The following is a 71860-nucleotide window of genomic DNA, read 5'->3' as shown; positions in this document are numbered from 1 at the left end:
CTCACATTTCTGTGGCAGAAAGTTCTGGAATCTGAGAGGAGCCACGAATTTCCTTCCACCCAGCATTCCCCCACATCTCCCGATAAAAATGATACCTCACTTGTGTGGGTAGGCCTAGCGCCCGCGACAGGAAACGCCCCAAAGCGCAACGTGGACACAGCCAAATTGGTGAAGGAAAACAGAGGTGTTTTTTGCAAAGTGCCTACCTGTAGATTTTGGCCTGTAGCTCAGCCGCCACCTAGGGAAACCTACCAAACCTGTGCATTTCTGAAAACTAGAGACCTAGGGGAATCCAAGATGGGGTGACTTGTGTGGCTCGGACCAGGTTCTGTTACCCAGAATCCTTTGCAAACCTCAAAATGTGGCTAAAAAAACACATGTTCCTCACATTTCTGTGGCAGAAAGTTCTGGAATCTGAGAGGAGCCACGAATTTCCTTCCACCCAGTGTTCCCCCACGTCTCCCGATAAAAATGATACCTCACTTGTGTGGGTAGGCCTAGGGCCCGCAACAGGAAACGCCCCAAAGCGCAACGTGGACACAGCCAAATTGGTGAAGGAAAACAGAGGTGTTTTTTGCAAAGTGCCTACCTGTAGATTTTGGCCTGTAGCTCAGCCGCCACCTAGGGAAACCTACCAAACCTGTGCATTTCTGAAAACTAGAGACCTAGGGGAATCCAAGATGGGGTGACTTGTGTGGCTCGGACCAGGTTCTGTTACCCAGAATCCTTTGCAAACCTCAAAATGTGGCTAAAAAAACACATGTTCCTCACATTTCTGTGGCAGAAAGTTCTGGAATCTGAGAGGAGCCACGAATTTCCTTCCACCCAGCGTTCCCCCACGTCTCCCGATAAAAATGATACCTCACTTGTGTGGGTAGGCCTAGCGCCCGCGACAGGAAACGCCCCAAAGCGCAACGTGGACACAGCCAAATTGGTGAAGGAAAACAGAGGTGTTTTTTGCAAAGTGCCTACCTGTAGATTTTGGCCTGTAGCTCAGCCGCCACCTAGGGAAACCTACCAAACCTGTGCATTTCTGAAAACTAGAGACCTAGGGGAATCCAAGATGGGGTGACTTGTGTGGCTCGGACCAGGTTCTGTTACCCAGAATCCTTTGCAAACCTCAAAATGTGGCTAAAAAAACATATGTTCCTCACATTTCTGTGGCAGAAAGTTCTGGAATCTGAGAGGAGCCACGAATTTCCTTCCACCCGTCGTTCCCCCACGTCTCCCGATAAAAATGATACCTCACTTGTGTGGGTAGGCCTAGGGCCCGCGACAGGAAACGCCCCAAAGCGCAACGTGGACACAGCCAAATTGGTGAAGAAAAACAGAGGTGTTTTTTGCAAAGTGCCTACCTGTAGATTTTGGCCTGTAGCTCAGCCGCCACCTAGGGAAACCTACCAAACCTGTGCATTTCTGAAAACTAGAGACCTAGGGGAATCCAAGATGGGGTGACTTGTGTGGCTCGGACCAGGTTCTGTTACCCAGAATCCTTTGCAAACCTCAAAATGTGGCTAAAAAAACACATGTTCCTCACATTTCTGTGGCAGAAAGTTCTGGAATCTGAGAGGAGCCACGAATTTCCTTCCACCCAGCGTTCCCCCACGTCTCCCGATAAAAATGATACCTCACTTGTGTGGGTAGGCCTAGGGCCCGCGACAGGAAACGCCCCAAAGCGCAACGTGGACACAGCCAAATTGGTGAAGGAAAACAGAGGTGTTTTTTGCAAAGTGCCTACCTGTAGATTTTGGCCTGTAGCTCAGCCGCCACCTAGGGAAACCTACCAAACCTGTGCATTTCTGAAAACTAGAGACCTAGGGGAATCCAAGATGGGGTGACTTGTGTGGCTCGGACCAGGTTCTGTTACCCAGAATCCTTTGCAAACCTCAAAATGTGGCTAAAAAAACACATGTTCCTCACATTTCTGTGGCAGAAAGTTCTGGAATCTGAGAGGAGCCACGAATTTCCTTCCACCCAGCGTTCCCCCACGTCTCCCGATAAAAATGATACCTCACTTGTGTGGGTAGGCCTAGCGCCCGCGACAGGAAACGCCCCAAAGCGCAACGTGGACACAGCCAAATTGGTGAAGGAAAACAGAGGTGTTTTTTGCAAAGTGCCTACCTGTAGATTTTGGCCTGTAGCTCAGCCGCCACCTAGGGAAACCTACCAAACCTGTGCATTTCTGAAAACTAGAGACCTAGGGGAATCCAAGATGGGGTGACTTGTGTGGCTCGGACCAGGTTCTGTTACCCAGAATCCTTTGCAAACCTCAAAATGTGGCTAAAAAAACATATGTTCCTCACATTTCTGTGGCAGAAAGTTCTGGAATCTGAGAGGAGCCACGAATTTCCTTCCACCCGTCGTTCCCCCACGTCTCCCGATAAAAATGATACCTCACTTGTGTGGGTAGGCCTAGGGCCCGCGACAGGAAACGCCCCAAAGCGCAACGTGGACACAGCCAAATTGGTGAAGGAAAACAGAGGTGTTTTTTGCAAAGTGCCTACCTGTAGATTTTGGCCTGTAGCTCAGCCGCCACCTAGGGAAACCTACCAAACCTGTGCATTTCTGAAAACTAGAGACCTAGGGGAATCCAAGATGGGGTGACTTGCGTGGCTCGGACCAGGTTCTGTTACCCAGAATCCTTTGCAAACCTCAAAATGTGGCTAAAAAAACACATGTTCCTCACATTTCTGAGGCAGAAAGTTTTGGAATCTGAGAGGAGCCACGAATTTCCTTCCACCCAGCGTTCCCCCTCGTCTCACGATAAAAATGATACCTCACTTGTGTGGGTAGGCCTAGCGCACGCGACAGGAAACGCCCCAAAGCGCAACGTGGACACAGCCAAATTGGTGAAGGAAAACAGAGGTGTTTTTTGCAAAGTGCCTACCTGTAGATTTTGGCCTGTAGCTCAGCCGCCACCTAGGGAAACCTACCAAACCTGTGCATTTCTGAAAACTAGAGACCTAGGGGAATCCAAGATGGGGTGACTTGTGTGGCTCGGACCAGGTTCTGTTACCCAGAATCCTTTGCAAACCTCAAAATGTGGCTAAAAAAACACATGTTCCTCACATTTCTGTGGCAGAAAGTTCTGGAATCTGAGAGGAGCCACGAGTTTCCTTCCACCCAGCGTTCCCCCACGTCTCCCGATAAAAATGATACCTCACTTGTGTGGGTAGGCCTAGGGCCCGCGACAGGAAACGCCCCAAAGCGCAACGTGGACACAGCCAAATTGGTGACGGAAAACAGAGGTGTTTTTTGCAAAGTGCCTACCTGTAGATTTTGGCCTGTAGCTCAGCCGCCACCTAGGGAAACCTACCAAACCTGTGCATTTCTGAAAACTAGAGACCTAGGGGAATCCAAGATGGGGTGACTTGTGTGGCTCGGACCACGTTCTGTTACCCAGAATCCTTTGCAAACCTCAAAATTTGGCTAAAAAAACACATGTTCCTCACATTTCTGTGGCAGAAAGTTCTGGAATCTGAGAGGAGCCACGAATTTCCTTCCACCCAGCGTTCCCCCACGTCTCCCGATAAAAATGATACCTCACTTGTGTGGGTAGGCCTACCGCCCGCGACAGGAAACGCCCCAAAGCGCAACGTGGACACAGCCAAATTGGTGAAGGAAAACAGAGGTGTTTTTTGCAAAGTGCCTACCTGTAGATTTTGGCCTGTAGCTCAGCCGCCACCTAGGGAAACCTACCAAACCTGTGCATTTCTGAAAACTAGAGACCTAGGGGAATCCAAGATGGGGTGACTTGTGTGGCTCGGACCAGGTTCTGTTACCCAGAATCCTTTGCAAACCTCAAAATTTGGCTAAAAAAACACATGTTCCTCACATTTCTGTGGCAGAAAGTTCTGGAATCTGAGAGGAGCCACGAATTTCCTTCCACCCAGCGTTCCCCCACGTCTCCCGATAAAAATGATACCTCACTTGTGTGGGTAGGCCTAGCGCCCGCGACAGGAAACGCCCCAAAGCGCAACGTGGACACAGCCAAATTGGTGAAGGAAAACAGAGGTGTTTTTTGCAAAGTGCCTACCTGTAGATTTTGGCCTGTAGCTCAGCCGCCACCTAGGGAAACCTACCAAACCTGTGCATTTCTGAAAACTAGAGACCTAGGGGAATCCAAGATGGGGTGACTTGCTTGGCACGGACCAGGTTCTGTTACCCAGAATCCTTTGCAAACCTCAAAATGTGGCTAAAAAAACACATGTTCCTCACATTTCTGAGGCAGAAAGTTCTGGAATCTGAGAGGAGCCACGAATTTCCTTCCACCCAGCGTTCCCCCACGTCTCACGATAAAAATGATACCTCACTTGTGTGGGTAGGCCTAGCGCACACGACAGGAAACGCCCCAAAGCGCAACGTGGACACAGCCAAATTGGTGAAGGAAAACAGAGGTGTTTTTTGCAAAGTGCCTACCTGTAGATTTTGGCCTGTAGCTCAGCCGCCACCTAGGGAAACCTACCAAACCTGTGCATTTCTGAAAACTAGAGACCTAGGGGAATCCAAGATGGGGTGACTTGTGTGGCTCGGACCAGGTTCTGTTACCCAGAATCCTTTGCAAACCTCAAAATGTGGCTAAAAAAACACATGTTCCTCACATTTCTGTGGCAGAAAGTTCTGGAATCTGAGAGGAGCCACGAGTTTCCTTCCACCCAGCGTTCCCCCACGTCTCCCGATAAAAATGATACATCACTTGTGTGGGTAGGCCTAGGGCCCGCGACAGGAAACGCCCCAAAGCGCAACGTGGACACAGCCAAATTGGTGAAGGAAAACAGAGGTGTTTTTTGCAAAGTGCCTACCTGTAGATTTTGGCCTGTAGCTCAGCCGCCACCTAGGGAAACCTACCAAACCTGTGCATTTCTGAAAACTAGAGACCTAGGGGAATCCAAGATGGGGTGACTTGTGTGGCTCAGACCAGGTTCTGTTACCCAGAATCCTTTGCAAACCTCAAAATGTGGCTAAAAAAACACATGTTCCTCACATTTCTGAGGCAGAAAGTTCTGGAATCTGAGAGGAGCCACGAATTTCCTTCCACCCAGCGTTCCCCCACGTCTCACGATAAAAATGATACCTCACTTGTGTGGGTAGGCCTAGCGCCCGCGACAGGAAACGCCCCAAAGCGCAACGTGGACACAGCCAAATTGGTGAAGGAAAACAGAGGTGTTTTTTGCAAAGTGCCTACCTGTAGATTTTGGCCTGTAGCTCAGCCGCCACCTAGGGAAACCTACCAAACCTGTGCATTTCTGAAAACTAGAGACCTAGGGGAATCCAAGATGGGGTGACTTGTGTGGTTCGGACCAGGTTCTGTTACCCAGAATCCTTTGCAAACCTCAAAATGTGGCTAAACAAACACATGTTCCTCACATTTCTGTGGCAGAAAGTTCTGGAATCTGAGAGGAGCCACGAATTTCCTTCCACCCAGCGTTCCCCCACGTCTCCCGATAAAAATTATACCTCACTTGTGTGGGTAGGCCTAGCGCCCGCGACAGGAAACGCCCCAAAGCGCAACGTGGACACAGCCAAATTAGTGAAGGAAAACAGAGTTGTTTTTTGCAAAGTGCCTACCTGTAGATTTTGGCCTGTAGCTCAGCCGCCACCTAGGGAAACCTACCAAACCTGTGCATTTCTGAAAACTAGAGACCTAGGGGAATCCAAGATGGGGTGACTTGTGTGGCTCGGACCAGGTTCTGTTACCCAGAATCCTTTGCAAACCTCAAAATGTGGCTAAAAAAACACATGTTCCTCACATTTCTGTGGCAGAAAGTTCTGGAATCTGAGAGGAGCCACGAATTTCCTTCCACCCAGCGTTCCCCCACGTCTCCCGATAAAAATGATACCTCACTTGTGTGGGTAGGCCTAGGGCCCGCGACAGGAAACGCCCCAAAGCGCAACGTGGACACAGCCAAATTGGTGAAGGAAAACAGAGGTGTTTTTTGCAAAGTGCCTACCTGTAGATTTTGGCCTGTAGCTCAGCCGCCACCTAGGGAAACCTACCAAACCTGTGCATTTCTGAAAACTAGAGACCTAGGGGAATCCAAGATGGGGTGACTTGTGTGGCTCGGACCAGGTTCTGTTACCCAGAATCCTTTACAAACCTCAAAATTTGGCTAAAAAAACACATGTTCCTCACATTTCTGTGGCAGAAAGTTCTGGAATCTGAGAGGAGCCACGAATTTCCTTCCACCCAGCGTTCCCCCACGTCTCCCGATAAAAATGATACCTCACTTGTGTGGGTAGGCCTAGCGCCCGCGACAGGAAACGCCCCAAAGCGCAACGTGGACACAGCCAAATTGGTGAAGGAAAACAGAGGTGTTTTTTGCAAAGTGCCTACCTGTAGATTTTGGCCTGTAGCTCAGCCGCCACCTAGGGAAACCTACCAAACCTGTGCATTTCTGAAAACTAGAGACCTAGGGGAATCCAAGATGGGGTGACTTGTGTGGCTCGGACCAGGTTCTGTTACCCAGAATCCTTTGCAAACCTCAAAATGTGGCTAAAAAAACACATGTTCCTCACATTTCTGTGGCAGAAAGTTCTGGAATCTGAGAGGAGCCACGAATTTCCTTCCACCCAGCGTTCCCCCACGTCTCCCGATAAAAATGATACCTCACTTGTGTGGGTAGGCCTAGGGCCCGCGACAGGAAACGCCCCAAAGCGCAACGTGGACACAGCCAAATTGGTGAAGAAAAACAGAGGTGTTTTTTGCAAAGTGCCTACCTGTAGATTTTGGCCTGTAGCTCAGCCGCCACCTAGGGAAACCTACCAAACCTGTGCATTTCTGAAAACTAGAGACCTAGGGGAATCCAAGATGGGGTGACTTGTGTGGCTCGGACCAGGTTCTGTTACCCAGAATCCTTTGCAAACCTCAAAATGTGGCTAAAAAAACACATGTTCCTCACATTTCTGTGGCAGAAAGTTCTGGAATCTGAGAGGAGCCACGAATTTCCTTCCACCCAGCGTTCCCCCACGTCTCCCGATAAAAATGATACCTCACTTGTGTGGGTAGGCCTAGGGCCCGCGACAGGAAACGCCCCAAAGCGCAACGTGGACACAGCCAAATTGGTGAAGGAAAACAGAGGTGTTTTTTGCAAAGTGCCTACCTGTAGATTTTGGCCTGTAGCTCAGCCGCCACCTAGGGAAACCTACCAAACCTGTGCATTTCTGAAAACTAGAGACCTAGGGGAATCCAAGATGGGGTGACTTGTGTGGCTCGGACCAGGTTCTGTTACCCAGAATCCTTTGCAAACCTCAAAATGTGGCTAAAAAAACACATGTTCCTCACATTTCTGTGGCAGAAAGTTCTGGAATCTGAGAGGAGCCACGAATTTCCTTCCACCCAGCATTCCCCCACGTCTCCCGATAAAAATGATACCTCACTTGTGTGGGTAGGCCTAGCGTCCGCGACAGGAAACGCCCCAAAGCGCAACGTGGACACAGCCAAATTGGTGAAGGAAAACAGAGGTGTTTTTTGCAAAGTGCCTACCTGTAGATTTTGGCCTGTAGCTCAGCCGCCACCTAGGGAAACCTACCAAACCTGTGCATTTCTGAAAACTAGAGACCTAGGGGAATCCAAGATGGGGTGACTTGTGTGGCTCGGACCAGGTTCTGTTACCCAGAATCCTTTGCAAACCTCAAAATGTGGCTAAAAAAACACATGTTCCTCACATTTCTGTGGCAGAAAGTTCTGGAATCTGAGAGGAGCCACGAATTTCCTTCCACCCAGCGTTCCCCCACGTCTCCCGATAAAAATGATACCTCACTTGTGTGGGTAGGCCTAGGGCCCGCGACAGGAAACGACCCAAAGCGCAACGTGGACACAGCCAAATTGGTGAAGGAAAACAGAGGTGTTTTTTGCAAAGTGCCTACCTGTAGATTTTGGCCTGTAGCTCAGCCGCCACCTAGGGAAACCTACCAAACCTGTGCATTTCTGAAAACTAGAGACCTAGGGGAATCCAAGATGGGGTGACTTGTGTGGCTCGGACCAGGTTCTGTTACCCAGAATCCTTTACAAACCTCAAAATTTGGCTAAAAAAACACATGTTCCTCACATTTCTGTGGCAGAAAGTTCTGGAATCTGAGAGGAGCCACGAATTTCCTTCCACCCAGCGTTCCCCCACGTCTCCCGATAAAAATGATACCTCACTTGTGTGGGTAGGCCTAGCGCCCGCGACAGGAAACGCCCCAAAGCGCAACGTGGACACAGCCAAATTGGTGAAGGAAAACAGAGGTGTTTTTTGCAAAGTGCCTACCTGTAGATTTTGGCCTGTAGCTCAGCCGCCACCTAGGGAAACCTACCAAACCTGTGCATTTCTGAAAACTAGAGACCTAGGGGAATCCAAGATGGGGTGACTTGTGTGGCTCGGACCAGGTTCTGTTACCCAGAATCCTTTGCAAACCTCAAAATGTGGCTAAAAAAACACATGTTCCTCACATTTCTGTGGCAGAAAGTTCTGGAATCTGAGAGGAGCCACGAATTTCCTTCCACCCAGCGTTCCCCCACGTGTCCCGATAAAAATGATACCTCACTTGTGTGGGTAGGCCTAGGGCCCGCGACAGGAAACGCCCCAAAGCGCAACGTGGACACAGCCAAATTGGTGAAGGAAAACAGAGGTGTTTTTTGCAAAGTGCCTACCTGTAGATTTTGGCCTGTAGCTCAGCCGCCACCTAGGGAAACCTACCAAACCTGTGCATTTCTGAAAACTAGATACCTAGGGGAATCCAAGATGGGGTGACTTGTGTGGTTCGGACCAGGTTCTGTTACCCAGAATCCTTTGCAAACCTCCAAATGTGGCTAAAAAAACACATGTTCCTCACATTTCTGTGGCAGAAAGTTCTGGAATCTGAGAGGAGCCACGAATTTCCTTCCACCCAGCGTTCCCCCACGTCTCCCGATAAAAATGATACCTCACTTGTGTGGGTAGGCCTAGGGCCCGCGACAGGAAACGCCCCAAAGCGCAACGTGGACACAGCCAAATTGGTGAAGAAAAACAGAGGTGTTTTTTGCAAAGTGCCTACCTGTAGATTTTGGCCTGTAGCTCAGCCGCCACCTAGGGAAACCTACCAAACCTGTGCATTTCTGAAAACTAGAGACCTAGGGGAATCCAAGATGGGGTGACTTGTGTGGCTCGGACCAGGTTCTGTTACCCAGAATCCTTTGCAAACCTCAAAATGTGGCTAAAAAAACACATGTTCCTCACATTTCTGTGGCAGAAAGTTCTGGAATCTGAGAGGAGCCACGAATTTCCTTCCACCCAGCGTTCCCCCACGTCTCCCGATAAAAATGATACCTCACTTGTGTGGGTAGGCCTAGGGCCCGCAACAGGAAACGCCCCAAAGCGCAACGTGGACACAGCCAAATTGGTGAAGGAAAACAGAGGTGTTTTTTGCAAAGTGCCTACCTGTAGATTTTGGCCTGTAGCTCAGCCGCCACCTAGGGAAACCTACCAAACCTGTGCATTTCTGAAAACTAGAGACCTAGGGGAATCCAAGATGGGGTGACTTGTGTGGCTCGGACCAGGTTCTGTTACCCAGAATCCTTTGCAAACCTCAAAATGTGGCTAAAAAAACACATGTTCCTCACATTTCTGTGGCAGAAAGTTCTGGAATCTGAGAGGAGCCACGAATTTCCTTCCACCCAGCATTCCCCCACGTCTCCCGATAAAAATGATACCTCACTTGTGTGGGTAGGCCTAGCGTCCGCGACAGGAAACGCCCCAAAGCGCAACGTGGACACAGCCAAATTGGTGAAGGAAAACAGAGGTGTTTTTTGCAAAGTGCCTACCTGTAGATTTTGGCCTGTAGCTCAGCCGCCACCTAGGGAAACCTACCAAACCTGTGCATTTCTGAAAACTAGAGACCTAGGGGAATCCAAGATGGGGTGACTTGTGTGGTTTGGACCAGGTTCTGTTACCCAGAATCCTTTGCAAACCTCAAAATGTGGCTAAAAAAACACATGTTCCTCACATTTCTGTGGCAGAAAGTTCTGGAATCTGAGAGGAGCCACGAATTTCCTTCCACCCAGCGTTCCCCCACGTCTCCCGATAAAAATGATACCTCACTTGTGTGGGTAGGCCTAGCGCCCGCGACAGGAAACGCCCCAAAGCGCAACGTGGACACAGCCAAATTGGTGAAGGAAAACAGAGGTGTTTTTTGCAAAGTGCCTACCTGTAGATTTTGGCCTGTAGCTCAGCCGCCACCTAGGGAAACCTACCAAACCTGTGCATTTCTGAAAACTAGAGACCTAGGGGAATCCAAGATGGGGTGACTTGTGTGGCTCGGACCAGGTTCTGTTACCCAGAATCCTTTGCAAACCTCAAAATGTGGCTAAAAAAACACATGTTCCTCACATTTCTGTGGCAGAAAGTTCTGGAATCTGAGAGGAGCCACGAATTTCCTTCCACCCAGCGTTCCCCCACGTCTCCCGATAAAAATGATACCTCACTTGTGTGGGTAGGCCTAGGGCCCGCGACAGGAAACGCCCCAAAGCGCAACGTGGACACAGCCAAATTGGTGAAGAAAAACAGAGGTGTTTTTTGCAAAGTGCCTACCTGTAGATTTTGGCCTGTAGCTCAGCCGCCACCTAGGGAAACCTACCAAACCTGTGCATTTCTGAAAACTAGAGACCTAGGGGAATCCAAGATGGGGTGACTTGTGTGGCTCGGACCAGGTTCTGTTACCCAGAATCCTTTGCAAACCTCAAAATGTGGCTAAAAAAACACATGTTCCTCACATTTCTGTGGCAGAAAGTTCTGGAATCTGAGAGGAGCCACGAATTTCCTTCCACCCAGCGTTCCCCCACGTCTCCCGATAAAAATGATACCTCACTTGTGTGGGTAGGCCTAGGGCCCGCGACAGGAAACGCCCCAAAGCGCAACGTGGACACAGCCAAATTGGTGAAGAAAAACAGAGGTGTTTTTTGCAAAGTGCCTACCTGTAGATTTTGGCCTGTAGCTCAGCCGCCACCTAGGGAAACCTACCAAACCTGTGCATTTCTGAAAACTAGAGACCTAGGGGAATCCAAGATGGGGTGACTTGTGTGGCTCGGACCAGGTTCTGTTACCCAGAATCCTTTGCAAACCTCAAAATGTGGCTAAAAAAACACATGTTCCTCACATTTCTGTGGCAGAAAGTTCTGGAATCTGAGAGGAGCCACGAATTTCCTTCCACCCAGCGTTCCCCCACGTCTCCCGATAAAAATGATACCTCACTTGTGTGGGTAGGCCTAGGGCCCGCGACAGGAAACGCCCCAAAGCGCAACGTGGACACAGCCAAATTGGTGAAGGAAAACAGAGGTGTTTTTTGCAAAGTGCCTACCTGTAGATTTTGGCCTGTAGCTCAGCCGCCACCTAGGGAAACCTACCAAACCTGTGCATTTCTGAAAACTAGAGACCTAGGGGAATCCAAGATGGGGTGACTTGTGTGGCTCGGACCAGGTTCTGTTACCCAGAATCCTTTGCAAACCTCAAAATGTGGCTAAAAAAACACATGTTCCTCACATTTCTGTGGCAGAAAGTTCTGGAATCTGAGAGGAGCCACGAATTTCCTTCCACCCAGCATTCCCCCACGTCTCCCGATAAAAATGATACCTCACTTGTGTGGGTAGGCCTAGCGTCCGCGACAGGAAACGCCCCAAAGCGCAACGTGGACACAGCCAAATTGGTGAAGGAAAACAGAGGTGTTTTTTGCAAAGTGCCTACCTGTAGATTTTGGCCTGTAGCTCAGCCGCCACCTAGGGAAACCTACCAAACCTGTGCATTTCTGAAAACTAGAGACCTAGGGGAATCCAAGATGGGGTGACTTGTGTGGTTTGGACCAGGTTCTGTTACCCAGAATCCTTTGCAAACCTCAAAATGTGGCTAAAAAAACACATGTTCCTCACATTTCTGTGGCAGAAAGTTCTGGAATCTGAGAGGAGCCACGAATTTCCTTCCACCGAGCGTTCCCCCACGTCTCCCGATAAAAATGATACCTCACTTGTGTGGGTAGGCCTAGCGCCCGCGACAGGAAACGCCCCAAAGCGCAACGTGGACACAGCCAAATTGGTGAAGGAAAACAGAGGTGTTTTTTGCAAAGTGCCTACCTGTAGATTTTGGCCTGTAGCTCAGCCGCCACCTAGGGAAACCTACCAAACCTGTGCATTTCTGAAAACTAGAGACCTAGGGGAATCCAAGATGGGGTGACTTGTGTGGCTCGGACCAGGTTCTGTTACCCAGAATCCTTTGCAAACCTCAAAATGTGGCTAAAAAAACACATGTTCCTCACATTTCTGTGGCAGAAAGTTCTGGAATCTGAGAGGAGCCACGAATTTCCTTCCACCCAGCATTCCCCCACGTCTCCCGATAAAAATGATACCTCACTTGTGTGGGTAGGCCTAGGGCCCGCGACAGGAAACGCCCCAAAGCGCAACGTGGACACAGCCAAATTGGTGAAGAAAAACAGAGGTGTTTTTTGCAAAGTGCCTACCTGTAGATTTTGGCCTGTAGCTCAGCCGCCACCGAGGGAAACCTACCAAACCTGTGCATTTCTGAAAACTAGAGACCTAGGGGAATCCAAGATGGGGTGACTTGTGTGGCTCGGACCAGGTTCTGTTACCCAGAATCCTTTGCAAACCTCAAAATGTGGCTAAAAAAACACATGTTCCTCACATTTCTGTGGCAGAAAGTTCTGGAATCTGAGAGGAGCCACGAATTTCCTTCCACCCAGCATTCCCCCACATCTCCCGATAAAAATGATACCTCACTTGTGTGGGTAGGCCTAGCGCCCGCGACAGGAAACGCCCCAAAGCGCAACGTGGACACAGCCAAATTGGTGAAGGAAAACAGAGGTGTTTTTTGCAAAGTGCCTACCTGTAGATTTTGGCCTGTAGCTCAGCCGCCACCTAGGGAAACCTACCAAACCTGTGCATTTCTGAAAACTAGAGACCTAGGGGAATCCAAGATGGGGTGACTTGTGTGGCTCGGACCAGGTTCTGTTACCCAGAATCCTTTGCAAACCTCAAAATGTGGCTAAAAAAACACATGTTCCTCACATTTCTGTGGCAGAAAGTTCTGGAATCTGAGAGGAGCCACGAATTTCCTTCCACCCAGTGTTCCCCCACGTCTCCCGATAAAAATGATACCTCACTTGTGTGGGTAGGCCTAGGGCCCGCAACAGGAAACGCCCCAAAGCGCAACGTGGACACAGCCAAATAGGTGAAGGAAAACAGAGGTGTTTTTTGCAAAGTGCCTACCTGTAGATTTTGGCCTGTAGCTCAGCCGCCACCTAGGGAAACCTACCAAACCTGTGCATTTCTGAAAACTAGAGACCTAGGGGAATCCAAGATGGGGTGACTTGTGTGGCTCGGACCAGGTTCTGTTACCCAGAATCCTTTGCAAACCTCAAAATGTGGCTAAAAAAACACATGTTCCTCACATTTCTGTGGCAGAAAGTTCTGGAATCTGAGAGGAGCCACGAATTTCCTTCCACCCAGCGTTCCCCCACGTCTCCCGATAAAAATGATACCTCACTTGTGTGGGTAGGCCTAGCGCCCGCGACAGGAAACGCCCCAAAGCGCAACGTGGACACAGCCAAATTGGTGAAGGAAAACAGAGGTGTTTTTTGCAAAGTGCCTACCTGTAGATTTTGGCCTGTAGCTCAGCCGCCACCTAGGGAAACCTACCAAACCTGTGCATTTCTGAAAACTAGAGACCTAGGGGAATCCAAGATGGGGTGACTTGTGTGGCTCGGACCAGGTTCTGTTACCCAGAATCCTTTGCAAACCTCAAAATGTGGCTAAAAAAACATATGTTCCTCACATTTCTGTGGCAGAAAGTTCTGGAATCTGAGAGGAGCCACGAATTTCCTTCCACCCGTCGTTCCCCCACGTCTCCCGATAAAAATGATACCTCACTTGTGTGGGTAGGCCTAGGGCCCGCGACAGGAAACGCCCCAAAGCGCAACGTGGACACAGCCAAATTGGTGAAGAAAAACAGAGGTGTTTTTTGCAAAGTGCCTACCTGTAGATTTTGGCCTGTAGCTCAGCCGCCACCTAGGGAAACCTACCAAACCTGTGCATTTCTGAAAACTAGAGACCTAGGGGAATCCAAGATGGGGTGACTTGTGTGGCTCGGACCAGGTTCTGTTACCCAGAATCCTTTGCAAACCTCAAAATGTGGCTAAAAAAACACATGTTCCTCACATTTCTGTGGCAGAAAGTTCTGGAATCTGAGAGGAGCCACGAATTTCCTTCCACCCAGCGTTCCCCCACGTCTCCCGATAAAAATGATACCTCACTTGTGTGGGTAGGCCTAGGGCCCGCGACAGGAAACGCCCCAAAGCGCAACGTGGACACAGCCAAATTGGTGAAGGAAAACAGAGGTGTTTTTTGCAAAGTGCCTACCTGTAGATTTTGGCCTGTAGCTCAGCCGCCACCTAGGGAAACCTACCAAACCTGTGCATTTCTGAAAACTAGAGACCTAGGGGAATCCAAGATGGGGTGACTTGTGTGGCTCGGACCAGGTTCTGTTACCCAGAATCCTTTGCAAACCTCAAAATGTGGCTAAAAAAACACCTGTTCCTCACATTTCTGTGGCAGAAAGTTCTGGAATCTGAGAGGAGCCACGAATTTCCTTCCACCCAGCGTTCCCCCACGTCTCCCGATAAAAATGATACCTCACTTGTGTGGGTAGGCCTAGCGCCCGCGACAGGAAACGCCCCAAAGCGCAACGTGGACACAGCCAAATTGGTGAAGGAAAACAGAGGTGTTTTTTGCAAAGTGCCTACCTGTAGATTTTGGCCTGTAGCTCAGCCGCCACCTAGGGAAACCTACCAAACCTGTGCATTTCTGAAAACTAGAGACCTAGGGGAATCCAAGATGGGGTGACTTGCGTGGCTCGGACCAGGTTCTGTTACCCAGAATCCTTTGCAAACCTCAAAATGTGGCTAAAAAAACACATGTTCCTCACATTTCTGAGGCAGAAAGTTTTGGAATCTGAGAGGAGCCACGAATTTCCTTCCACCCAGCGTTCCCCCTCGTCTCACGATAAAAATGATACCTCACTTGTGTGGGTAGGCCTAGCGCACGCGACAGGAAACGCCCCAAAGCGCAACGTGGACACAGCCAAATTGGTGAAGGAAAACAGAGGTGTTTTTTGCAAAGTGCCTACCTGTAGATTTTGGCCTGTAGCTCAGCCGCCACCTAGGGAAACCTACCAAACCTGTGCATTTCTGAAAACTAGAGACCTAGGGGAATCCAAGATGGGGTGACTTGTGTGGCTCGGACCAGGTTCTGTTACCCAGAATCCTTTGCAAACCTCAAAATGTGGCTAAAAAAACACATGTTCCTCACATTTCTGTGGCAGAAAGTTCTGGAATCTGAGAGGAGCCACGAGTTTCCTTCCACCCAGCGTTCCCCCACGTCTCCCGATAAAAATGATACCTCACTTGTGTGGGTAGGCCTAGGGCCCGCGACAGGAAACGCCCCAAAGCGCAACGTGGACACAGCCAAATTGGTGACGGAAAACAGAGGTGTTTTTTGCAAAGTGCCTACCTGTAGATTTTGGCCTGTAGCTCAGCCGCCACCTAGGGAAACCTACCAAACCTGTGCATTTCTGAAAACTAGAGACCTAGGGGAATCCAAGATGGGGTGACTTGTGTGGCTCGGACCACGTTCTGTTACCCAGAATCCTTTGCAAACCTCAAAATTTGGCTAAAAAAACACATGTTCCTCACATTTCTGTGGCAGAAAGTTCTGGAATCTGAGAGGAGCCACGAATTTCCTTCCACCCAGCGTTCCCCCACGTCTCCCGATAAAAATGATACCTCACTTGTGTGGGTAGGCCTAGCGCCCGCGACAGGAAACGCCCCAAAGCGCAACGTGGACACAGCCAAATTGGTGAAGGAAAACAGAGGTGTTTTTTGCAAAGTGCCTACCTGTAGATTTTGGCCTGTAGCTCAGCCGCCACCTAGGGAAACCTACCAAACCTGTGCATTTCTGAAAACTAGAGACCTAGGGGAATCCAAGATGGGGTGACTTGTGTGGCTCGGACCAGGTTCTGTTACCCAGAATCCTTTGCAAACCTCAAAATGTGGCTAAAAAAACACATGTTCCTCACATTTCTGTGGCAGAAAGTTCTGGAATCTGAGAGGAGCCACGAGTTTCCTTCCACCCAGCGTTCCCCCACGTCTCCCGATAAAAATGATACATCACTTGTGTGGGTAGGCCTAGGGCCCGCGACAGGAAACGCCCCAAAGCGCAACGTGGACACAGCCAAATTGGTGAAGGAAAACAGAGGTGTTTTTTGCAAAGTGCCTACCTGTAGATTTTGGCCTGTAGCTCAGCCGCCACCTAGGGAAACCTACCAAACCTGTGCATTTCTGAAAACTAGAGACCTAGGGGAATCCAAGATGGGGTGACTTGTGTGGCTCAGACCAGGTTCTGTTACCCAGAATCCTTTGCAAACCTCAAAATGTGGCTAAAAAAACACATGTTCCTCACATTTCTGAGGCAGAAAGTTCTGGAATCTGAGAGGAGCCACGAATTTCCTTCCACCCAGCGTTCCCCCACGTCTCACGATAAAAATGATACCTCACTTGTGTGGGTAGGCCTAGCGCCCGCGACAGGAAACGCCCCAAAGCGCAACGTGGACACAGCCAAATTGGTGAAGGAAAACAGAGGTGTTTTTTGCAAAGTGCCTACCTGTAGATTTTGGCCTGTAGCTCAGCCGCCACCTAGGGAAACCTACCAAACCTGTGCATTTCTGAAAACTAGAGACCTAGGGGAATCCAAGATGGGGTGACTTGTGTGGTTCGGACCAGGTTCTGTTACCCAGAATCCTTTGCAAACCTCAAAATGTGGCTAAAAAAACACATGTTCCTCACATTTCTCTGGCAGAAAGTTCTGGAATCTGAGAGGAGCCACGAATTTCCTTCCACCCAGCGTTCCCCCACGTCTCCCGATAAAAATTATACCTCACTTGTGTGGGTAGGCCTAGCGCCCGCGACAGGAAACGCCCCAAAGCGCAACGTGGACACAGCCAAATTAGTGAAGGAAAACAGAGTTGTTTTTTGCAAAGTGCCTACCTGTAGATTTTGGCCTGTAGCTCAGCCGCCACCTAGGGAAACCTACCAAACCTGTGCATTTCTGAAAACTAGAGACCTAGGGGAATCCAAGATGGGGTGACTTGTGTGGCTCGGACCAGGTTCTGTTACCCAGAATCCTTTGCAAACCTCAAAATGTGGCTAAAAAAACACATGTTCCTCACATTTCTGTGGCAGAAAGTTCTGGAATCTGAGAGGAGCCACGAATTTCCTTCCACCCAGCGTTCCCCCACGTCTCCCGATAAAAATGATACCTCACTTGTGTGGGTAGGCCTAGGGCCCGCGACAGGAAACGCCCCAAAGCGCAACGTGGACACAGCCAAATTGGTGAAGGAAAACAGAGGTGTTTTTTGCAAAGTGCCTACCTGTAGATTTTGGCCTGTAGCTCAGCCGCCACCTAGGGAAACCTACCAAACCTGTGCATTTCTGAAAACTAGAGACCTAGGGGAATCCAAGATGGGGTGACTTGTGTGGCTCGGACCAGGTTCTGTTACCCAGAATCCTTTACAAACCTCAAAATTTGGCTAAAAAAACACATGTTCCTCACATTTCTGTGGCAGAAAGTTCTGGAATCTGAGAGGAGCCACGAATTTCCTTCCACCCAGCGTTCCCCCACGTCTCCCGATAAAAATGATACCTCACTTGTGTGGGTAGGCCTAGCGCCCGCGACAGGAAACGCCCCAAAGCGCAACGTGGACACAGCCAAATTGGTGAAGGAAAACAGAGGTGTTTTTTGCAAAGTGCCTACCTGTAGATTTTGGCCTGTAGCTCAGCCGCCACCTAGGGAAACCTACCAAACCTGTGCATTTCTGAAAACTAGAGACCTAGGGGAATCCAAGATGGGGTGACTTGTGTGGCTCGGACCAGGTTCTGTTACCCAGAATCCTTTGCAAACCTCAAAATGTGGCTAAAAAAACACATGTTCCTCACATTTCTGTGGCAGAAAGTTCTGGAATCTGAGAGGAGCCACGAATTTCCTTCCACCCAGCGTTCCCCCACGTGTCCCGATAAAAATGATACCTCACTTGTGTGGGTAGGCCTAGGGCCCGCGACAGGAAACGCCCCAAAGCGCAACGTGGACACAGCCAAATTGGTGAAGGAAAACAGAGGTGTTTTTTGCAAAGTGCCTACCTGTAGATTTTGGCCTGTAGCTCAGCCGCCACCTAGGGAAACCTACCAAACCTGTGCATTTCTGAAAACTAGAGACCTAGGGGAATCCAAGATGGGGTGACTTGTGTGGCTCGGACCAGGTTCTGTTACCCAGAATCCTTTGCAAACCTCAAAATTTGGCTAAAAAAACACATGTTCCTCACATTTCTGTGGCAGAAAGTTCTGGAATCTGAGAGGAGCCACGAATTTCCTTCCACCCAGCGTTCCCCCACGTCTCCCGATAAAAATTATACCTCACTTGTGTGGGTAGGCCTAGCGCCCGCGACAGGAAACGCCCCAAAGCGCAACGTGGACACAGCCAAATTGGTGAAGGAAAACAGAGTTGTTTTTTGCAAAGTGCCTACCTGTAGATTTTGGCCTGTAGCTCAGCCGCCACCTAGGGAAACCTACCAAACCTGTGCATTTCTGAAAACTAGAGACCTAGGGGAATCCAAGATGGGGTGACTTGTGTGGCTCGGACCAGGTTCTGTTACCCAGAATCCTTTGCAAACCTCAAAATGTGGCTAAAAAAACACCTGTTCCTCACATTTATGTGGCAGAAAGTTCTGGAATCTGAGAGGAGCCATGAATTTCCTTCCACCCAGCGTTCCCCCACGTCTCCCGATAAAAATGATACCTCACTTGTGTGGGTAGGCCTAGGGCCCGCGACAGGAAACGCCCCAAAGCGCAACGTGGACACAGCCAAATTGGTGAAGGAAAACAGAGGTGTTTTTTGCAAAGTGCCTACCTGTAGATTTTGGCCTGTAGCTCAGCCGCCACCTAGGGAAACCTACCAAACCTGTGCATTTCTGAAAACTAGAGACCTTGGGGAATCCAAGATGGGGTGACTTGTGTGGCTCAGACCAGGTTCTGTTACCCAGAATCCTTTGCAAACCTCAAAATGTGGCTAAAAAAACACATGTTCCTCACATTTCTGAGGCAGAAAGTTCTGGAATCTGAGAGGAGCCACGAATTTCCTTCCACCCAGCGTTCCCCCACGTCTCACGATAAAAATGATACCTCACTTGTGTGGGTAGGCCTAGCGCCCGCGACAGGAAACGCCCCAAAGCGCAACGTGGACACAGCCAAATTGGTGAAGGAAAACAGAGGTGTTTTTTGCAAAGTGCCTACCTGTAGATTTTGGCCTGTAGCTCAGCCGCCACCTAGGGAAACCTACCAAACCTGTGCATTTCTGAAAACTAGAGACCTAGGGGAATCCAAGATGGGGTGACTTGTGTGGCTCGGACCAGGTTCTGTTACCCAGAATCCTTTGCAAACCTCAAAATGTGGCTAAAAAAACACATGTTCCTCACATTTCTGTGGCAGAAAGTTCTGGAATCTGAGAGGAGCCACGAATTTCCTTCCACCCAGCGTTCCCCCACGTCTCCCGATAAAAATGATACCTCACTTGTGTGGGTAGGCCTAGGGCCCGCGACAGGAAACGCCCCAAAGCGCAACGTGGACACAGCCAAATTGGTGAAGGAAAACAGAGGTGTTTTTTGCAAAGTGCCTACCTGTAGATTTTGGCCTGTAGCTCAGCCGCCACCTAGGGAAACCTACCAAACCTGTGCATTTCTGAAAACTAGAGACCTAGGGGAATCCAAGATGGGGTGACTTGTGTGGCTCGGACCAGGTTCTGTTACCCAGAATCCTTTGCAAACCTCAAAATGTGGCTAAAAAAACACATGTTCCTCACATTTCTGTGGCAGAAAGTTCTGGAATCTGAGAGGAGCCACGAATTTCCTTCCACCCAGCGTTCCCCCACGTGTCCCGATAAAAATGATACCTCACTTGTGTGGGTAGGCCTAGGGCCCGCGACAGGAAACGCCCCAAAGCGCAACGTGGACACAGCCAAATTGGTGAAGGAAAACAGAGGTGTTTTTTGCAAAGTGCCTACCTGTAGATTTTGGCCTGTAGCTCAGCCGCCACCTAGGTAAACCTACCAAACCTGTGCATTTCTGAAAACTAGAGACCTAGGGGAATCCAAGATGGGGTGACTTGTGTGGTTCGGACCAGGTTCTGTTACCCAGAATCCTTTGCAAACCTCAAAATGTGGCTAAAAAAACACATGTTCCTCACATTTCTGTGGCAGAAAGTTCTGGAATCTGAGAGGAGCCACGAATTTCCTTCCACCCAGCGTTCCCCCACGTCTCCCGATAAAAATGATACCTCACTTGTGTGGGTAGGCCTAGGGCCCGCGACAGGAAACGCCCCAAAGCGCAACGTGGACACAGCCAAATTGGTGAAGGAAAACAGAGGTGTTTTTTGCAAAGTGCCTACCTGTAGATTTTGGCCTGTAGCTCAGCCGCCACCTAGGGAAACCTACCAAACCTGTGCATTTCTGAAAACTAGAGACCTAGGGGAATCCAAGATGGGGTGACTTGTGTGGCTCGGACCAGGTTCTGTTACCCAGAATCCTTTGCAAACCTCAAAATTTGGCTAAAAAAACACATGTTCCTCACATTTCTGTGGCAGAAAGTTCTGGAATCTGAGAGGAGCCACGAATTTCCTTCCACCCAGCGTTCCCCCACGTCTCCCGATAAAAATTATACCTCACTTGTGTGGGTAGGCCTAGCGCCCGCGACAGGAAACGCCCCAAAGCGCAACGTGGACACAGCCAAATTGGTGAAGGAAAACAGAGTTGTTTTTTGCAAAGTGCCTACCTGTAGATTTTGGCCTGTAGCTCAGCCGCCACCTAGGGAAACCTACCAAACCTGTGCATTTCTGAAAACTAGAGACCTAGGGGAATCCAAGATGGGGTGACTTGTGTGGCTCGGACCAGGTTCTGTTACCCAGAATCCTTTGCAAACCTCAAAATGTGGCTAAAAAAACACCTGTTCCTCACATTTCTGTGGCAGAAAGTTCTGGAATCTGAGAGGAGCCATGAATTTCCTTCCACCCAGCGTTCCCCCACGTCTCCCGATAAAAATGATACCTCACTTGTGTGGGTAGGCCTAGCGCCCGCGACAGGAAACGCCCCAAAGCGCAACGTGGACACAGCCAAATTGGTGAAGGAAAACAGAGGTGTTTTTTGCAAAGTGCCTACCTGTAGATTTTGGCCTGTAGCTCAGCCGCCACCTAGGGAAACCTACCAAACCTGTGCATTTCTGAAAACTAGAGACCTAGGGGAATCCAAGATGGGGTGACTTGTGTGGTTCGGACCAGGTTCTGTTACCCAGAATCCTTTGCAAACCTCAAAATGTGGCTAAAAAAACACATGTTCCTCACATTTCTGTGGCAGAAAGTTCTGGAATCTGAGAGGAGCCACGAATTTCCTTCCACCCAGCGTTCCCCCACGTCTCCCGATAAAAATGATACCTCACTTGTGTGGGTAGGCCTAGCGCCCGCGACAGGAAACGCCCCAAAGCGCAACGTGGACACAGCCAAATTAGTGAAGGAAAACAGAGTTGTTTTTTGCAAAGTGCCTACCTGTAGATTTTGGCCTGTAGCTCAGCCGCCACCTAGGGAAACCTACCAAACCTGTGCATTTCTGAAAACTAGAGACCTAGGGGAATCCAAGATGGGGTGACTTGTGTGGCTCGGACCAGGTTCTGTTACCCAGAATCCTTTGCAAACCTCAAAATGTGGCTAAAAAAACACATGTTCCTCACATTTCTGTGGCAGAAAGTTCTGGAATCTGAGAGGAGCCACGAATTTCCTTCCACCCAGCGTTCCCCCACGTCTCCCGATAAAAATGATACCTCACTTGTGTGGGTAGGCCTAGGGCCCGCGACAGGAAACGCCCCAAAGCGCAACGTGGACACAGCCAAATTGGTGAAGGAAAACAGAGGTGTTTTTTGCAAAGTGCCTACCTGTAGATTTTGGCCTGTAGCTCAGCCGCCACCTAGGGAAACCTACCAAACCTGTGCATTTCTGAAAACTAGAGACCTAGGGGAATCCAAGATGGGGTGACTTGTGTGGCTCGGACCAGGTTCTGTTACCCAGAATCCTTTACAAACCTCAAAATTTGGCTAAAAAAACACATGTTCCTCACATTTCTGTGGCAGAAAGTTCTGGAATCTGAGAGGAGCCACGAATTTCCTTCCACCCAGCGTTCCCCCACGTCTCCCGATAAAAATGATACCTCACTTGTGTGGGTAGGCCTAGCGCCCGCGACAGGAAACGCCCCAAAGCGCAACGTGGACACAGCCAAATTGGTGAAGGAAAACAGAGGTGTTTTTTGCAAAGTGCCTACCTGTAGATTTTGGCCTGTAGCTCAGCCGCCACCTAGGGAAACCTACCAAACCTGTGCATTTCTGAAAACTAGAGACCTAGGGGAATCCAAGATGGGGTGACTTGTGTGGCTCGGACCAGGTTCTGTTACCCAGAATCCTTTGCAAACCTCAAAATTTGGCTAAAAAAACACATGTTCCTCACATTTCTGTGGCAGAAAGTTCTGGAATCTGAGAGGAGCCACGAATTTCCTTCCACCCAGCGTTCCCCCACGTCTCCCGATAAAAATTATACCTCACTTGTGTGGGTAGGCCTAGCGCCCGCGACAGGAAACGCCCCAAAGCGCAACGTGGACACAGCCAAATTGGTGAAGGAAAACAGAGTTGTTTTTTGCAAAGTGCCTACCTGTAGATTTTGGCCTGTAGCTCAGCCGCCACCTAGGGAAACCTACCAAACCTGTGCATTTCTGAAAACTAGAGACCTAGGGGAATCCAAGATGGGGTGACTTGTGTGGCTCGGACCAGGTTCTGTTACCCAGAATCCTTTGCAAACCTCAAAATGTGGCTAAAAAAACACATGTTCCTCACATTTCTGTGGCAGAAAGTTCTGGAATCTGAGAGGAGCCACGAATTTCCTTCCACCCAGCGTTCCCCCACGTCTCCCGATAAAAATGATACCTCACTTGTGTGGGTAGGCCTAGGGCCCGCGACAGGAAACGCCCCAAAGCGCAACGTGGACACAGCCAAATTGGTGAAGAAAAACAGAGGTGTTTTTTGCAAAGTGCCTACCTGTAGATTTTGGCCTGTAGCTCAGCCGCCACCTAGGGAAACCTACCAAACCTGTGCATTTCTGAAAACTAGAGACCTAGGGGAATCCAAGATGGGGTGACTTGTGTGGCTCGGACCAGGTTCTGTTACCCAGAATCCTTTGCAAACCTCAAAATGTGGCTAAAAAAACACATGTTCCTCACATTTCTGTGGCAGAAAGTTCTGGAATCTGAGAGGAGCCACGAATTTCCTTCCACCCAGCGTTCCCCCACGTGTCCCGATAAAAATGATACCTCACTTGTGTGGGTAGGCCTAGGGCCCGCGACAGGAAACGCCCCAAAGCGCAACGTGGACACAGCCAAATTGGTGAAGGAAAACAGAGGTGTTTTTTGCAAAGTGCCTACCTGTAGATTTTGGCCTGTAGCTCAGCCGCCACCTAGGGAAACCTACCAAACCTGTGCATTTCTGAAAACTAGAGACCTAGGGGAATCCAAGATGGGGTGACTTGTGTGGCTCGGACCAGGTTCTGTTACCCAGAATCCTTTGCAAACCTCAAAATTTGGCTAAAAAAACACATGTTCCTCACATTTCTGTGGCAGAAAGTTCTGGAATCTGAGAGGAGCCACGAATTTCCTTCCACCCAGCGTTCCCCCACGTCTCCCGATAAAAATTATACCTCACTTGTGTGGGTAGGCCTAGCGCCCGCGACAGGAAACGCCCCAAAGCGCAATGTGGACACAGCCAAATTGGTGAAGGAAAACAGAGTTGTTTTTTGCAAAGTGCCTACCTGTAGATTTTGGCCTGTAGCTCAGCCGCCACCTAGGGAAACCTACCAAACCTGTGCATTTCTGAAAACTAGAGACCTAGGGGAATCCAAGATGGGGTGACTTGTGTGGCTCGGACCAGGTTCTGTTACCCAGAATCCTTTGCAAACCTCAAAATGTGGCTAAAAAAACACCTGTTCCTCACATTTATGTGGCAGAAAGTTCTGGAATCTGAGAGGAGCCATGAATTTCCTTCCACCCAGCGTTCCCCCACGTCTCCCGATAAAAATGATACCTCACTTGTGTGGGTAGGCCTAGCGCCCGCGACAGGAAACGCCCCAAAGCGCAACGTGGACACAGCCAAATTGGTGAAGGAAAACAGAGGTGTTTTTTGCAAAGTGCCTACCTGTAGATTTTGGCCTGTAGCTCAGCCGCCACCTAGGGAAACCTACCAAACCTGTGCATTTCTGAAAACTAGAGACCTTGGGGAATCCAAGATGGGGTGACTTGTGTGGCTCAGACCAGGTTCTGTTACCCAGAATCCTTTGCAAACCTCAAAATGTGGCTAAAAAAACACATGTTCCTCACATTTCTGAGGCAGAAAGTTCTGGAATCTGAGAGGAGCCACGAATTTCCTTCCACCCAGCGTTCCCCCACGTCTCACGATAAAAATGATACCTCACTTGTGTGGGTAGGCCTAGCGCCCGCGACAGGAAACGCCCCAAAGCGCAACGTGGACACAGCCAAATTGGTGAAGGAAAACAGAGGTGTTTTTTGCAAAGTGCCTACCTGTAGATTTTGGCCTGTAGCTCAGCCGCCACCTAGGGAAACCTACCAAACCTGTGCATTTCTGAAAACTAGAGACCTAGGGGAATCCAAGATGGGGTGACTTGTGTGGCTCGGACCAGGTTCTGTTACCCAGAATCCTTTGCAAACCTCAAAATGTGGCTAAAAAAAACACATGTTCCTCACATTTCTGTGGCAGAAAGTTCTGGAATCTGAGAGGAGCCACGAATTTCCTTCCACCCAGCGTTCCCCCACGTCTCCCGATAAAAATGATACCTCACTTGTGTGGGTAGGCCTAGGGCCCGCGACAGGAAACGCCCCAAAGCGCAACGTGGACACAGCCAAATTGGTGAAGGAAAACAGAGGTGTTTTTTGCAAAGTGCCTACCTGTAGATTTTGGCCTGTAGCTCAGCCGCCACCTAGGGAAACCTACCAAACCTGTGCATTTCTGAAAACTAGAGACCTAGGGGAATCCAAGATGGGGTGACTTGTGTGGCTCGGACCAGGTTCTGTTACCCAGAATCCTTTACAAACCTCAAAATTTGGCTAAAAAAACACATGTTCCTCACATTTCTGTGGCAGAAAGTTCTGGAATCTGAGAGGAGCCACGAATTTCCTTCCACCCAGCGTTCCCCCACGTCTCCCGATAAAAATGATACCTCACTTGTGTGGGTAGGCCTAGCGCCCGCGACAGGAAACGCCCCAAAGCGCAACGTGGACACAGCCAAATTGGTGAAGGAAAACAGAGGTGTTTTTTGCAAAGTGCCTACCTGTAGATTTTGGCCTGTAGCTCAGCCGCCACCTAGGGAAACCTACCAAACCTGTGCATTTCTGAAAACTAGAGACCTAGGGGAATCCAAGATGGGGTGACTTGTGTGGCTCGGACCAGGTTCTGTTACCCAGAATCCTTTGCAAACCTCAAAATGTGGCTAAAAAAACACATGTTCCTCACATTTCTGTGGCAGAAAGTTCTGGAATCTGAGAGGAGCCACGAATTTCCTTCCACCCAGCGTTCCCCCACGTGTCCCGATAAAAATGATACCTCACTTGTGTGGGTAGGCCTAGGGCCCGCGACAGGAAACGCCCCAAAGCGCAACGTGGACACAGCCAAATTGGTGAAGGAAAACAGAGGTGTTTTTTGCAAAGTGCCTACCTGTAGATTTTGGCCTGTAGCTCAGCCGCCACCTAGGTAAACCTACCAAACCTGTGCATTTCTGAAAACTAGAGACCTAGGGGAATCCAAGATGGGGTGACTTGTGTGGTTCGGACCAGGTTCTGTTACCCAGAATCCTTTGCAAACCTCAAAATGTGGCTAAAAAAACACATGTTCCTCACATTTCTGTGGCAGAAAGTTCTGGAATCTGAGAGGAGCCACGAATTTCCTTCCACCCAGCGTTCCCCCACGTCTCCCGATAAAAATGATACCTCACTTGTGTGGGTAGGCCTAGGGCCCGCGACAGGAAACGCCCCAAAGCGCAACGTGGATACAGCCAAATTGGTGAAGGAAAACAGAGGTGTTTTTTGCAAAGTGCCTACCTGTAGATTTTGGCCTGTAGCTCAGCCGCCACCTAGGGAAACCTACCAAACCTGTGCATTTCTGAAAACTAGAGACCTAGGGGAATCCAAGATGGGGTGACTTGTGTGGCTCGGACCAGGTTCTGTTACCCAGAATCCTTTGCAAACCTCAAAATTTGGCTAAAAAAACACATGTTCCTCACATTTCTGTGGCAGAAAGTTCTGGAATCTGAGAGGAGCCACGAATTTCCTTCCACCCAGCGTTCCCCCACGTCTCCCGATAAAAATTATACCTCACTTGTGTGGGTAGGCCTAGCGCCCGCGACAGGAAACGCCCCAAAGCGCAACGTGGACACAGCCAAATTGGTGAAGGAAAACAGAGTTGTTTTTTGCAAAGTGCCTACCTGTAGATTTTGGCCTGTAGCTCAGCCGCCACCTAGGGAAACCTACCAAACCTGTGCATTTCTGAAAACTAGAGACCTAGGGGAATCCAAGATGGGGTGACTTGTGTGGCTCGGACCAGGTTCTGTTACCCAGAATCCTTTGCAAACCTCAAAATGTGGCTAAAAAAACACCTGTTCCTCACATTTCTGTGGCAGAAAGTTCTGGAATCTGAGAGGAGCCATGAATTTCCTTCCACCCAGCGTTCCCCCACGTCTCCCGATAAAAATGATACCTCACTTGTGTGGGTAGGCCTAGCGCCCGCGACAGGAAACGCCCCAAAGCGCAACGTGGACACAGCCAAATTGGTGAAGGAAAACAGAGGTGTTTTTTGCAAAGTGCCTACCTGTAGATTTTGGCCTGTAGCTCAGCCGCCACCTAGGGAAACCTACCAAACCTGTGCATTTCTGAAAACTAGAGACCTAGGGGAATCCAAGATGGGGTGACTTGTGTGGTTCGGACCAGGTTCTGTTACCCAGAATCCTTTGCAAACCTCAAAATGTGGCTAAAAAAACACATGTTCCTCACATTTCTGTGGCAGAAAGTTCTGGAATCTGAGAGGAGCCACGAATTTCCTTCCACCCAGCGTTCCCCCACGTCTCCCGATAAAAATTATACCTCACTTGTGTGGGTAGGCCTAGCGCCCGCGACAGGAAACGCCCCAAAGCGCAACGTGGACACAGCCAAATTAGTGAAGGAAAACAGAGTTGTTTTTTGCAAAGTGCCTACCTGTAGATTTTGGCCTGTAGCTCAGCCGCCACCTAGGGAAACCTACCAAACCTGTGCATTTCTGAAAACTAGAGACCTAGGGGAATCCAAGATGGGGTGACTTGTGTGGCTCGGACCAGGTTCTGTTACCCAGAATCCTTTGCAAACCTCAAAATGTGGCTAAAAAAACACATGTTCCTCACATTTCTGTGGCAGAAAGTTCTGGAATCTGAGAGGAGCCACGAATTTCCTTCCACCCAGCGTTCCCCCACGTCTCCCGATAAAAATGATACCTCACTTGTGTGGGTAGGCCTAGGGCCCGCGACAGGAAACGCCCCAAAGCGCAACGTGGACACAGCCAAATTGGTGAAGGAAAACAGAGGTGTTTTTTGCAAAGTGCCTACCTGTAGATTTTGGCCTGTAGCTCAGCCGCCACCTAGGGAAACCTACCAAACCTGTGCATTTCTGAAAACTAGAGACCTAGGGGAATCCAAGATGGGGTGACTTGTGTGGCTCGGACCAGGTTCTGTTACCCAGAATCCTTTACAAACCTCAAAATTTGGCTAAAAAAACACATGTTCCTCACATTTCTGTGGCAGAAAGTTCTGGAATCTGAGAGGAGCCACGAATTTCCTTCCACCCAGCGTTCCCCCACGTCTCCCGATAAAAATGATACCTCACTTGTGTGGGTAGGCCTAGCGCCCGCGACAGGAAACGCCCCAAAGCGCAACGTGGACACAGCCAAATTGGTGAAGGAAAACAGAGGTGTTTTTTGCAAAGTGCCTACCTGTAGATTTTGGCCTGTAGCTCAGCCGCCACCTAGGGAAACCTACCAAACCTGTGCATTTCTGAAAACTAGAGACCTAGGGGAATCCAAGATGGGGTGACTTGTGTGGCTCGGACCAGGTTCTGTTACCCAGAATCCTTTGCAAACCTCAAAATTTGGCTAAAAAAACACATGTTCCTCACATTTCTGTGGCAGAAAGTTCTGGAATCTGAGAGGAGCCACGAATTTCCTTCCACCCAGCGTTCCCCCACGTCTCCCGATAAAAATTATACCTCACTTGTGTGGGTAGGCCTAGCGCCCGCGACAGGAAACGCCCCAAAGCGCAACGTGGACACAGCCAAATTGGTGAAGGAAAACAGAGTTGTTTTTTGCAAAGTGCCTACCTGTAGATTTTGGCCTGTAGCTCAGCCGCCACCTAGGGAAACCTACCAAACCTGTGCATTTCTGAAAACTAGAGACCTAGGGGAATCCAAGATGGGGTGACTTGTGTGGCTCGGACCAGGTTCTGTTACCCAGAATCCTTTGCAAACCTCAAAATGTGGCTAAAAAAACACCTGTTCCTCACATTTCTGTGGCAGAAAGTTCTGGAATCTGAGAGGAGCCATGAATTTCCTTCCACCCAGCGTTCCCCCACGTCTCCCGATAAAAATGATACCTCACTTGTGTGGGTAGGCCTAGCGCCCGCGACAGGAAACGCCCCAAAGCGCAACGTGGACACAGCCAAATTGGTGAAGGAAAACAGAGGTGTTTTTTGCAAAGTGCCTACCTGTAGATTTTGGCCTGTAGCTCAGCCGCCACCTAGGGAAACCTACCAAACCTGTGCATTTCTGAAAACTAGAGACCTAGGGGAATCCAAGATGGGGTGACTTGTGTGGTTCGGACCAGGTTCTGTTACCCAGAATCCTTTGCAAACCTCAAAATGTGGCTAAAAAAACACATGTTCCTCACATTTCTGTGGCAGAAAGTTCTGGAATCTGAGAGGAGCCACGAATTTCCTTCCACCCAGCGTTCCCCCACGTCTCCCGATAAAAATTATACCTCACTTGTGTGGGTAGGCCTAGCGCCCGCGACAGGAAACGCCCCAAAGCGCAACGTGGACACAGCCAAATTAGTGAAGGAAAACAGAGTTGTTTTTTGCAAAGTGCCTACCTGTAGATTTTGGCCTGTAGCTCAGCCGCCACCTAGGGAAACCTACCAAACCTGTGCATTTCTGAAAACTAGAGACCTAGGGGAATCCAAGATGGGGTGACTTGTGTGGCTCGGACCAGGTTCTGTTACCCAGAATCCTTTGCAAACCTCAAAATGTGGCTAAAAAAACACATGTTCCTCACATTTCTGTGGCAGAAAGTTCTGGAATCTGAGAGGAGCCACGAATTTCCTTCCACCCAGCGTTCCCCCACGTCTCCCGATAAAAATGATACCTCACTTGTGTGGGTAGGCCTAGGGCCCGCGACAGGAAACGCCCCAAAGCGCAACGTGGACACAGCCAAATTGGTGAAGGAAAACAGAGGTGTTTTTTGCAAAGTGCCTACCTGTAGATTTTGGCCTGTAGCTCAGCCGCCACCTAGGGAAACCTACCAAACCTGTGCATTTCTGAAAACTAGAGACCTAGGGGAATCCAAGATGGGGTGACTTGTGTGGCTCGGACCAGGTTCTGTTACCCAGAATCCTTTACAAACCTCAAAATTTGGCTAAAAAAACACATGTTCCTCACATTTCTGTGGCAGAAAGTTCTGGAATCTGAGAGGAGCCACGAATTTCCTTCCACCCAGCGTTCCCCCACGTCTCCCGATAAAAATGATACCTCACTTGTGTGGGTAGGCCTAGCGCCCGCGACAGGAAACGCCCCAAAGCGCAACGTGGACACAGCCAAATTGGTGAAGGAAAACAGAGGTGTTTTTTGCAAAGTGCCTACCTGTAGATTTTGGCCTGTAGCTCAGCCGCCACCTAGGGAAACCTACCAAACCTGTGCATTTCTGAAAACTAGAGACCTAGGGGAATCCAAGATGGGGTGACTTGTGTGGCTCGGACCAGGTTCTGTTACCCAGAATCCTTTGCAAACCTCAAAATTTGGCTAAAAAAACACATGTTCCTCACATTTCTGTGGCAGAAAGTTCTGGAATCTGAGAGGAGCCACGAATTTCCTTCCACCCAGCGTTCCCCCACGTCTCCCGATAAAAATTATACCTCACTTGTGTGGGTAGGCCTAGCGCCCGCGACAGGAAACGCCCCAAAGCGCAACGTGGACACAGCCAAATTGGTGAAGGAAAACAGAGTTGTTTTTTGCAAAGTGCCTACCTGTAGATTTTGGCCTGTAGCTCAGCCGCCACCTAGGGAAACCTACCAAACCTGTGCATTTCTGAAAACTAGAGACCTAGGGGAATCCAAGATGGGGTGACTTGTGTGGCTCGGACCAGGTTCTGTTACCCAGAATCCTTTGCAAACCTCAAAATGTGGCTAAAAAAACACATGTTCCTCACATTTCTGTGGCAGAAAGTTCTGGAATCTGAGAGGAGCCACGAATTTCCTTCCACCCAGCGTTCCCCCACGTCTCCCGATAAAAATGATACCTCACTTGTGTGGGTAGGCCTAGGGCCCGCGACAGGAAACGCCCCAAAGCGCAACGTGGACACAGCCAAATTGGTGAAGAAAAACAGAGGTGTTTTTTGCAAAGTGCCTACCTGTAGATTTTGGCCTGTAGCTCAGCCGCCACCTAGGGAAACCTACCAAACCTGTGCATTTCTGAAAACTAGAGACCTAGGGGAATCCAAGATGGGGTGACTTGTGTGGCTCGGACCAGGTTCTGTTACCCAGAATCCTTTGCAAACCTCAAAATGTGGCTAAAAAAACACATGTTCCTCACATTTCTGTGGCAGAAAGTTCTGGAATCTGAGAGGAGCCACGAATTTCCTTCCACCCAGCGTTCCCCACGTCTCCCGATAAAAATGATACCTCACTTGTGTGGGTAGGCCTAGCGCCCGCGACAGGAAACGCCCCAAAGCGCAACGTGGACACAGCCAAATTGGTGAAGGAAAACAGAGGTGTTTTTTGCAAAGTGCCTACCTGTAGATTTTGGCCTGTAGCTCAGCCGCCACCTAGGGAAACCTACCAAACCTGTGCATTTCTGAAAACTAGAGACCTAGGGGAATCCAAGATGGGGTGACTTGTGTGGCTCGGACCAGGTTCTGTTACCCAGAATCCTTTGCAAACCTCAAAATGTGGCTAAAAAAACACATGTTCCTCACATTTCTGTGGCAGAAAGTTCTGGAATCTGAGAGGAGCCACGAATTTCCTTCCACCCAGCGTTCCCCACGTCTCCCGATAAAAATGATACCTCACTTGTGTGGGTAGGCCTAGCGCCCGCGACAGGAAACGCCCCAAAGCGCAACGTGGACACAGCCAAATTGGTGAAGGAAAACAGAGGTGTTTTTTGCAAAGTGCCTACCTGTAGATTTTGGCCTGTAGCTCAGCCGCCACCTAGGGAAACCTACCAAACCTGTGCATTTCTGAAAACTAGAGACCTAGGGGAATCCAAGATGGGGTGACTTGTGTGGCTCGGACCAGGTTCTGTTACCCAGAATCCTTTGCAAACCTCAAAATGTGGCTAAAAAAACACATGTTCCTCACATTTCTGTGGCAGAAAGTTCTGGAATCTGAGAGGAGCCACGAATTTCCTACCACCCAGTGTTCCCCCACGTGTCCCGATAAAAATGATACCTCACTTGTGTGGGTAGGCCTAGGGCCCGCGACAGGAAACGCCCCAAAGCGCAACGTGGACACAGCCAAATTGGTGAAGGAAAACAGAGGTGTTTTTTGCAAAGTGCCTACCTGTAGATTTTGGCCTGTAGCTCAGCCGCCACCTAGGGAAACCTACCAAACCTGTGCATTTCTGAAAACTAGAGACCTAGGGGAATCCAAGATGGGGTGACTTGTGTGGTTCGGACCAGGTTCTGTTACCCAGAATCCTTTGCAAACCTCCAAATGTGGCTAAAAAAACACATGTTCCTCACATTTCTGTGGCAGAAAGTTCTGGAATCTGAGAGGAGCCACGAATTTCCTTCCACCCAGCGTTCCCCCACGTCTCCCGATAAAAATGATACCTCACTTGTGTGGGTAGGCCTAGCGCCCGCGACAGGAGACGCCCCAAAGCGCAACGTGGACACAGCCAAATTGGTGAAGGAAAACAGAGGTGTTTTTTGCAAAGTGCCTACCTGTAGATTTTGGCCTGTAGCTCAGCCGCCACCTAGGGAAACCTACCAAACCTATGCATTTCTGAAAACTAGAGACCTAGGGGAATCCAAGATGGGGTGACTTGTGTGGTTCGGACCAGGTTCTGTTACCCAGAATCCTTTGCAAACCTCAAAATGTGGCTAAAAAAACACATGTTCCTCACATTTCTGTGGCAGAAAGTTCTGGAATCTGAGAGGAGCCACGAATTTCCTTCCACCCAGCGTTCCCCCATGTCTCCCGATAAAAATGATACCTCACTTGTGTGGGTAGGCCTAGCGCCCGCGACAGGAAACGCCCCAAAGCGCAACGTGGACACAGCCAAATTGGTGAAGAAAAACAGAGGTGTTTTTTGCAAAGTGCCTACCTGTAGATTTTGGCCTGTAGCTCAGCCGCCACCTAGGGAAACCTACCAAACCTGTGCATTTCTGAAAACTAGAGACCTAGGGGAATCCAAGATGGGGTGACTTGTGTGGCTCGGACCAGGTTCTGTTACCCAGAATCCTTTGCAAACCTCAAAATGTGGCTAAAAAAACACATGTTCCTCACATTTCTGTGGCAGAAAGTTCTGGAATCTGAGAGGAGCCACGAATTTCCTTCCACCCAGCGTTCCCCCACGTCTCCCGATAAAAATGATACCTCACTTGTGTGGGTAGGCCTAGCGCCCGCGACAGGAAACGCCCCAAAGCGCAACGTGGACACAGCCAAATTGGTGAAGGAAAACAGAGTTGTTTTTTGCAAAGTGCCTACCTGTAGATTTTGGCCTGTAGCTCAGCCGCCACCTAGGGAAACCTACCAAACCTGTGCATTTCTGAAAACTAGAGACCTAGGGGAATCCAAGATGGGGTGACTTGTGTGGCTCGGACCAGGTTCTGTTACCCAGAATCCTTTGCAAACCTCAAAATGTGGCTAAAAAAACACATGTTCCTCACATTTCTGTGGCAGAAAGTTCTGGAATCTGAGAGGAGCCACGAATTTCCTTCCACCCAGCGTTCCCCCACGTCTCCCGATAAAAATGATACCTCACTTGTGTGGGTAGGCCTAGGGCCCGCGACAGGAAACGCCCCAAAGCGCAACGTGGACACAGCCAAATTGGTGAAGAAAAACAGAGGTGTTTTTTGCAAAGTGCCTACCTGTAGATTTTGGCCTGTAGCTCAGCCGCCACCTAGGGAAACCTACCAAACCTGTGCATTTCTGAAAACTAGAGACCTAGGGGAATCCAAGATGGGGTGACTTGTGTGGCTCGGACCAGGTTCTGTTACCCAGAATCCTTTGCAAACCTCAAAATGTGGCTAAAAAAACACATGTTCCTCACATTTCTGTGGCAGAAAGTTCTGGAATCTGAGAGGAGCCACGAATTTCCTTCCACCCAGCGTTCCCCACGTCTCCCGATAAAAATGATACCTCACTTGTGTGGGTAGGCCTAGCGCCCGCGACAGGAAACGCCCCAAAGCGCAACGTGGACACAGCCAAATTGGTGAAGGAAAACAGAGGTGTTTTTTGCAAAGTGCCTACCTGTAGATTTTGGCCTGTAGCTCAGCCGCCACCTAGGGAAACCTACCAAACCTGTGCATTTCTGAAAACTAGAGACCTAGGGGAATCCAAGATGGGGTGACTTGTGTGGCTCGGACCAGGTTCTGTTACCCAGAATCCTTTGCAAACCTCAAAATGTGGCTAAAAAAACACATGTTCCTCACATTTCTGTGGCAGAAAGTTCTGGAATCTGAGAGGAGCCACGAATTTCCTTCCACCCAGCGTTCCCCACGTCTCCCGATAAAAATGATACCTCACTTGTGTGGGTAGGCCTAGCGCCCGCGACAGGAAACGCCCCAAAGCGCAACGTGGACACAGCCAAATTGGTGAAGGAAAACAGAGGTGTTTTTTGCAAAGTGCCTACCTGTAGATTTTGGCCTGTAGCTCAGCCGCCACCTAGGGAAACCTACCAAACCTGTGCATTTCTGAAAACTAGAGACCTAGGGGAATCCAAGATGGGGTGACTTGTGTGGCTCGGACCAGGTTCTGTTACCCAGAATCCTTTGCAAACCTCAAAATGTGGCTAAAAAAACACATGTTCCTCACATTTCTGTGGCAGAAAGTTCTGGAATCTGAGAGGAGCCACGAATTTCCTACCACCCAGTGTTCCCCCACGTGTCCCGATAAAAATGATACCTCACTTGTGTGGGTAGGCCTAGGGCCCGCGACAGGAAACGCCCCAAAGCGCAACGTGGACACAGCCAAATTGGTGAAGGAAAACAGAGGTGTTTTTTGCAAAGTGCCTACCTGTAGATTTTGGCCTGTAGCTCAGCCGCCACCTAGGGAAACCTACCAAACCTGTGCATTTCTGAAAACTAGAGACCTAGGGGAATCCAAGATGGGGTGACTTGTGTGGTTCGGACCAGGTTCTGTTACCCAGAATCCTTTGCAAACCTCCAAATGTGGCTAAAAAAACACATGTTCCTCACATTTCTGTGGCAGAAAGTTCTGGAATCTGAGAGGAGCCACGAATTTCCTTCCACCCAGCGTTCCCCCACGTCTCCCGATAAAAATGATACCTCACTTGTGTGGGTAGGCCTAGCGCCCGCGACAGGAGACGCCCCAAAGCGCAACGTGGACACAGCCAAATTGGTGAAGGAAAACAGAGGTGTTTTTTGCAAAGTGCCTACCTGTAGATTTTGGCCTGTAGCTCAGCCGCCACCTAGGGAAACCTACCAAACCTATGCATTTCTGAAAACTAGAGACCTAGGGGAATCCAAGATGGGGTGACTTGTGTGGTTCGGACCAGGTTCTGTTACCCAGAATCCTTTGCAAACCTCAAAATGTGGCTAAAAAAACACATGTTCCTCACATTTCTGTGGCAGAAAGTTCTGGAATCTGAGAGGAGCCACGAATTTCCTTCCACCCAGCGTTCCCCCATGTCTCCCGATAAAAATGATACCTCACTTGTGTGGGTAGGCCTAGCGCCCGCGACAGGAAACGCCCCAAAGCGCAACGTGGACACAGCCAAATTGGTGAAGAAAAACAGAGGTGTTTTTTGCAAAGTGCCTACCTGTAGATTTTGGCCTGTAGCTCAGCCGCCACCTAGGGAAACCTACCAAACCTGTGCATTTCTGAAAACTAGAGACCTAGGGGAATCCAAGATGGGGTGACTTGTGTGGCTCGGACCAGGTTCTGTTACCCAGAATCCTTTGCAAACCTCAAAATGTGGCTAAAAAAACACATGTTCCTCACATTTCTGTGGCAGAAAGTTCTGGAATCTGAGAGGAGCCACGAATTTCCTTCCACCCAGCGTTCCCCACGTCTCCCGATAAAAATGATACCTCACTTGTGTGGGTAGGCCTAGCGCCCGCGACAGGAAACGCCCCAAAGCGCAACGTGGACACAGCCAAATTGGTGAAGGAAAACAGAGGTGTTTTTTGCAAAGTGCCTACCTGTAGATTTTGGCCTGTAGCTCAGCCGCCACCTAGGGAAACCTACCAAACCTGTGCATTTCTGAAAACTAGAGACCTAGGGGAATCCAAGATGGGGTGACTTGTGTGGCTCGGACCAGGTTCTGTTACCCAGAATCCTTTGCAAACCTCAAAATGTGGCTAAAAAAACACATGTTCCTCACATTTCTGTGGCAGAAAGTTCTGGAATCTGAGAGGAGCCACGAATTTCCTTCCACCCAGCGTTCCCCCACGTCTCCCGATAAAAATGATACCTCACTTGTGTGGGTAGGCCTAGGGCCCGCGACAGGAAACGCCCCAAAGCGCAACGTGGACACAGCCAAATTGGTGAAGAAAAACAGAGGTGTTTTTTGCAAAGTGCCTACCTGTAGATTTTGGCCTGTAGCTCAGCCGCCACCTAGGGAAACCTACCAAACCTGTGCATTTCTGAAAACTAGAGACCTAGGGGAATCCAAGATGGGGTGACTTGTGTGGCTCGGACCAGGTTCTGTTACCCAGAATCCTTTGCAAACCTCAAAATGTGGCTAAAAAAACACATGTTCCTCACATTTCTGAGGCAGAAATTTCTGGAATCTGAGAGGAGCCACGAATTTCCTTCCACCCAGCATTCCCCCACGTGTCCCGATAAAAATGATACCTCACTTGTGTGGGTAGGCCTAGGGCCCGCGACAGGAAACGCCCCAAAGCGCAACGTGGACACAGCCAAATTGGTGAAGGAAAACAGAGGTGTTTTTTGCAAAGTGCCTACCTGTAGATTTTGGCCTGTAGCTCAGCCGCCACCTAGGGAAACCTACCAAACCTGTGCATTTCTGAAAACTAGAGACCTAGGGGAATCCAAGATGGGGTGACTTGTGTGGTTCGGACCAGGTTCTGTTACCCAGAATCCTTTGCAAACCTCAAAATGTGGCTAAAAAAACACATGTTCCTCACATTTCTGTGGCAGAAAGTTCTGGAATCTGAGAGGAGCCACGAATTTCCTTCCACCCAGCGTTCCCCCACGTCTCCCGATAAAAATGATACCTCACTTGTGTGGGTAGGCCTAGGGCCCGCGACAGGAAACGCCCCAAAGCGCAACGTGGACACAGCCAAATTGGTGAAGGAAAACAGAGGTGTTTTTTGCAAAGTGCCTACCTGTAGATTTTGGCCTGTAGCTCAGCCGCCACCTAGGGAAACCTACCAAACCTGTGCATTTCTGAAAACTAGAGACCTAGGGGAATCCAAGATGGGGTGACTTGTGTGGTTCGGACCAGGTTCTGTTACCCAGAATCCTTTGCAAACCTCAAAATGTGGCTAAAAAAACACATGTTCCTCACATTTCTGTGGCAGAAAGTTCTGGAATCTGAGAGGAGCCACGAATTTCCTTCCACCCAGCGTTCCCCCACGTCTCCCGATAAAAATTATACCTCACTTGTGTGGGTAGGCCTAGCGCCCGCGACAGGAAACGCCCCAAAGCGCAACGTGGACACAGCCAAATTAGTGAAGGAAAACAGAGTTGTTTTTTGCAAAGTGCCTACCTGTAGATTTTGGCCTGTAGCTCAGCCGCCACCTAGGGAAACCTACCAAACCTGTGCATTTCTGAAAACTAGAGACCTAGGGGAATCCAAGATGGGGTGACTTGTGTGGCTCGGACCAGGTTCTGTTACCCAGAATCCTTTGCAAACCTCAAAATGTGGCTAAAAAAACACATGTTCCTCACATTTCTGTGGCAGAAAGTTCTGGAATCTGAGAGGAGCCATGAATTTCCTTCCACCCAGCGTTCCCCCACGTCTCCCGATAAAAATGATACCTCACTTGTGTGGGTAGGCCTAGGGCCCGCGACAGGAAACGCCCCAAAGCGCAACGTGGACACAGCCAAATTGGTGAAGGAAAACAGAGGTGTTTTTTGCAAAGTGCCTACCTGTAGATTTTGGCCTGTAGCTCAGCCGCCACCTAGGGAAACCTACCAAACCTGTGCATTTCTGAAAACTAGAGACCTAGGGGAATCCAAGATGGGGTGACTTGTGTGGCTCGGACCAGGTTCTGTTACCCAGAATCCTTTACAAACCTCAAAATTTGGCTAAAAAAACAGCCACATTCCTCACATTTCTGCATTTTTTGCAAAGTGCCTACCTGTAGATTTTGGCCTGTAGCTCAGCCGCCACCTAGGGAAACCTACCAAACCTGTGCATTTCTGAAAACTAGAGACCTAGGGGAATCCAAGATGGGGTGACTTGTGTGGCTCGGACCAGGTTCTGTTACCCAGAATCCTTTGCAAACCTCAAAATGTGGCTAAAAAAACACATGTTCCTCACATTTCTGTGGCAGAAAGTTCTGGAATCTGAGAGGAGCCACGAATTTCCTTCCACCCAGCGTTCCCCCACGTGTCCCGATAAAAATGATACCTCACTTGTGTGGGTAGGCCTAGGGCCCGCGACAGGAAACGCCCCAAAGCGCAACGTGGACACAGCCAAATTGGTGAAGGAAAACAGAGGTGTTTTTTGCAAAGTGCCTACCTGTAGATTTTGGCCTGTAGCTCAGCCGCCACCTAGGGAAACCTACCAAACCTGTGCATTTCTGAAAACTAGAGACCTAGGGGAATCCAAGATGGGGTGACTTGTGTGGTTCGGACCAGGTTCTGTTACCCAGAATCCTTTGCAAACCTCCAAATGTGGCTAAAAAAACACATGTTCCTCACATTTCTGTGGCAGAAAGTTCTGGAATCTGAGAGGAGCCACGAATCTCCTTCCACCCAGCGTTCCCCCACGTCTCCCGATAAAAATGATACCTCACTTGTGTGGGTAGGCCTAGCGCCCGCGACAGGAGACGCCCCAAAGCGCAACGTGGACACAGCCAAATTGGTGAAGGAAAACAGAGGTGTTTTTTGCAAAGTGCCTACCTGTAGATTTTGGCCTGTAGCTCAGCCGCCACCTAGGGAAACCTACCAAACCTGTGCATTTCTGAAAACTAGAGACCTAGGGGAATCCAAGATGGGGTGACTTGCGTGGCTCGGACCAGGTTCTGTTACCCAGAATCCTTTGCAAACCTCAAAATGTGGCTAAAAAAACACATGTTCCTCACATTTCTGAGGCAGAAAGTTCTGGAATCTGAGAGGAGCCACGAATTTCCTTCCACCCAGCATTCCCCTACGTCTCCCGATAAAAATGATACCTCACTTGTGTGGGTAGGCCTAGCGTCTGCGACAGGAAACGCCCCAAAGCGCAACGTGGACACAGCCAAATTGGTGAAGGAAAACAGAGGTGTTTTTTGCAAAGTGCCTACCTGTAGATTTTGGCCTGTAGCTCAGCCGCCACCTAGGGAAACCTACCAAACCTGTGCATTTCTGAAAACTAGAGACCTAGGGGAATCCAAGATGGGGTGACTTGTGTGGTTCGGACCAGGTTCTGTTACCCAGAATCCTTTGCAAACCTCAAAATGTGGCTAAAAAAACACATGTTCCTCACATTTCTGAGGCAGAAAGTTCTGGAATCTGAGAGGAGCCACGAATTTCCTTCCACCCAGCGTTCCCCCACGTCTCCCGATAAAAATGATACCTCACTTGTGTGGGTAGGCATAGCGCCCGCGACAGGAAACGCCCCAAAGCGCAACGTGGACACAGCCAAATTGGTGAAGGAAAACAGAGGTGTTTTTTGCAAAGTGCCTACCTGTAGATTTTGGCCTGTAGCTCAGCCGCCACCTAGGGAAACCTACCAAACCTGTGCATTTCTGAAAACTAGAGACCTAGGGGAATCCAAGATGGGGTGACTTGTGTGGCTCGGACCAGGTTCTGTTACCCAGAATCCTTTGCAAACCTCAAAATGTGGCTAAAAAAACACATGTTCCTCACATTTCTGTGGCAGAAAGTTCTGGAATCTGAGAGGAGCCATGAATTTCCTTCCACCCAGCGTTCCCCCACGTCTCCCGATAAAAATGATACCTCACTTGTGTGGGTAGGCCTAGGGCCCGCGACAGGAAACGCCCCAAAGCGCAACGTGGACACAGCCAAATTGGTGAAGGAAAACAGAGGTGTTTTTTGCAAAGTGCCTACCTGTAGATTTTGGCCTGTAGCTCAGCCGCCACCTAGGGAAACCTACCAAACCTGTGCATTTCTGAAAACTAGAGACCTAGGGGAATCCAAGATGGGGTGACTTGTGTGGCTCGGACCAGGTTCTGTTACCCAGAATCCTTTACAAACCTCAAAATTTGGCTAAAAAAACACATGTTCCTCACATTTCTGTGGCAGAAAGTTCTGGAATCTGAGAGGAGCCATGAATTTCCTTCCACCCAGCGTTCCCCCACGTCTCCCGATAAAAATGATACCTCACTTGTGTGGGTAGGCCTAGGGCCCGCAACAGGAAACGCCCCAAAGCGCAACGTGGACACAGCCAAATTAGTGAAGGAAAACAGAGGTGTTTTTTGCAAAGTGCCTACCTGTAGATTTTGGCCTGTAGCTCAGCCGCCACCTAGGGAAACCTACCAAACCTGTGCATTTCTGAAAACTAGAGACCTAGGGGAATCCAAGATGGGGTGACTTGTGTGGCTCGGACCAGGTTCTGTTACCCAGAATCCTTTACAAACCTCAAAATTTGGCTAAAAAAACACATGTTCCTCACATTTCTGTGGCAGAAAGTTCTGGAATCTGAGAGGAGCCACGAATTTCCTTCCACCCAGCGTTCCCCCACGTCTCCCGATAAAAATGATACCTCACTTGTGTGGGTAGGCCTAGCGCCCGCGACAGGAAACGCCCCAAAGCGCAACGTGGACACAGCCAAATTGGTGAAGGAAAACAGAGGTGTTTTTTGCAAAGTGCCTACCTGTAGATTTTGGCCTGTAGCTCAGCCGCCACCTAGGGAAACCTACCAAACCTGTGCATTTCTGAAAACTAGAGACCTAGGGGAATCCAAGATGGGGTGACTTGTGTGGCTCGGACCAGGTTCTGTTACCCAGAATCCTTTGCAAACCTCAAAATGTGGCTAAAAAAACACATGTTCCTCACATTTCTGTGGCAGAAAGTTCTGGAATCTGAGAGGAGCCACGAATTTCCTTCCACCCAGCGTTCCCCCACGTGTCCCGATAAAAATGATACCTCACTTGTGTGGGTAGGCCTAGGGCCCGCGACAGGAAACGCCCCAAAGCGCAACGTGGACACAGCCAAATTGGTGAAGGAAAACAGAGGTGTTTTTTGCAAAGTGCCTACCTGTAGATTTTGGCCTGTAGCTCAGCCGCCACCTAGGGAAACCTACCAAACCTGTGCATTTCTGAAAACTAGAGACCTAGGGGAATCCAAGATGGGGTGACTTGTGTGGTTCGGACCAGGTTCTGTTACCCAGAATCCTTTGCAAACCTCCAAATGTGGCTAAAAAAACACATGTTCCTCACATTTCTGTGGCAGAAAGTTCTGGAATCTGAGAGGAGCCACGAATTTCCTTCCACCCAGCGTTCCCCCACGTCTCCCGATAAAAATGATACCTCACTTGTGTGGGTAGGCCTAGCGCCCGCGACAGGAGACGCCCCAAAGCGCAACGTGGACACAGCCAAATTGGTGAAGGAAAACAGAGGTGTTTTTTGCAAAGTGCCTACCTGTAGATTTTGGCCTGTAGCTCAGCCGCCACCTAGGGAAACCTACCAAACCTGTGCATTTCTGAAAACTAGAGACCTAGGGGAATCCAAGATGGGGTGACTTGCGTGGCTCGGACCAGGTTCTGTTACCCAGAATCCTTTGCAAACCTCAAAATGTGGCTAAAAAAACACATGTTCCTCACATTTCTGAGGCAGAAAGTTCTGGAATCTGAGAGGAGCCACGAATTTCCTTCCACCCAGCATTCCCCTACGTCTCCCGATAAAAATGATACCTCACTTGTGTGGGTAGGCCTAGCGTCTGCGACAGGAAACGCCCCAAAGCGCAACGTGGACACAGCCAAATTGGTGAAGGAAAACAGAGGTGTTTTTTGCAAAGTGCCTACCTGTAGATTTTGGCCTGTAGCTCAGCCGCCACCTAGGGAAACCTACCAAACCTGTGCATTTCTGAAAACTAGAGACCTAGGGGAATCCAAGATGGGGTGACTTGTGTGGTTTGGACCAGGTTCTGTTACCCAGAATCCTTTGCAAACCTCAAAATGTGGCTAAAAAAACACATGTTCCTCACATTTCTGAGGCAGAAAGTTCTGGAATCTGAGAGGAGCCACGAATTTCCTTCCACCCAGCGTTCCCCCACGTCTCCCGATAAAAATGATACCTCACTTGTGTGGGTAGGCATAGCGACCGCGACAGGAAACGCCCCAAAGCGCAACGTGGACACAGCCAAATTGGTGAAGGAAAAAAGAGGTGTTTTTTGCAAAGTGCCTACCTGTAGATTTTGGCCTGTAGCTCAGCCGCCACCTAGGGAAACCTACCAAACCTGTGCATTTCTGAAAACTAGAGACCTAGGGGAATCCAAGATGGGGTGACTTGTGTGGCTCGGACCAGGTTCTGTTACCCAGAATCCTTTGCAAACCTCAAAATGTGGCTAAAAAAACACATGTTCCTCACATTTCTGTGGCAGAAAGTTCTGGAATCTGAGAGGAGCCACGAATTTCCTTCCACCCAGCGTTCCCCCACGTCTCCCGATAAAAATGATACCTCACTTGTGTGGGTAGGCCTAGGGCCCGCGACAGGAAACGCCCCAAAGCGCAACGTGGACACAGCCAAATTGGTGAAGGAAAACAGAGGTGTTTTTTGCAAAGTGCCTACCTGTAGATTTTGGCCTGTAGCTCAGCCGCCACCTAGGGAAACCTACCAAACCTGTGCATTTCTGAAAACTAGAGACCTAGGGGAATCCAAGATGGGGTGACTTGTGTGGCTCGGACCAGGTTCTGTTACCCAGAATCCTTTGGAAACCTCAAAATGTGGCTAAAAAAACACATGTTCCTCACATTTCTGTGGCAGAAAGTTCTGGAATCTGAGAGGAGCCACGAATTTCCTTCCACCCAGCGTTCCCCCACGTCTCCCGATAAAAATGATACCTCACTTGTGTGGGTAGGCCTAGGGCCCGCGACAGGAAACGCCCCAAAGCGCAACGTGGACACAGCCAAATTGGTGAAGGAAAACAGAGGTGTTTTTTGCAAAGTGCCTACCTGTAGATTTTGGCCTGTAGCTCAGCCGCCACCTAGGGAAACCTACCAAACCTGTGCATTTCTGAAAACTAGAGACCTAGGGGAATCCAAGATGGGGTGACTTGTGTGGCTCGGACCAGGTTCTGTTACCCAGAATCCTTTGCAAACCTCAAAATGTGGCTAAAAAAACACATGTTCCTCACATTTCTGTGGCAGAAAGTTCTGGAATCTGAGAGGAGCCACGAATTTCCTTCCACCCAGCGTTCCCCCACGTCTCCCGATAAAAATGATACCTCACTTGTGTGGGTAGGCCTAGCGCCCGCGACAGGAAACGCCCCAAAGCGCAACGTGGACACAGCCAAATTGGTGAAGGAAAACAGAGGTGTTTTTTGCAAAGTGCCTACCTGTAGATTTTGGCCTGTAGCTCAGCCGCCACCTAGGGAAACCTACCAAACCTGTGCATTTCTGAAAACTAGAGACCTAGGGGAATCCAAGATGGGGTGACTTGTGTGGCTCGGACCAGGTTCTGTTACCCAGAATCCTTTGCAAACCTCAAAATGTGGCTAAAAAAACACATGTTCCTCACATTTCTGTGGCAGAAAGTTCTGGAATCTGAGAGGAGCCACGAATTTCCTTCCACCCAGCGTTCCCCCACGTCTCCCGATAAAAATGATACCTCACTTGTGTGGGTAGGCCTAGGGCCCGCGACAGGAAACGCCCCAAAGCGCAACGTGGACACAGCCAAATTGGTGAAGGAAAACAGAGGTGTTTTTTGCAAAGTGCCTACCTGTAGATTTTGGCCTGTAGCTCAGCCGCCACCTAGGGAAACCTACCAAACCTGTGCATTTCTGAAAACTAGAGACCTAGGGGAATCCAAGATGGGGTGACTTGTGTGGCTCGGACCAGGTTCTGTTACCCAGAATCCTTTGCAAACCTCAAAATGTGGATAAAAAAACACATGTTCCTCAAATTTCTGTGGCAGAAAGTTCTGGAATCTGAGAGGAGCCACGAATTTCCTTCCACCCAGCATTCCCCCACGTCTCCCGATAAAAATGATACCTCACTTGTGTGGGTAGGCCTAGCGCCCGCGACAGGAAACGCCCCAAAGCGCAACGTGGACACAGCCAAATTGGTGAAGGAAAACAGAGGTGTTTTTTGCAAAGTGCCTACCTGTAGATTTTGGCCTGTAGCTCAGCCGCCACCTAGGGAAACCTACCAAACCTGTGCATTTCTGAAAACTAGAGACCTAGGGGAATCCAAGATGGGGTGACTTGTGTGGCTCGGACCAGGTTCTGTTACCCAGAATCCTTTGCAAACCTCAAAATGTGGCTAAAAAAACACATGTTCCTCACATTTCTGTGGCAGAAAGTTCTGGAATCTGAGAGGAGCCACGAATTTCCTTCCACCCAGCGTTCCCCCACGTCTCCCGATAAAAATGATACCTCACTTGTGTGGGTAGGCCTAGGGCCCGCAACAGGAAACGCCCCAAAGCGCAACGTGGACACAGCCAAATTAGTGAAGGAAAACAGAGGTGTTTTTTGCAAAGTGCCTACCTGTAGATTTTGGCCTGTAGCTCAGCCGCCACCTAGGGAAACCTACCAAACCTGTGCATTTCTGAAAACTAGAGACCTAGGGGAATTCAAGATGGGGTGACTTGTGTGGCTCGGACCAGGTTCTGTTACCCAGAATCCTTTGCAAACCTCAAAATGTGGCTAAAAAAACACATGTTCCTCACATTTCTGTGGCAGAAAGTTCTGGAATCTGAGAGGAGCCACGAATTTCCTTCCACCCAGCGTTCCCCCACGTCTCCCGATAAAAATGATACCTCACTTGTGTGGGTAGGCCTAGCGCCCGCGACAGGAAACGCCCCAAAGCGCAACGTGGACACAGCCAAATTGGTGAAGGAAAACAGAGGTGTTTTTTGCAAAGTGCCTACCTGTAGATTTTGGCCTGTAGCTCAGCCGCCACCTAGGGAAACCTACCAAACCTGTGCATTTCTGAAAACTAGAGACCTAGGGGAATCCAAGATGGGGTGACTTGTGTGGCTCAGACCAGGTTCTGTTACCCAGAATCCTTTGCAAACCTCAAAATGTGGCTAAAAAAACACATGTTCCTCACATTTCTGAGGCAGAAAGTTCTGGAATCTGAGAGGAGCCACGAATTTCCTTCCACCCAGCGTTCCCCCACGTCTCACGATAAAAATGATACCTCACTTGTGTGGGTAGGCCTAGCGCCCGCGACAGGAAACGCCCCAAAGCGCAACGTGGACACAGCCAAATTGGTGAAGGAAAACAGAGGTGTTTTTTGCAAAGTGCCTACCTGTAGATTTTGGCCTGTAGCTCAGCCGCCACCTAGGGAAACCTACCAAACCTGTGCATTTCTGAAAACTAGAGACCTAGGGGAATCCAAGATGGGGTGACTTGTGTGGCTCGGACCAGGTTCTGTTACCCAGAATCCTTTGCAAACCTCAAAATGTGGCTAAAAAAACACATGTTCCTCACATTTCTGTGGCAGAAAGTTCTGGAATCTGAGAGGAGCCACGAATTTCCTTCCACCCAGCATTCCCCCACGTCTCCCGATAAAAATGATACCTCACTTGTGTGGGTAGGCCTAGCGCCCGCGACAGGAAACGCCCCAAAGCGCAACGTGGACACAGCCAAATTGGTGAAGGAAAACAGAGGTGTTTTTTGCAAAGTGCCTACCTGTAGATTTTGGCCTGTAGCTCAGCCGCCACCTAGAGAAACCTACCAAACCTATGCATTTCTGAAAACTAGAGACCTAGGGGAATCCAAGATGGGGTGACTTGTGTGGTTCGGACCAGGTTCTGTTACCCAGAATCCTTTGCAAACCTCCAAATGTGGCTAAAAAAACACATGTTCCTCACATTTCTGTGGCAGAAAGTTCTGGAATCTGAGAGGAGCCACGAATTTCCTTCCACCCAGTGTTCCCCCATGTCTCCCGATAAAAATGATACCTCACTTGTGTGGGTAGGCCTAGCGCCCGCGACAGGAAACGCCCCAAAGCGCAACGTGGACACAGCCAAATTGGTGAAGAAAAACAGAGGTGTTTTTTGCAAAGTGCCTACCTGTAGATTTTGGCCTGTAGCTCAGCCGCCACCTAGGGAAACCTACCAAACCTATGCATTTCTGAAAACTAGAGACCTAGGGGAATCCAAGATGGGGTGACTTGTGTGGCTCGGACCAGGTTCTGTTACCCAGAATCCTTTGCAAACCTCAAAATGTGGCTAAAAAAACACATGTTCCTCACATTTCTGTGGCAGAAAGTTCTGGAATCTGAGAGGAGCCACGAATTTCCTTCCACCCAGCGTTCCCCCACGTCTCCCGATAAAAATGATACCTCACTTGTGTGGGTAGGCCTAGGGCCCGCGACAGGAAACGCCCCAAAGCGCAACGTGGACACAGCCAAATTGGTGAAGGAAAACAGAGGTGTTTTTTGCAAAGTGCCTACCTGTAGATTTTGGCCTGTAGCTCAGCCGCCACCTAGGGAAACCTACCAAACCTGTGCATTTCTGAAAACTAGAGACCTAGGGGAATCCAAGATGGGGTGACTTCTGTGGCTCGGACCAGGTTCTGTTACCCAGAATCCTTTGCAAACCTCAAAATGTGGCTAAAAAAACACATGTTCCTCACATTTCTGAGGCAGAAAGTTCTGGAATCTGAGAGGAGCCACGAATTTCCTTCCACCCAGCGTTCCCCCACGTCTCACGATAAAAATGATACCTCACTTGTGTGGGTAGGCCTAGCGCCCGCGACAGGAAACGCCCCAAAGCGCAACGTGGACACAGCCAAATTGGTGAAGGAAAACAGAGGTGTTTTTTGCAAAGTGCCTACCTGTAGATTTTGGCCTGTAGCTCAGCCGCCACCTAGGGAAACCTACCAAACCTGTGCATTTCTGAAAACTAGAGACCTAGGGGAATCCAAGATGGGGTGACTTGTGTGGCTCGGACCAGGTTCTGTTACCCAGAATCCTTTGCAAACCTCAAAATGTGGCTAAAAAAACACATGTTCCTCACATTTCTGTGGCAGAAAGCTCTGGAATCTGAGAGGAGCCACGAATTTCCTTCCACCCAGCATTCCCCCACGTCTCCCGATAAAAATGATACCTCACTTGTGTGGGTAGGCTTAGCGCCCGCGACAGGAAACGCCCCAAAGCGCAACGTGGACACAGCCAAATTGGTGAAGGAAAACAGAGGTGTTTTTTGCAAAGTGCCTACCTGTAGATTTTGGCCTGTAGCTCAGCCGCCACCTAGAGAAACCTACCAAACCTATGCATTTCTGAAAACTAGAGACCTAGGGGAATCCAAGATGGGGTGACTTGTGTGGTTCGGACCAGGTTCTGTTACCCAGAATCCTTTGCAAACCTCCAAATGTGGCTAAAAAAACACATGTTCCTCACATTTCTGTGGCAGAAAGTTCTGGAATCTGAGAGGAGCCACGAATGTCCTTCCACCCAGTGTTCCCCCATGTCTCCCGATAAAAATGATACCTCACTTGTGTGGGTAGGCCTAGCGCCCGCGACAGGAAACGCCCCAAAGCGCAACGTGGACACAGCCAAATTGGTGAAGAAAAACAGAGGTGTTTTTTGCAAAGTGCCTACCTGTAGATTTTGGCCTGTAGCTCAGCCGCCACCTAGGGAAACCTACCAAACCTGTGCATTTCTGAAAACTAGAGACCTAGGGGAATCCAAGATGGGGTGACTTGTGTGGCTCGGACCAGGTTCTGTTACCCAGAATCCTTTGCAAACCTCAAAATGTGGCTAAAAAAACACATGTTCCTCACATTTCTGTGGCAGAAAGTTCTGGAATCTGAGAGGAGCCACGAATTTCCTTCCACCCAGCGTTCCCCCACGTCTCCCCATAAAATGATACCTCACTTGTGTGGGTAGGCCTAGGGCCCGCAACAGGAAACGCCCCAAAGCGCAACGTGGACACAGCCAAATTGGTGAAGGAAAACAGAGGTGTTTTTTGCAAAGTGCCTACCTGTAGATTTTGGCCTGTAGCTCAGCCGCCACCTAGGGAAACCTACCAAACCTGTGCATTTCTGAAAACTAGAGACCTAGGGGAATCCAAGATGGGGTGACTTGTGTGGCTCGGACCAGGTTCTGTTACCCAGAATCCTTTGCAAACCTCAAAATGTGGATAAAAAAACACATGTTCCTCACATTTCTGTGGCAGAAAGTTCTGGAATCTGAGAGGAGCCACGAATTTCCTTCCACCCAGCATTCCCCCACGTCTCCCGATAAAAATGATACCTCACTTGTGTGGGTAGGCCTAGGGCCCGCAACAGGAAACGCCCCAAAGCGCAACGTGGACACAGCCAAATTGGTGAAGAAAAACAGAGGTGTTTTTTGCAAAGTGCCTACCTGTAGATTTTGGCCTGTAGCTCAGCCGCCACCTAGGGAAACCTACCAAACCTGTGCATTTCTGAAAACTAGAGACCTAGGGGAATCCAAGATGGGGTGACTTGTGTGGCTCGGACCAGGTTCTGTTACCCAGAATCCTTTGCAAACCTCAAAATGTGGATAAAAAAACACATGTTCCTCACATTTCTGTGGCAGAAAGTTCTGGAATCTGAGAGGAGCCACGAATTTCCTTCCACCCAGCATTCCCCCACGTCTCCCGATAAAAATGATACCTCACTTGTGTGGGTAGGCCTAGCGCCCGCGACAGGAAACGCCCCAAAGCGCAACGTGGACACAGCCAAATTGGTGAAGGAAAACAGAGGTGTTTTTTGCAAAGTGCCTACCTGTAGATTTTGGCCTGTAGCTCAGCCGCCACCTAGGGAAACCTACCAAACCTGTGCATTTCTGAAAACTAGAGACCTAGGGGAATCCAAGATGGGGTGACTTGTGTGGCTCGGACCAGGTTCTGTTACCCAGAATCCTTTGCAAACCTCAAAATGTGGCTAAAAAAACACATGTTCCTCACATTTCTGTGGCAGAAAGTTCTGGAATCTGAGAGGAGCCACGAATTTCCTTCCACCCAGCGTTCCCCCACGTCTCCCGATAAAAATGATACCTCACTTGTGTGGGTAGGCCTAGGGCCCGCAACAGGAAACGCCCCAAAGCGCAACGTGGACACAGCCAAATTAGTGAAGGAAAACAGAGGTGTTTTTTGCAAAGTGCCTACCTGTAGATTTTGGCCTGTAGCTCAGCCGCCACCTAGGGAAACCTACCAAACCTGTGCATTTCTGAAAACTAGAGACCTAGGGGAATCCAAGATGGGGTGACTTGTGTGGCTCGGACCAGGTTCTGTTACCCAGAATCCTTTGCAAACCTCAAAATGTGGCTAAAAAAACACATGTTCCTCACATTTCTGTGGCAGAAAGTTCTGGAATCTGAGAGGAGCCACGAATTTCCTTCCACCCAGCGTTCCCCCACGTCTCCCGATAAAAATGATACCTCACTTGTGTGGGTAGGCCTAGCGCCCGCGACAGGAAACGCCCCAAAGCGCAACGTGGACACAGCCAAATTGGTGAAGGAAAACAGAGGTGTTTTTTGCAAAGTGCCTACCTGTAGATTTTGGCCTGTAGCTCAGCCGCCACCTAGGGAAACCTACCAAACCTGTGCATTTCTGAAAACTAGAGACCTAGGGGAATCCAAGATGGGGTGACTTGTGTGGCTCGGACCAGGTTCTGTTACCCAGAATCCTTTGCAAACCTCAAAATGTGGCTAAAAAAACACATGTTCCTCACATTTCTGAGGCAGAAAGTTCTGGAATCTGAGAGGAGCCACGAATTTCCTTCCACCCAGCGTTCCCCCACGTCTCACGATAAAAATGATACCTCACTTGTGTGGGTAGGCCTAGCGCCCGCGACAGGAAACGCCCCAAAGCGCAACGTGGACACAGCCAAATTGGTGAAGGAAAACAGAGGTGTTTTTTGCAAAGTGCCTACCTGTAGATTTTGGCCTGTAGCTCAGCCGCCACCTAGGGAAACCTACCAAACCTGTGCATTTCTGAAAACTAGAGACCTAGGGGAATCCAAGATGGGGTGACTTGTGTGGCTCGGACCAGGTTCTGTTACCCAGAATCCTTTGCAAACCTCAAAATGTGGCTAAAAAAACACATGTTCCTCACATTTCTGTGGCAGAAAGTTCTGGAATCTGAGAGGAGCCACGAATTTCCTTCCACCCAGCATTCCCCCACGTCTCCCGATAAAAATGATACCTCACTTGTGTGGGTAGGCCTAGCGCCCGCGACAGGAAACGCCCCAAAGCGCAACGTGGACACAGCCAAATTGGTGAAGGAAAACAGAGGTGTTTTTTGCAAAGTGCCTACCTGTAGATTTTGGCCTGTAGCTCAGCCGCCACCTAGAGAAACCTACCAAACCTATGCATTTCTGAAAACTAGAGACCTAGGGGAATCCAAGATGGGGTGACTTGTGTGGTTCGGACCAGGTTCTGTTACCCAGAATCCTTTGCAAACCTCCAAATGTGGCTAAAAAAACACATATTCCTCATATTTCTGTGGCAGAAAGTTCTGGAATCTGAGAGGAGCCACGAATTTCCTTCCACCCAGTGTTCCCCCATGTCTCCCGATAAAAATGATACCTCACTTGTGTGGGTAGGCCTAGCGCCCGCGACAGGAAACGCCCCAAAGCGCAACGTGGACACAGCCAAATTGGTGAAGAAAAACAGAGGTGTTTTTTGCAAAGTGCCTACCTGTAGATTTTGGCCTGTAGCTCAGCCGCCACCTAGGGAAACCTACCAAACCTGTGCATTTCTGAAAACTAGAGACCTAGGGGAATCCAAGATGGGGTGACTTGTGTGGCTCGGACCAGGTTCTGTTACCCAGAATCCTTTGCAAACCTCAAAATGTGGCTAAAAAAACACATGTTCCTCACATTTCTGTGGCAGAAAGTTCTGGAATCTGAGAGGAGCCACGAATTTCCTTCCACCCAGCGTTCCCCCACGTCTCCCGATAAAATGATACCTCACTTGTGTGGGTAGGCCTAGGGCCCGCAACAGGAAACGCCCCAAAGCGCAACGTGGACACAGCCAAATTGGTGAAGGAAAACAGAGGTGTTTTTTGCAAAGTGCCTACCTGTAGATTTTGGCCTGTAGCTCAGCCGCCACCTAGGGAAACCTACCAAACCTGTGCATTTCTGAAAACTAGAGACCTAGGGGAATCCAAGATGGGGTGACTTGTGTGGCTCGGACCAGGTTCTGTTACCCAGAATCCTTTGCAAACCTCAAAATGTGGATAAAAAAACACATGTTCCTCACATTTCTGTGGCAGAAAGTTCTGGAATCTGAGAGGAGCCACGAATTTCCTTCCACCCAGCATTCCCCCACGTCTCCCGATAAAAATGATACCTCACTTGTGTGGGTAGGCCTAGGGCCCGCAACAGGAAACGCCCCAAAGCGCAACGTGGACACAGCCAAATTGGTGAAGAAAAACAGAGGTGTTTTTTGCAAAGTGCCTACCTGTAGATTTTGGCCTGTAGCTCAGCCGCCACCTAGGGAAACCTACCAAACCTGTGCATTTCTGAAAACTAGAGACCTAGGGGAATCCAAGATGGGGTGACTTGTGTGGCTCGGACCAGGTTCTGTTACCCAGAATCCTTTGCAAACCTCAAAATGTGGATAAAAAAACACATGTTCCTCACATTTCTGTGGCAGAAAGTTCTGGAATCTGAGAGGAGCCACGAATTTCCTTCCACCCAGCATTCCCCCACGTCTCCCGATAAAAATGATACCTCACTTGTGTGGGTAGGCCTAGCGCCCGCGACAGGAAACGCCCCAAAGCGCAACGTGGACACAGCCAAATTGGTGAAGGAAAACAGAGGTGTTTTTTGCAAAGTGCCTACCTGTAGATTTTGGCCTGTAGCTCAGCCGCCACCTAGGGAAACCTACCAAACCTGTGCATTTCTGAAAACTAGAGACCTAGGGGAATCCAAGATGGGGTGACTTGTGTGGCTCGGACCAGGTTCTGTTACCCAGAATCCTTTGCAAACCTCAAAATGTGGCTAAAAAAACACATGTTCCTCACATTTCTGTGGCAGAAAGTTCTGGAATCTGAGAGGAGCCACGAATTTCCTTCCACCCAGCGTTCCCCCACGTCTCCCGATAAAAATGATACCTCACTTGTGTGGGTAGGCCTAGGGCCCGCAACAGGAAACGCCCCAAAGCGCAACGTGGACACAGCCAAATTAGTGAAGGAAAACAGAGGTGTTTTTTGCAAAGTGCCTACCTGTAGATTTTGGCCTGTAGCTCAGCCGCCACCTAGGGAAACCTACCAAACCTGTGCATTTCTGAAAACTAGAGACCTAGGGGAATCCAAGATGGGGTGACTTGTGTGGCTCGGACCAGGTTCTGTTACCCAGAATCCTTTGCAAACCTCAAAATGTGGCTAAAAAAACACATGTTCCTCACATTTCTGTGGCAGAAAGTTCTGGAATCTGAGAGGAGCCACGAATTTCCTTCCACCCAGCGTTCCCCCACGTCTCCCGATAAAAATGATACCTCACTTGTGTGGGTAGGCCTAGCGCCCGCGACAGGAAACGCCCCAAAGCGCAACGTGGACACAGCCAAATTGGTGAAGGAAAACAGAGGTGTTTTTTGCAAAGTGCCTACCTGTAGATTTTGGCCTGTAGCTCAGCCGCCACCTAGGGAAACCTACCAAACCTGTGCATTTCTGAAAACTAGAGACCTAGGGGAATCCAAGATGGGGTGACTTGTGTGGCTCGGACCAGGTTCTGTTACCCAGAATCCTTTGCAAACCTCAAAATGTGGCTAAAAAAACACATGTTCCTCACATTTCTGAGGCAGAAAGTTCTGGAATCTGAGAGGAGCCACGAATTTCCTTCCACCCAGCGTTCCCCCACGTCTCACGATAAAAATGATACCTCACTTGTGTGGGTAGGCCTAGCGCCCGCGACAGGAAACGCCCCAAAGCGCAACGTGGACACAGCCAAATTGGTGAAGGAAAACAGAGGTGTTTTTTGCAAAGTGCCTACCTGTAGATTTTGGCCTGTAGCTCAGCCGCCACCTAGGGAAACCTACCAAACCTGTGCATTTCTGAAAACTAGAGACCTAGGGGAATCCAAGATGGGGTGACTTGTGTGGCTCGGACCAGGTTCTGTTACCCAGAATCCTTTGCAAACCTCAAAATGTGGCTAAAAAAACACATGTTCCTCACATTTCTGTGGCAGAAAGTTCTGGAATCTGAGAGGAGCCACGAATTTCCTTCCACCCAGCATTCCCCCACGTCTCCCGATAAAAATGATACCTCACTTGTGTGGGTAGGCCTAGCGCCCGCGACAGGAAACGCCCCAAAGCGCAACGTGGACACAGCCAAATTGGTGAAGGAAAACAGAGGTGTTTTTTGCAAAGTGCCTACCTGTAGATTTTGGCCTGTAGCTCAGCCGCCACCTAGAGAAACCTACCAAACCTATGCATTTCTGAAAACTAGAGACCTAGGGGAATCCAAGATGGGGTGACTTGTGTGGTTCGGACCAGGTTCTGTTACCCAGAATCCTTTGCAAACCTCCAAATGTGGCTAAAAAAACACATGTTCCTCACATTTCTGTGGCAGAAAGTTCTGGAATCTGAGAGGAGCCACGAATTTCCTTCCACCCAGTGTTCCCCCATGTCTCCCGATAAAAATGATACCTCACTTGTGTGGGTAGGCCTAGCGCCCGCGACAGGAAACGCCCCAAAGCGCAACGTGGACACAGCCAAATTGGTGAAGAAAAACAGAGGTGTTTTTTGCAAAGTGCCTACCTGTAGATTTTGGCCTGTAGCTCAGCCGCCACCTAGGGAAACCTACCAAACCTGTGCATTTCTGAAAACTAGAGACCTAGGGGAATCCAAGATGGGGTGACTTGTGTGGCTCGGACCAGGTTCTGTTACCCAGAATCCTTTGCAAACCTCAAAATGTGGCTAAAAAAACACATGTTCCTCACATTTCTGTGGCAGAAAGTTCTGGAATCTGAGAGGAGCCACGAATTTCCTTCCACCCAGCGTTCCCCCACGTCTCCCGATAAAATGATACCTCACTTGTGTGGGTAGGCCTAGGGCCCGCAACAGGAAACGCCCCAAAGCGCAACGTGGACACAGCCAAATTGGTGAAGGAAAACAGAGGTGTTTTTTGCAAAGTGCCTACCTGTAGATTTTGGCCTGTAGCTCAGCCGCCACCTAGGGAAACCTACCAAACCTGTGCATTTCTGAAAACTAGAGACCTAGGGGAATCCAAGATGGGGTGACTTGTGTGGCTCGGACCAGGTTCTGTTACCCAGAATCCTTTGCAAACCTCAAAATGTGGATAAAAAAACACATGTTCCTCACATTTCTGTGGCAGAAAGTTCTGGAATCTGAGAGGAGCCACGAATTTCCTTCCACCCAGCATTCCCCCACGTCTCCCGATAAAAATGATACCTCACTTGTGTGGGTAGGCCTAGGGCCCGCAACAGGAAACGCCCCAAAGCGCAACGTGGACACAGCCAAATTGGTGAAGAAAAACAGAGGTGTTTTTTGCAAAGTGCCTACCTGTAGATTTTGGCCTGTAGCTCAGCCGCCACCTAGGGAAACCTACCAAACCTGTGCATTTCTGAAAACTAGAGACCTAGGGGAATCCAAGATGGGGTGACTTGTGTGGCTCGGACCAGGTTCTGTTACCCAGAATCCTTTGCAAACCTCAAAATGTGGATAAAAAAACACATGTTCCTCACATTTCTGTGGCAGAAAGTTCTGGAATCTGAGAGGAGCCACGAATTTCCTTCCACCCAGCATTCCCCCACGTCTCCCGATAAAAATGATACCTCACTTGTGTGGGTAGGCCTAGCGCCCGCGACAGGAAACGCCCCAAAGCGCAACGTGGACACAGCCAAATTGGTGAAGGAAAACAGAGGTGTTTTTTGCAAAGTGCCTACCTGTAGATTTTGGCCTGTAGCTCAGCCGCCACCTAGGGAAACCTACCAAACCTGTGCATTTCTGAAAACTAGAGACCTAGGGGAATCCAAGATGGGGTGACTTGTGTGGCTCGGACCAGGTTCTGTTACCCAGAATCCTTTGCAAACCTCAAAATGTGGCTAAAAAAACACATGTTCCTCACATTTCTGTGGCAGAAAGTTCTGGAATCTGAGAGGAGCCACGAATTTCCTTCCACCCAGCGTTCCCCCACGTCTCCCGATAAAAATGATACCTCACTTGTGTGGGTAGGCCTAGGGCCCGCAACAGGAAACGCCCCAAAGCGCAACGTGGACACAGCCAAATTAGTGAAGGAAAACAGAGGTGTTTTTTGCAAAGTGCCTACCTGTAGATTTTGGCCTGTAGCTCAGCCGCCACCTAGGGAAACCTACCAAACCTGTGCATTTCTGAAAACTAGAGACCTAGGGGAATCCAAGATGGGGTGACTTGTGTGGCTCGGACCAGGTTCTGTTACCCAGAATCCTTTGCAAACCTCAAAATGTGGCTAAAAAAACACATGTTCCTCACATTTCTGTGGCAGAAAGTTCTGGAATCTGAGAGGAGCCACGAATTTCCTTCCACCCAGCGTTCCCCCACGTCTCCCGATAAAAATGATACCTCACTTGTGTGGGTAGGCCTAGCGCCCGCGACAGGAAACGCCCCAAAGCGCAACGTGGACACAGCCAAATTGGTGAAGGAAAACAGAGGTGTTTTTTGCAAAGTGCCTACCTGTAGATTTTGGCCTGTAGCTCAGCCGCCACCTAGGGAAACCTACCAAACCTGTGCATTTCTGAAAACTAGAGACCTAGGGGAATCCAAGATGGGGTGACTTGTGTGGCTCGGACCAGGTTCTGTTACCCAGAATCCTTTGCAAACCTCAAAATGTGGCTAAAAAAACACATGTTCCTCACATTTCTGAGGCAGAAAGTTCTGGAATCTGAGAGGAGCCACGAATTTCCTTCCACCCAGCGTTCCCCCACGTCTCACGATAAAAATGATACCTCACTTGTGTGGGTAGGCCTAGCGCCCGCGACAGGAAACGCCCCAAAGCGCAACGTGGACACAGCCAAATTGGTGAAGGAAAACAGAGGTGTTTTTTGCAAAGTGCCTACCTGTAGATTTTGGCCTGTAGCTCAGCCGCCACCTAGGGAAACCTACCAAACCTGTGCATTTCTGAAAACTAGAGACCTAGGGGAATCCAAGATGGGGTGACTTGTGTGGCTCGGACCAGGTTCTGTTACCCAGAATCCTTTGCAAACCTCAAAATGTGGCTAAAAAAACACATGTTCCTCATATTTCTGTGGCAGAAAGTTCTGGAATCTGAGAGGAGCCACGAATTTCCTTCCACCCAGCATTCCCCCACGTCTCCCGATAAAAATGATACCTCACTTGTGTGGGTAGGCCTAGCGCCCGCGACAGGAAACGCCCCAAAGCGCAACGTGGACACAGCCAAATTGGTGAAGGAAAACAGAGGTGTTTTTTGCAAAGTGCCTACCTGTAGATTTTGGCCTGTAGCTCAGCCGCCACCTAGAGAAACCTACCAAACCTATGCATTTCTGAAAACTAGAGACCTAGGGGAATCCAAGATGGGGTGACTTGTGTGGTTCGGACCAGGTTCTGTTACCCAGAATCCTTTGCAAACCTCCAAATGTGGCTAAAAAAACACATGTTCCTCACATTTCTGTGGCAGAAAGTTCTGGAATCTGAGAGGAGCCACGAATTTCCTTCCACCCAGTGTTCCCCCATGTCTCCCGATAAAAATGATACCTCACTTGTGTGGGTAGGCCTAGCCCCCGCGACAGGAAACGCCCCAAAGCGCAACGTGGACACAGCCAAATTGGTGAAGAAAAACAGAGGTGTTTTTTGCAAAGTGCCTACCTGTAGATTTTGGCCTGTAGCTCAGCCGCCACCTAGGGAAACCTACCAAACCTGTGCATTTCTGAAAACTAGAGACCTAGGGGAATCCAAGATGGGGTGACTTGTGTGGCTCGGACCAGGTTCTGTTACCCAGAATCCTTTGCAAACCTCAAAATGTGGCTAAAAAAACACATGTTCCTCACATTTCTGTGGCAGAAAGTTCTGGAATCTGAGAGGAGCCACGAATTTCCTTCCACCCAGCATTCCCCCACGTCTCCCGATAAAATGATACCTCACTTGTGTGGGTAGGCCTAGGGCCCGCAACAGGAAACGCCCCAAAGCGCAACGTGGACACAGCCAAATTGGTGAAGGAAAACAGAGGTGTTTTTTGCAAAGTGCCTACCTGTAGATTTTGGCCTGTAGCTCAGCCGCCACCTAGGGAAACCTACCAAACCTGTGCATTTCTGAAAACTAGAGACCTAGGGGAATCCAAGATGGGGTGACTTGTGTGGCTCGGACCAGGTTCTGTTACCCAGAATCCTTTGCAAACCTCAAAATGTGGATAAAAAAACACATGTTCCGCACATTTCTGTGGCAGAAAGTTCTGGAATCTGAGAGGAGCCACGAATTTCCTTCCACCCAGCATTCCCCCACGTCTCCCGATAAAAATGATACCTCACTTGTGTGGGTAGGCCTAGGGCCCGCAACAGGAAACGCCCCAAAGCGCAACGTGGACACAGCCAAATTGGTGAAGAAAAACAGAGGTGTTTTTTGCAAAGTGCCTACCTGTAGATTTTGGCCTGTAGCTCAGCCGCCACCTAGGGAAACCTACCAAACCTGTGCATTTCTGAAAACTAGAGACCTAGGGGAATCCAAGATGGGGTGACTTGTGTGGCTCGGACCAGGTTCTGTTACCCAGAATCCTTTGCAAACCTCAAAATGTGGCTAAAAAAACACATGTTCCTCACATTTCTGAGGCAGAAAGTTCTGGAATCTGAGAGGAGCCACGAATTTCCTTCCACCCAGCGTTCCCCCACGTCTCACGATAAAAATGATACCTCACTTGTGTGGGTAGGCCTAGCGCCCGCGACAGGAAACGCCCCAAAGCGCAACGTGGACACAGCCAAATTGGTGAAGGAAAACAGAGGTGTTTTTTGCAAAGTGCCTACCTGTAGATTTTGGCCTGTAGCTCAGCCGCCACCTAGGGAAACCTACCAAACCTGTGCATTTCTGAAAACTAGAGACCTAGGGGAATCCAAGATGGGGTGACTTGTGTGGCTCGGACCAGGTTCTGTTACCCAGAATCCTTTGCAAACCTCAAAATGTGGCTAAAAAAACACATGTTCCTCACATTTCTGTGGCAGAAAGTTCTGGAATCTGAGAGGAGCCACGAATTTCCTTCCACCCAGCATTCCCCCACGTCTCCCGATAAAAATGATACCTCACTTGTGTGGGTAGGCCTAGCGCCCGCGACAGGAAACGCCCCAAAGCGCAACGTGGACACAGCCAAATTGGTGAAGGAAAACAGAGGTGTTTTTTGCAAAGTGCCTACCTGTAGATTTTGGCCTGTAGCTCAGCCGCCACCTAGAGAAACCTACCAAACCTATGCATTTCTGAAAACTAGAGACCTAGGGGAATCCAAGATGGGGTGACTTGTGTGGTTCGGACCAGGTTCTGTTACCCAGAATCCTTTGCAAACCTCCAAATGTGGCTAAAAAAACACATGTTCCTCACATTTCTGTGGCAGAAAGTTCTGGAATCTGAGAGGAGCCACGAATTTCCTTCCACCCAGTGTTCCCCCATGTCTCCCGATAAAAATGATACCTCACTTGTGTGGGTAGGCCTAGCGCCCGCGACAGGAAACGCCCCAAAGCGCAACGTGGACACAGCCAAATTGGTGAAGAAAAACAGAGGTGTTTTTTGCAAAGTGCCTACCTGTAGATTTTGGCCTGTAGCTCAGCCGCCACCTAGGGAAACCTACCAAACCTGTGCATTTCTGAAAACTAGAGACCTAGGGGAATCCAAGATGGGGTGACTTGTGTGGCTCGGACCAGGTTCTGTTACCCAGAATCCTTTGCAAACCTCAAAATGTGGCTAAAAAAACACATGTTCCTCACATTTCTGTGGCAGAAAGTTCTGGAATCTGAGAGGAGCCACGAATTTCCTTCCACCCAGCGTTCCCCCACGTCTCCCGATAAAATGATACCTCACTTGTGTGGGTAGGCCTAGGGCCCGCAACAGGAAACGCCCCAAAGCGCAACGTGGACACAGCCAAATTGGTGAAGGAAAACAGAGGTGTTTTTTGCAAAGTGCCTACCTGTAGATTTTGGCCTGTAGCTCAGCCGCCACCTAGGGAAACCTACCAAACCTGTGCATTTCTGAAAACTAGAGACCTAGGGGAATCCAAGATGGGGTGACTTGTGTGGCTCGGACCAGGTTCTGTTACCCAGAATCCTTTGCAAACCTCAAAATGTGGATAAAAAAACACATGTTCCGCACATTTCTGTGGCAGAAAGTTCTGGAATCTGAGAGGAGCCACGAATTTCCTTCCACCCAGCATTCCCCCACGTCTCCCGATAAAAATGATACCTCACTTGTGTGGGTAGGCCTAGGGCCCGCAACAGGAAACGCCCCAAAGCGCAACGTGGACACAGCCAAATTGGTGAAGAAAAACAGAGGTGTTTTTTGCAAAGTGCCTACCTGTAGATTTTGGCCTGTAGCTCAGCCGCCACCTAGGGAAACCTACCAAACCTGTGCATTTCTGAAAACTAGAGACCTAGGGGAATCCAAGATGGGGTGACTTGTGTGGCTCGGACCAGGTTCTGTTACCCAGAATCCTTTGCAAACCTCAAAATGTGGCTAAAAAAACACATGTTCCTCACATTTCTGAGGCAGAAAGTTCTGGAATCTGAGAGGAGCCACGAATTTCCTTCCACCCAGCGTTCCCCCACGTCTCACGATAAAAATGATACCTCACTTGTGTGGGTAGGCCTAGCGCCCGCGACAGGAAACGCCCCAAAGCGCAACGTGGACACAGCCAAATTGGTGAAGGAAAACAGAGGTGTTTTTTGCAAAGTGCCTACCTGTAGATTTTGGCCTGTAGCTCAGCCGCCACCTAGGGAAACCTACCAAACCTGTGCATTTCTGAAAACTAGAGACCTAGGGGAATCCAAGATGGGGTGACTTGTGTGGCTCGGACCAGGTTCTGTTACCCAGAATCCTTTGCAAACCTCAAAATGTGGCTAAAAAAACACATGTTCCTCACATTTCTGTGGCAGAAAGTTCTGGAATCTGAGAGGAGCCACGAATTTCCTTCCACCCAGCATTCCCCCACGTCTCCCGATAAAAATGATACCTCACTTGTGTGGGTAGGCCTAGCGCCCGCGACAGGAAACGCCCCAAAGCGCAACGTGGACACAGCCAAATTGGTGAAGGAAAACAGAGGTGTTTTTTGCAAAGTGCCTACCTGTAGATTTTGGCCTGTAGCTCAGCCGCCACCTAGAGAAACCTACCAAACCTATGCATTTCTGAAAACTAGAGACCTAGGGGAATCCAAGATGGGGTGACTTGTGTGGTTCGGACCAGGTTCTGTTACCCAGAATCCTTTGCAAACCTCCAAATGTGGCTAAAAAAACACATGTTCCTCACATTTCTGTGGCAGAAAGTTCTGGAATCTGAGAGGAGCCACGAATTTCCTTCCACCCAGTGTTCCCCCATGTCTCCCGATAAAAATGATACCTCACTTGTGTGGGTAGGCCTAGCGCCCGCGACAGGAAACGCCCCAAAGCGCAACGTGGACACAGCCAAATTGGTGAAGAAAAACAGAGGTGTTTTTTGCAAAGTGCCTACCTGTAGATTTTGGCCTGTAGCTCAGCCGCCACCTAGGGAAACCTACCAAACCTGTGCATTTCTGAAAACTAGAGACCTAGGGGAATCCAAGATGGGGTGACTTGTGTGGCTCGGACCAGGTTCTGTTACCCAGAATCCTTTGCAAACCTCAAAATGTGGCTAAAAAAACACATGTTCCTCACATTTCTGTGGCAGAAAGTTCTGGAATCTGAGAGGAGCCACGAATTTCCTTCCACCCAGCGTTCCCCCACGTCTCCCGATAAAATGATACCTCACTTGTGTGGGTAGGCCTAGGGCCCGCAACAGGAAACGCCCCAAAGCGCAACGTGGACACAGCCAAATTGGTGAAGGAAAACAGAGGTGTTTTTTGCAAAGTGCCTACCTGTAGATTTTGGCCTGTAGCTCAGCCGCCACCTAGGGAAACCTACCAAACCTGTGCATTTCTGAAAACTAGAGACCTAGGGGAATCCAAGATGGGGTGACTTGTGTGGCTCGGACCAGGTTCTGTTACCCAGAATCCTTTGCAAACCTCAAAATGTGGATAAAAAAACACATGTTCCTCACATTTCTGTGGCAGAAAGTTCTGGAATCTGAGAGGAGCCACGAATTTCCTTCCACCCAGCATTCCCCCACGTCTCCCGATAAAAATGATACCTCACTTGTGTGGGTAGGCCTAGGGCCCGCAACAGGAAACGCCCCAAAGCGCAACGTGGACACAGCCAAATTGGTGAAGAAAAACAGAGGTGTTTTTTGCAAAGTGCCTACCTGTAGATTTTGGCCTGTAGCTCAGCCGCCACCTAGGGAAACCTACCAAACCTGTGCATTTCTGAAAACTAGAGACCTAGGGGAATCCAAGATGGGGTGACTTGTGTGGCTCGGACCAGGTTCTGTTACCCAGAATCCTTTGCAAACCTCAAAATGTGGATAAAAAAACACATGTTCCTCACATTTCTGTGGCAGAAAGTTCTGGAATCTGAGAGGAGCCACGAATTTCCTTCCACCCAGCGTTCCCCCACGTCTCCCGATAAAAATGATACCTCACTTGTGTGGGTAGGCCTAGGGCCCGCAACAGGAAACGCCCCAAAGCGCAACGTGGACACAGCCAAATTAGTGAAGGAAAACAGAGGTGTTTTTTGCAAAGTGCCTACCTGTAGATTTTGGCCTGTAGCTCAGCCGCCACCTAGGGAAACCTACCAAACCTGTGCATTTCTGAAAACTAGAGACCTAGGGGAATCCAAGATGGGGTGACTTGTGTGGCTCGGACCAGGTTCTGTTACCCAGAATCCTTTGCAAACCTCAAAATGTGGCTAAAAAAACACATGTTCCTCACATTTCTGTGGCAGAAAGTTCTGGAATCTGAGAGGAGCCACGAATTTCCTTCCACCCAGCGTTCCCCCACGTCTCCCGATAAAAATGATACCTCACTTGTGTGGGTAGGCCTAGCGCCCGCGACAGGAAACGCCCCAAAGCGCAACGTGGACACAGCCAAATTGGTGAAGGAAAACAGAGGTGTTTTTTGCAAAGTGCCTACCTGTAGATTTTGGCCTGTAGCTCAGCCGCCACCTAGGGAAACCTACCAAACCTGTGCATTTCTGAAAACTAGAGACCTAGGGGAATCCAAGATGGGGTGACTTGTGTGGCTCGGACCAGGTTCTGTTACCCAGAATCCTTTGCAAACCTCAAAATGTGGCTAAAAAAACACATGTTCCTCACATTTCTGAGGCAGAAAGTTCTGGAATCTGAGAGGAGCCACGAATTTCCTTCCACCCAGCGTTCCCCCACGTCTCACGATAAAAATGATACCTCACTTGTGTGGGTAGGCCTAGCGCCCGCGACAGGAAACGCCCCAAAGCGCAACGTGGACACAGCCAAATTGGTGAAGGAAAACAGAGGTGTTTTTTGCAAAGTGCCTACCTGTAGATTTTGGCCTGTAGCTCAGCCGCCACCTAGGGAAACCTACCAAACCTGTGCATTTCTGAAAACTAGAGACCTAGGGGAATCCAAGATGGGGTGACTTGTGTGGCTCGGACCAGGTTCTGTTACCCAGAATCCTTTGCAAACCTCAAAATGTGGCTAAAAAAACACATGTTCCTCACATTTCTGTGGCAGAAAGTTCTGGAATCTGAGAGGAGCCACGAATTTCCTTCCACCCAGCATTCCCCCACGTCTCCCGATAAAAATGATACCTCACTTGTGTGGGTAGGCCTAGCGCCCGCGACAGGAAACGCCCCAAAGCGCAACGTGGACACAGCCAAATTGGTGAAGGAAAACAGAGGTGTTTTTTGCAAAGTGCCTACCTGTAGATTTTGGCCTGTAGCTCAGCCGCCACCTAGAGAAACCTACCAAACCTATGCATTTCTGAAAACTAGAGACCTAGGGGAATCCAAGATGGGGTGACTTGTGTGGTTCGGACCAGGTTCTGTTACCCAGAATCCTTTGCAAACCTCCAAATGTGGCTAAAAAAACACATGTTCCTCACATTTCTGTGGCAGAAAGTTCTGGAATCTGAGAGGAGCCACAAATTTCCTTCCACCCAGTGTTCCCCCATGTCTCCCGATAAAAATGATACCTCACTTGTGTGGGTAGGCCTAGCGCCCGCGACAGGAAACGCCCCAAAGCGCAACGTGGACACAGCCAAATTGGTGAAGAAAAACAGAGGTGTTTTTTGCAAAGTGCCTACCTGTAGATTTTGGCCTGTAGCTCAGCCGCCACCTAGGGAAACCTACCAAACCTGTGCATTTCTGAAAACTAGAGACCTAGGGGAATCCAAGATGGGGTGACTTGTGTGGCTCGGACCAGGTTCTGTTACCCAGAATCCTTTGCAAACCTCAAAATGTGGCTAAAAAAACACATGTTCCTCACATTTCTGTGGCAGAAAGTTCTGGAATCTGAGAGGAGCCACGAATTTCCTTCCACCCAGCGTTCCCCCACGTCTCCCGATAAAATGATACCTCACTTGTGTGGGTAGGCCTAGGGCCCGCAACAGGAAACGCCCCAAAGCGCAACGTGGACACAGCCAAATTGGTGAAGGAAAACAGAGGTGTTTTTTGCAAAGTGCCTACCTGTAGATTTTGGCCTGTAGCTCAGCCGCCACCTAGGGAAACCTACCAAACCTGTGCATTTCTGAAAACTAGAGACCTAGGGGAATCCAAGATGGGGTGACTTGTGTGGCTCGGACCAGGTTCTGTTACCCAGAATCCTTTGCAAACCTCAAAATGTGGATAAAAAAACACATGTTCCTCACATTTCTGTGGCAGAAAGTTCTGGAATCTGAGAGGAGCCACGAATTTCCTTCCACCCAGCATTCCCCCACGTCTCCCGATAAAAATGATACCTCACTTGTGTGGGTAGGCCTAGGGCCCGCAACAGGAAACGCCCCAAAGCGCAACGTGGACACAGCCAAATTGGTGAAGAAAAACAGAGGTGTTTTTTGCAAAGTGCCTACCTGTAGATTTTGGCCTGTAGCTCAGCCGCCACCTAGGGAAACCTACCAAACCTGTGCATTTCTGAAAACTAGAGACCTAGGGGAATCCAAGATGGGGTGACTTGTGTGGCTCGGACCAGGTTCTGTTACCCAGAATCCTTTGCAAACCTCAAAATGTGGATAAAAAAACACATGTTCCTCACATTTCTGTGGCAGAAAGTTCTGGAATCTGAGAGGAGCCACGAATTTCCTTCCACCCAGCATTCCCCCACGTCTCCCGATAAAAATGATACCTCACTTGTGTGGGTAGGCCTAGCGCCCGCGACAGGAAACGCCCCAAAGCGCAACGTGGACACAGCCAAATTGGTGAAGGAAAACAGAGGTGTTTTTTGCAAAGTGCCTACCTGTAGATTTTGGCCTGTAGCTCAGCCGCCACCTAGGGAAACCTACCAAACCTGTGCATTTCTGAAAACTAGAGACCTAGGGGAATCCAAGATGGGGTGACTTGTGTGGCTCGGACCAGGTTCTGTTACCCAGAATCCTTTGCAAACCTCAAAATGTGGCTAAAAAAACACATGTTCCTCACATTTCTGTGGCAGAAAGTTCTGGAATCTGAGAGGAGCCACGAATTTCCTTCCACCCAGCGTTCCCCCACGTCTCCCGATAAAAATGATACCTCACTTGTGTGGGTAGGCCTAGGGCCCGCAACAGGAAACGCCCCAAAGCGCAACGTGGACACAGCCAAATTAGTGAAGGAAAACAGAGGTGTTTTTTGCAAAGTGCCTACCTGTAGATTTTGGCCTGTAGCTCAGCCGCCACCTAGGGAAACCTACCAAACCTGTGCATTTCTGAAAACTAGAGACCTAGGGGAATCCAAGATGGGGTGACTTGTGTGGCTCGGACCAGGTTCTGTTACCCAGAATCCTTTGCAAACCTCAAAATGTGGCTAAAAAAACACATGTTCCTCACATTTCTGTGGCAGAAAGTTCTGGAATCTGAGAGGAGCCACGAATTTCCTTCCACCCAGCGTTCCCCCACGTCTCCCGATAAAAATGATACCTCACTTGTGTGGGTAGGCCTAGCGCCCGCGACAGGAAACGCCCCAAAGCGCAACGTGGACACAGCCAAATTGGTGAAGGAAAACAGAGGTGTTTTTTGCAAAGTGCCTACCTGTAGATTTTGGCCTGTAGCTCAGCCGCCACCTAGGGAAACCTACCAAACCTGTGCATTTCTGAAAACTAGAGACCTAGGGGAATCCAAGATGGGGTGACTTGTGTGGCTCGGACCAGGTTCTGTTACCCAGAATCCTTTGCAAACCTCAAAATGTGGCTAAAAAAACACATGTTCCTCACATTTCTGAGGCAGAAAGTTCTGGAATCTGAGAGGAGCCACGAATTTCCTTCCACCCAGCGTTCCCCCACGTCTCACGATAAAAATGATACCTCACTTGTGTGGGTAGGCCTAGCGCCCGCGACAGGAAACGCCCCAAAGCGCAACGTGGACACAGCCAAATTGGTGAAGGAAAACAGAGGTGTTTTTTGCAAAGTGCCTACCTGTAGATTTTGGCCTGTAGCTCAGCCGCCACCTAGGGAAACCTACCAAACCTGTGCATTTCTGAAAACTAGAGACCTAGGGGAATCCAAGATGGGGTGACTTGTGTGGCTCGGACCAGGTTCTGTTACCCAGAATCCTTTGCAAACCTCAAAATGTGGCTAAAAAAACACATGTTCCTCATATTTCTGTGGCAGAAAGTTCTGGAATCTGAGAGGAGCCACGAATTTCCTTCCACCCAGCATTCCCCCACGTCTCCCGATAAAAATGATACCTCACTTGTGTGGGTAGGCCTAGCGCCCGCGACAGGAAACGCCCCAAAGCGCAACGTGGACACAGCCAAATTGGTGAAGGAAAACAGAGGTGTTTTTTGCAAAGTGCCTACCTGTAGATTTTGGCCTGTAGCTCAGCCGCCACCTAGAGAAACCTACCAAACCTATGCATTTCTGAAAACTAGAGACCTAGGGGAATCCAAGATGGGGTGACTTGTGTGGTTCGGACCAGGTTCTGTTACCCAGAATCCTTTGCAAACCTCCAAATGTGGCTAAAAAAACACATGTTCCTCACATTTCTGTGGCAGAAAGTTCTGGAATCTGAGAGGAGCCACGAATTTCCTTCCACCCAGTGTTCCCCCATGTCTCCCGATAAAAATGATACCTCACTTGTGTGGGTAGGCCTAGCCCCCGCGACAGGAAACGCCCCAAAGCGCAACGTGGACACAGCCAAATTGGTGAAGAAAAACAGAGGTGTTTTTTGCAAAGTGCCTACCTGTAGATTTTGGCCTGTAGCTCAGCCGCCACCTAGGGAAACCTACCAAACCTGTGCATTTCTGAAAACTAGAGACCTAGGGGAATCCAAGATGGGGTGACTTGTGTGGCTCGGACCAGGTTCTGTTACCCAGAATCCTTTGCAAACCTCAAAATGTGGCTAAAAAAACACATGTTCCTCACATTTCTGTGGCAGAAAGTTCTGGAATCTGAGAGGAGCCACGAATTTCCTTCCACCCAGCATTCCCCCACGTCTCCCGATAAAATGATACCTCACTTGTGTGGGTAGGCCTAGGGCCCGCAACAGGAAACGCCCCAAAGCGCAACGTGGACACAGCCAAATTGGTGAAGGAAAACAGAGGTGTTTTTTGCAAAGTGCCTACCTGTAGATTTTGGCCTGTAGCTCAGCCGCCACCTAGGGAAACCTACCAAACCTGTGCATTTCTGAAAACTAGAGACCTAGGGGAATCCAAGATGGGGTGACTTGTGTGGCTCGGACCAGGTTCTGTTACCCAGAATCCTTTGCAAACCTCAAAATGTGGATAAAAAAACACATGTTCCTCACATTTCTGTGGCAGAAAGTTCTGGAATCTGAGAGGAGCCACGAATTTCCTTCCACCCAGCATTCCCCCACGTCTCCCGATAAAAATGATACCTCACTTGTGTGGGTAGGCCTAGGGCCCGCAACAGGAAATGCCCCAAAGCGCAACGTGGACACAGCCAAATTGGTGAAGAAAAACAGAGGTGTTTTTTGCAAAGTGCCTACCTGTAGATTTTGGCCTGTAGCTCAGCCGCCACCTAGGGAAACCTACCAAACCTGTGCATTTCTGAAAACTAGAGACCTAGGGGAATCCAAGATGGGGTGACTTGTGTGGCTCGGACCAGGTTCTGTTACCCAGAATCCTTTGCAAACCTCAAAATGTGGATAAAAAAACACATGTTCCTCACATTTCTGTGGCAGAAAGTTCTGGAATCTGAGAGGAGCCACGAATTTCCTTCCACCCAGCATTCCCCCACGTCTCCCGATAAAAATGATACCTCACTTGTGTGGGTAGGCCTAGCGCCCGCGACAGGAAACGCCCCAAAGCGCAACGTGGACACAGCCAAATTGGTGAAGGAAAACAGAGGTGTTTTTTGCAAAGTGCCTACCTGTAGATTTTGGCCTGTAGCTCAGCCGCCACCTAGGGAAACCTACCAAACCTGTGCATTTCTGAAAACTAGAGACCTAGGGGAATCCAAGATGGGGTGACTTGTGTGGCTCGGACCAGGTTCTGTTACCCAGAATCCTTTGCAAACCTCAAAATGTGGATAAAAAAACACATGTTCCTCACATTTCTGTGGCAGAAAGTTCTGGAATCTGAGAGGAGCCACGAATTTCCTTCCACCCAGCATTCCCCCACGTCTCCCGATAAAAATGATACCTCACTTGTGTGGGTAGGCCTAGGGCCCGCAACAGGAAACGCCCCAAAGCGCAACGTGGACACAGCCAAATTGGTGAAGAAAAACAGAGGTGTTTTTTGCAAAGTGCCTACCTGTAGATTTTGGCCTGTAGCTCAGCCGCCACCTAGGGAAACCTACCAAACCTGTGCATTTCTGAAAACTAGAGACCTAGGGGAATCCAAGATGGGGTGACTTGTGTGGCTCGGACCAGGTTCTGTTACCCAGAATCCTTTGCAAACCTCAAAATGTGGATAAAAAAACACATGTTCCTCACATTTCTGTGGCAGAAAGTTCTGGAATCTGAGAGGAGCCACGAATTTCCTTCCACCCAGCATTCCCCCACGTCTCCCGATAAAAATGATACCTCACTTGTGTGGGTAGGCCTAGCGCCCGCGACAGGAAACGCCCCAAAGCGCAACGTGGACACAGCCAAATTGGTGAAGGAAAACAGAGGTGTTTTTTGCAAAGTGCCTACCTGTAGATTTTGGCCTGTAGCTCAGCCGCCACCTAGGGAAACCTACCAAACCTGTGCATTTCTGAAAACTAGAGACCTAGGGGAATCCAAGATGGGGTGACTTGTGTGGCTCGGACCAGGTTCTGTTACCCAGAATCCTTTGCAAACCTCAAAATGTGGCTAAAAAAACACATGTTCCTCACATTTCTGTGGCAGAAAGTTCTGGAATCTGAGAGGAGCCACGAATTTCCTTCCACCCAGCGTTCCCCCACGTCTCCCGATAAAAATGATACCTCACTTGTGTGGGTAGGCCTAGGGCCCGCAACAGGAAACGCCCCAAAGCGCAACGTGGACACAGCCAAATTAGTGAAGGAAAACAGAGGTGTTTTTTGCAAAGTGCCTACCTGTAGATTTTGGCCTGTAGCTCAGCCGCCACCTAGGGAAACCTACCAAACCTGTGCATTTCTGAAAACTAGAGACCTAGGGGAATCCAAGATGGGGTGACTTGTGTGGCTCGGACCAGGTTCTGTTACCCAGAATCCTTTGCAAACCTCAAAATGTGGCTAAAAAAACACATGTTCCTCACATTTCTGTGGCAGAAAGTTCTGGAATCTGAGAGGAGCCACGAATTTCCTTCCACCCAGCGTTCCCCCACGTCTCCCGATAAAAATGATACCTCACTTGTGTGGGTAGGCCTAGCGCCCGCGACAGGAAACGCCCCAAAGCGCAACGTGGACACAGCCAAATTGGTGAAGGAAAACAGAGGTGTTTTTTGCAAAGTGCCTACCTGTAGATTTTGGCCTGTAGCTCAGCCGCCACCTAGGGAAACCTACCAAACCTGTGCATTTCTGAAAACTAGAGACCTAGGGGAATCCAAGATGGGGTGACTTGTGTGGCTCGGACCAGGTTCTGTTACCCAGAATCCTTTGCAAACCTCAAAATGTGGATAAAAAAACACATGTTCCTCACATTTCTGTGGCAGAAAGTTCTGGAATCTGAGAGGAGCCACGAATTTCCTTCCACCCAGCATTCCCCCACGTCTCCCGATAAAAATGATACCTCACTTGTGTGGGTAGGCCTAGCGCCCGCGACAGGAAACGCCCCAAAGCGCAACGTGGACACAGCCAAATTGGTGAAGGAAAACAGAGGTGTTTTTTGCAAAGTGCCTACCTGTAGATTTTGGCCTGTAGCTCAGCCGCCACCTAGGGAAACCTACCAAACCTGTGCATTTCTGAAAACTAGAGACCTAGGGGAATCCAAGATGGGGTGACTTGTGTGGCTCGGACCAGGTTCTGTTACCCAGAATCCTTTGCAAACCTCAAAATGTGGATAAAAAAACACATGTTCCTCACATTTCTGTGGCAGAAAGTTCTGGAATCTGAGAGGAGCCACGAATTTCCTTCCACCCAGCATTCCCCCACGTCTCCCGATAAAAATGATACCTCACTTGTGTGGGTAGGCCTAGGGCCCGCAACTGGAAACGCCCCAAAGCGCAACGTGGACACAGCCAAATTGGTGAAGAAAAACAGAGGTGTTTTTTGCAAAGTGCCTACCTGTAGATTTTGGCCTGTAGCTCAGCCGCCACCTAGGGAAACCTACCAAACCTGTGCATTTCTGAAAACTAGAGACCTAGGGGAATCCAAGATGGGGTGACTTGTGTGGCTCGGACCAGGTTCTGTTACCCAGAATCCTTTGCAAACCTCAAAATGTGGATAAAAAAACACATGTTCCTCACATTTCTGTGGCAGAAAGTTCTGGAATCTGAGAGGAGCCACGAATTTCCTTCCACCCAGCATTCCCCCACGTCTCCCGATAAAAATGATACCTCACTTGTGTGGGTAGGCCTAGCGCCCGCGACAGGAAACGCCCCAAAGCGCAACGTGGACACAGCCAAATTGGTGAAGGAAAACAGAGGTGTTTTTTGCAAAGTGCCTACCTGTAGATTTTGGCCTGTAGCTCAGCCGCCACCTAGGGAAACCTACCAAACCTGTGCATTTCTGAAAACTAGAGACCTAGGGGAATCCAAGATGGGGTGACTTGTGTGGCTCGGACCAGGTTCTGTTACCCAGAATCCTTTGCAAACCTCAAAATGTGGCTAAAAAAACACATGTTCCTCACATTTCTGTGGCAGAAAGTTCTGGAATCTGAGAGGAGCCACGAATTTCCTTCCACCCAGCGTTCCCCCACGTCTCCCGATAAAAATGATACCTCACTTGTGTGGGTAGGCCTAGGGCCCGCAACAGGAAACGCCCCAAAGCCCAACGTGGACACAGCCAAATTAGTGAAGGAAAACAGAGGTGTTTTTTGCAAAGTGCCTACCTGTAGATTTTGGCCTGTAGCTCAGCCGCCACCTAGGGAAACCTACCAAACCTGTGCATTTCTGAAAACTAGAGACCTAGGGGAATCCAAGATGGGGTGACTTGTGTGGCTCGGACCAGGTTCTGTTACCCAGAATCCTTTGCAAACCTCAAAATGTGGCTAAAAAAACACATGTTCCTCACATTTCTGTGGCAGAAAGTTCTGGAATCTGAGAGGAGCCACGAATTTCCTTCCACCCAGCATTCCCCCACGTCTCCCGATAAAAATGATACCTCACTTGTGTGGGTAGGCCTAGCGCCCGCGACAGGAAACGCCCCAAAGCGCAACGTGGACACAGCCAAATTGGTGAAGGAAAACAGAGGTGTTTTTTGCAAAGTGCCTACCTGTAGATTTTGGCCTGTAGCTCAGCCGCCACCTAGGGAAACCTACCAAACCTGTGCATTTCTGAAAACTAGAGACCTAGGGGAATCCAAGATGGGGTGACTTGTGTGGCTCGGACCAGGTTCTGTTACCCAGAATCCTTTGCAAACCTCAAAATGTGGCTAAAAAAACACATGTTCCTCACATTTCTGAGGCAGAAAGTTCTGGAATCTGAGAGGAGCCACGAATTTCCTTCCACCCAGCGTTCCCCCACGTCTCACGATAAAAATGATACCTCACTTGTGTGGGTAGGCCTAGCGCCCGCGACAGGAAACGCCCCAAAGCGCAACGTGGACACAGCCAAATTGGTGAAGGAAAACAGAGGTGTTTTTTGCAAAGTGCCTACCTGTAGATTTTGGCCTGTAGCTCAGCCGCCACCTAGGGAAACCTACCAAACCTGTGCATTTCTGAAAACTAGAGACCTAGGGGAATCCAAGATGGGGTGACTTGTGCGGCTCGGACCAGGTTCTGTTACCCAGAATCCTTTGCAAACCTCAAAATGTGGCTAAAAAAACACATGTTCCTCACATTTCTGTGGCAGAAAGTTCTGGAATCTGAGAGGAGCCACGAATTTCCTTCCACCCAGCATTCCCCCACGTCTCCCGATAAAAATGATACCTCACTTGTGTGGGTAGGCCTAGCGTCCGCGACAGGAAACGCCCCAAAGCGCAACGTGGACACAGCCAAATTGGTGAAGGAAAACAGAGGTGTTTTTTGCAAAGTGCCTACCTGTAGATTTTGGCCTGTAGCTCAGCCGCCACCTAGAGAAACCTACCAAACCTATGCATTTCTGAAAACTAGAGACCTAGGGGAATCCAAGATGGGGTGACTTGTGTGGTTCGGACCAGGTTCTGTTACCCAGAATCCTTTGCAAACCTCCAAATGTGGCTAAAAAAACACATGTTCCTCACATTTCTGTGGCAGAAAGTTCTGGAATCTGAGAGG

This window comes from Pleurodeles waltl, chromosome 6, assembly GCF_031143425.1.
Source record: "Pleurodeles waltl isolate 20211129_DDA chromosome 6, aPleWal1.hap1.20221129, whole genome shotgun sequence".
NCBI lineage: Eukaryota > Metazoa > Chordata > Amphibia > Caudata > Salamandridae > Pleurodeles > Pleurodeles waltl.
The sequence above is the reverse complement of the archived record's forward strand: the minus strand, read 5'-3'. Positions refer to the sequence as shown.